The sequence below is a fragment of the Diceros bicornis genome, chromosome 40, assembly GCF_020826845.1.
Source record: "Diceros bicornis minor isolate mBicDic1 chromosome 40, mDicBic1.mat.cur, whole genome shotgun sequence".
Classification (NCBI taxonomy): Eukaryota; Metazoa; Chordata; class Mammalia; order Perissodactyla; family Rhinocerotidae; genus Diceros; species Diceros bicornis.
In genome coordinates this window covers 12,906,676-12,967,623 of record NC_080779.1, presented here as the reverse complement: position 1 = coordinate 12,967,623, position 60,948 = coordinate 12,906,676, and the positions used below count along the sequence as shown (strand labels likewise).

Here is a 60,948-nt window from a genome sequence, read left to right as displayed (position 1 = left end):
TTGGATAAAAGATAAGTGTATTTGTTGCCATGACTAAGAGAAGGAGTAGAGTGTGTTTTAGAAAGAACCCTGGACTGAGATTAGAAGCTTCCAGAAGTAACTGCCAGGCACATTGTGTTCACAAGGATTCTGTGGCTGTCTTCAGGCTCCGTAGGCTATAGTGCAAAATTGATTTTTGCCAGAGGCTACTGGTGTATATTAGGTTAACCAGTAAGTTAGTTCATATTGCTACGAAAAAAACCTGAATCTTCGGCGATTTTCCCTAATTTATTCAAGCCTAAATTTCCTCATCTATAAAACAAGGAGGATAGACAAAATGATCTCTAATGCTTGAATTCTCTTCCATAAGGCTCGGAGGGAAGTTGGAAGGGTAGCTGGACTAGGACAGGATGGCCATTGTCACTGTTGGGTGTCATGGTTAATTGAAGGATCCAGAACAAGGGGCAAATCAAGTCTATCTACTTGGAAAGGCCACATTCAGCCTCTGGAATGGCCAATATTAACACCATGTCCAAAGGACTAGAGCTAGGATCTAGGTTTGAATCTCAGAGTCCAGAAATCCAACGCAAGACTAAGTTCAGGAGTAATACAATTTGAGGAAAAAATATAAGGAAGGATTCTAATTGGGGCAAAATCATGATGGCATCATAATTTTTAAACTTTCCTTTAAACCCCTCCTAAAAATGGACAGAAAAATCAAGACAGAAAAGAAAAACCCATGGACCACATCCTCAGTAAGACTAAGTGACCAATATCCCACAAGACCCAACGTATGTATAAGCAGGCAAAGCCACCTGCCAACAATAGGACTTTCACAGGTGCCACATGAGATATGCAGCGTGTGGAGAGAAGAGCCCAACAAAGGGCCCCAACTTGTGTGCAAACCTCTGCAAGTGAATCTGAAAACAACTGGCAAACTGGGAGAAGCCTCTACAGGTTTCCTATTTGGGTTTGAGTAAAGAAAGACCAAGGGACCACTGCATGGCAGTGGGAAGATCAGAGTGTGGCCTACACCTCTAACAAAATCTCCCTTCCGGAGGGACAATGATGCAACTGCTCGTAGTAAATCCAGATTGAGCTAGGTAAGAACTGGGACACCAATACTGAAAAATGGAGGGTCAGAGGAGCCAGATTTCAGAGAGAGGCCATTTTTTATTACTTCCTGGTAGCAACAGAGGAAAAAGACTTTGAGCCATTAAGCTAGAAAAACTACCCTGGTCCATCCCCACCCTGTCCACTGGAATCTGTTTTTAAAAGTATAGGAAAATGCTCCTTATTTAAACATCAACAACAACAAAAAGAATTGTAATTTAATTCTATATAAAGACTTAGGAATAAAAATAGAACATAAAATAATATGACACCTGAAATAAAAAAATATCTTGTATAGTTTCAAATATATGTCTAATTAAAATACATGACAACAATAATAAAAAAGGAGAGAAGGTAGTAAATAAAATAAAATAGTATAACACTGTTGCATTGTAAGGGAAGGGATAAAAGCTGTAAATGCAAATATACTATCTCCTTGCAGTCCAGACAAGATGGTGTAGACTCATCTCTCCCTGCTCCCACTCGCTAAGCACAACTATGAACCCTGAAAACAACACAAGAGGCAACCGGAGGAGATATCTCAAATGTGGTTAGAACAAAACAAATCAGTTTGGGAACTCAGGACTAGAGGAACAGCACTGTGGCAGGGTTCTTAGATCTCCCTACCCAACAGAAGGAGGTGACCTGGACCTGACCTGGTATTTTCTGACCCCTGACCTAGCAACAGAAGGCAGCGCAGGTAGGCTAATTCTTCCCCCACATCTAATGGGAGTCCATCTGACATCAGGTGAACCTAACACCACCAGCAAGGGGATTGATCAGAAGCCAGCTACCAATAAACAACCAAGGGAAATGCTCTACTTCCCTGCTGGGCTTGAGACTCCCCTCCCCCACCAGAGAGAGAGCAGGAGGGTGGGACTGGAGAACCCCATCTGCCCCCTTAGGCAGCAGCAGCACCAGTCAAGTTGAGAAAACTGCATCTTCTTGCCAGTTTCACAGTAACCTTGAAAACTAAGAGCCCACAATCATGGTGAAACCTAGCACCTGGCTGCCATTGGAGATGGCAGAATGGGGTTGCAGCTCCTTCAAAGCCTTCTTCTGAGAGAACTGTCATTATTTGACGGGTCAGGCTGTCCTCTGGAAGATCCCAGTTGCAAGGCTGTCTTTATTTGACCTGACTTGTAGCTCACCCAGTGCAAAAAAGCCTGTCTTCTGGGAGTGGTTGTAGAAAACATTTAGAAGCAATTGTTCAGCTTCACAGCTGCCTGAGGAGGTGGGTAACAGTTGGAGCAAACAAGCTTAAAAGGAAAAGCTGGTGAATGAGATATCTGCAAAGGCTCTTAAAAGCTCCTGTATATTCCTGGAAATTGAAAAGACTAGACACATCCATAGGGCTCTGTGCACACCCAGGGCAGTGCGTATAGTCAGTGTCTTTGTCTCTTCAGGATGCTATAACAAAATACCACTGACTGGCTAGCTTATAAACAACAGAAATTTATTGGTCACAGTTCTGGAGGCTGGGAAGTCCAAGAAGGCTGCCTTCTGGTGAGGGCCCTATTCCTGGTTTGTAGCTTGCACCTTTTAGTTGGGTCCTCATATGGTAGAAGAGCAAGGGATCTCTCTGGAATCTCTTTTATAAGGCACTAGTCCCATCCATGATGATTCCACCTTCACGACTTAAGCACCTCCCAAAGCTTCTACCTACTAATACCATTACATTGGACATTAGGATCTCAACATACTGATTTTGGGTGGACACAAACATTCAGACCATAGCATTCAGGAAAGACCTGAGAAGGCCCTAAGCTCTCCCTGCTGGCTGACCTTGAGGTTCTGTGAAAACAGGAAGGGAAAGCTAAGGTAGAGTTGCCAATTACCTGAGTGTTGAAGGCATGCACCAACACACACACAGAGCACCTTGGAAAAGACTGGAAGACTCACTGGTTCTAAGCATTTAAGGAAATCTCTGTCTGATTGATCACTAAGTTAACCAAGTAGAGAGTTCAGTGGCTACACATGACAAAAAGTACAGTCTTTACAGAATTATTTCACAGAAGCCACTAAACAAACAAACAACAATAACAGGAAAAACCCTAGGGAGGGAGGAATCTGATTTCCAGGATTGCCACATTATATTATCTAAAATGTCCAGTTGTCAACAAAAAATTATGAGACATGCAAAGAAACAAGAAAGTAAGGCCCACGCAGGGGAAAAAAGCAATCAATAGAAAATGTCCTTGAGGAATGCCAGATTTTGGATTTACTAGACAAAGATCAGTTATTTTAAATATGTTCAAAGAACTAAAGTAAAACATGTCTAAAAATTAAAGGAAATTATGACGCCAATGTTTCACCAAATAGAGAATATCAATCAAGAGATAAAAACTATAAAAAAAGAACCAAATTGAAATTCTGGAATGGAAAAGCACAAGTTAAATGAAAATTTTACTAGAGGGTCTCAACAGTGTATTTTAGCAGGCAGAAGAAAAGGGTCTGCAAACTTGAAGATAGGTCAATGGGATTATACAGTCTGAGGAACAGAAAGAAAAAAAAAGAATGAAGAAAATGGACAGAGCTTCATAGACCTTGATGGTGGGATACCATCAAGCATACCAACATATGCATAATGGGAGACCTAAAAGGAAAAGAGAGAGAGAAAGGAGCAGAAAGAATTATTTGAAAAAATTATGGCCAAAAACTTCCCAAATTTTATGAAAAACATTAATTTAGATATCCATGAAACTTTTAAAAATCCAAGCAGGATAAACTCAATGAGATCCACATTTAGACAAATCATAACTAAACCGTCTTAAGACAAAGACAAAGAGAGTTTTGAAAGCAATAAGAGAGAAGTGACTCATCACCTACAAGGAATCCTCAATAGATTAACAGCTGATTTCTCATCAGAAACCTGGAGACTAGAAAGCAGTGATATGATATGTTCAAAGTGCTAAAAGAAAATAGACTTTCAGCTAAGAATTCTGTATCCGGTCCTTCAAAATTAGTAGAGAAATTGACATTCCCAGATACACAAAAACTGAAAGACTGTTGTTATCAAGCCTTCCCTACAATAAATAATAAAGGAAGTCCTTTCAGAGTGAAATGAAAGGACACTAGACAATAATTCAAATTCACATGAATAAATAAAGAGCATTAGTAAAGGTAATTATATAGGTAAACATAAAAGACAACGTAAATTAGTTGTAACTCTTTTTTTCTCTATGTGAATTAAAAGATAACTGCATAAAGCAAAAAATTATAAATCTATTGATGGGCACACAATGCACAGCCTCAAATATATATGTTAAAAGAGAAGACAGGCTGGAAAATCAATGGTTTAAGATTTCTTCTCAAGAAGCTAAAACAAAAAAGGACACAGTAAAGACAGAAGAGTTCAATGAAATAGAAAGTAGTTATACAATAGAGCAAAATCAACAAAGCTAAAACTTGTTTTTTTGTAAAGAATAAAAAAATTGATAAGCTCCTAGAGCAAGCTCAATCAAAAAAAAGAGAGAGAGAAAATCTAAATCACTATTAGTAAGAATAAAACCAGTGACATCACTATCAATCCTTAAGCCAAACAAAAGAATATAAGAGGATAGTATGAACAATTTTATACCAATAAATTAGGCAACTTGAATAAAATGAACAAATTCCTTGGAAAATGCAACTTACTAAAAATTACAGAAGAGAAAACAGAAAAATGTGAAGAGTCCTATATCTATCATAGAAACTAAAGCGAAATATGAAAACCTTACCACAAAGGAAACCCCGAGCCAAGGGGACTTCACCAATGAATTTTTCCAAATATTTAAGGTAGAAATAACATAAATACTACACAAACTCTTAGAAAATATAATAGAAGGGAATACCTTCCAATTCTTTATAAAGCTAGCATAATTTCTACACTAGAACCTGATGAAGACGTCACAAGAAAGATTAATTTCAATCTCTTTGATGAACATATACACAAAAATCCTGATGAAAACATTAGCAAATCAAATCTAGTGAAGTGTATCTGTAGGTATGAGTATGTGATTAGGGATATACTTTTTCTGATAATACACTGACACTAAATGGGATTTTATTCCAGAATTGCAAGGCTGGTTCAACATTCAAAAATTAGTCAGGAGTTCCACTTCCAGAATGACAGCATAGGGAGTCCCACGAACCTGCTCTCCAGCAAAACTAGCAAAAAGCATGGAAAACAACAACAGAATTTTAAGTCTCTAAAATGGTCCTATGGACATGCAACAAATAAAGAAATATTTATTTTTACAAAGGTACTAAAACTCAGTAAGAACTGTAAGAGTCTGTGGTATATAAACCAATGTCGCCAAACTCTCTCCTTCCTCCCACCTTAGTGAGACGGAACTCCACTCCAGATTGGCACAGCCAAGAATTCAGGGCCACTTCTTTGCCCCTCCCCCAGCTCCTAGTAAGAGGGCTATCTTCCCCTGCAGGGCAGGGCATCAGATTTCTCATCCTGCTCCTAGCTACCTGTTGCTGAGGCCAAATTCTAGGCTAGTGCAATAGTGAGGTGGGGACTCCCTTATTCCACCCAGCCCACAATCATGGGATGGAGGTTCATAACCAACTTGCTTATAAGCCCAGCATCACCCCATGCTAAAATGAGACAAAGCAGGACGAGAAAATTATCTTTCTCGTTTTCAAACATCGGTTTAAAAATATTGGCGGTCATACTTCTTATTTATTTATTTTTTGTGAGGAAGATTGACCCTGAGCTAACATCCGTTGCCAATCCTCCTCTTTTTGCTGAAGATTAGTCCTGAGCTACCATCTGTGTCCATCTTCCTCTATACATGGGATGCCACCACAGCACGGCTAGATGAGTGGTGCATAGGACCACACCTGGGATCCCAACCTGCGAACCCGGGGCTGCCGAAGCGAGCGCGTAAGCCTAACCACCACGCCACCGGGCTGGCCTCTGCAGTCATACTTCTTATGTTATTGTCATCTTGTTTGCTCTCTTCCGTTTCCTCCTGTTTCCGTTCCTCCCTTGGTGGGGCTTGGTGCTTCTGCTCCATCGTGCTGTTTTCTCCCCAAGTGTCCGAGGCTTCTTGATTTTGTGCTCACTCATTGTTAGGTTTGAGGTCCCCTGTTCCCACATCATTAGCTGTCGTCCTTACTTGGGGTACCCTGCCTCCAGTGTTTGAGTGGAAGGGGGAAGTGGACAATGGCTCATCTCCTGGATGGGAGGCTCCCTGTTTCTCTTGGGTGTCTCCAGGCCCAAGAGTTTTATGGAAGCTGCAGCCCAAGGGCACACCCACTCACGGCTCCAAGCGGAGAGCCAACACCTCTGCTGTACCTATAAGGTACAAGCTGGGCCGAGAGCCGACCCCAGCAGGCTGCACTGAATGTAGGTCACCAACCAATCACTTTTCAGGTTGCCCAGGTCCCCCTGCTGAACCTTGTGTCTGATGCCCCTAAGCCCAGAGCATCTCCAAGATAGTGGCTATCCTTTTGCTACAGCCCTCTCTTGGTATGCTTTGGGCTATTATTTTTTCCATTAATCTTATTCCATCTGTTTTCTGTTTTTCAGAGATTACCCAAAATTTATGTTCATCTTATGATACTCTTCGTTTTTCTGGCGTTGCTATTGATTTGTTCTTCTAGAAATATATTTTTTTCTGTTATTGTTAGGGAATTTTGTTCCTGCTCCATTGTGCTGTTTTTCCCCAAGTGTCTGATGCTTCTTGATTGTGTGCTCATGTGTTCACATGTCAGGAGCTGCTGTTGTTGTTTACTGTACCCTGCCTCCAGTGCATTAAAGGAAGGAGGAAAACTTGCTCCCCGGGGAGATGGGCAAGAAGAAAGTTGGAAAGAAATAATGACAGAAGTGGGAAGAAGAGGAAAATGTGTGTGCTCAGTCAGCCCTCTTGAACCTATCTTTATTTCTAGTCTAATTTCAATTACCTTAACTTGGATCTCTGGTGCTTTTAGTTATGAACTATATGTCCTGGCATTCAAACAGTCATCCTGAGATTAATTCCTAGAAGAGGTTCAACTTCTCCAAAAATATATTTGCTTCAATTTACGTTTTTCTCACTTACCCAAAAGACATACCAAATTATTCATTGATTTTAGAGTACACATTCCCTGGAGACGGAGAGTCCCTATCACTAGATTACAAGCTCTTTGTGGGTCATGTATCCAGCACTCCAAAGCGGTTATTTGATGGTAATGATGATGAGGATGATGGCATTCAATGCATCCTTCTGTTTCTGACGGGGTCACTGAGTGATGGTATTTTGGAAAGCCTGGTGGCATCCATTTAACCTCAAAGTGAAGAATAAAACCAAAATATTCTACTTTCATTATTAAATTCTATAGCTTTATTATTTACTAAAACACCTAAAATCTTGATCTTAAGTACATTTTTTTAGCCTGTATCACCTCATAAACCTTAAAATTTGAGGAAATATCATTAGGTTTTGTAGCATAACATCCCAACATGGTAGCTGGTATTATTATTCCTATTGAAAAAAACTAAGGAACACACAGGGGTGAAGTAATTATTCATATGCCAAGAGAGGGAAAGAACCAAAGTGAGACGTTTTATATGTGGAAACCCTACACTACCCAATAGACTCTGATGCCAGCCCTTAATGGGCACTGCTTGTTCCTTATTTTCACAATTATACTTACACTACAATTATATTGAGAAAACATGCTGAGGCCCAAATGGGTATGATGCTCTAAGCATTAAAGCTGAATGATGGATGAGGAATTCCTACAGGATGGTAATGTGAAAGCCGCTGAACATAGTTAACATCACCGATCACTGCATTTATATACTGGCCCTTGGCAGATGGTTTTTTAAAACCAGGCACAGACTTTACAGGATTCACAGAGTACAAAAATAAACTATGGGAAGCATTTCAACCATCTGTGACACAGATGCACAGTGAGCAGGAGGTGGTGTGGATTTCTGTAGAAAGTGACCAGCAGTCATTCTCCAAGCTCAGAACTTATTGCCAAAAGCAGAAACAAGCCATCATCAGTGTTAATGGAGTTATTGGCTGAGTGGTAATGAGGCTATTGATTGGACAAAAGCTCTGTGGCCTTTTTTTCCCCTTGGAACTCCCTGAACGTGAGCATGTACAGCATCACAATGGAAATTTCTCTCGACAAATCCTTTCCACAATGTTCTGGTAAATCTTCTTCACAAAGTAGTCCTTAAACGTATAACTCAGTTTCACATACTACCTAACTATTGGTGTCCATTCTCCAGAATCATCTGGCCAAAAAGCAAGCAACTAGGCTAAAAAAAATTAAAGACATAAAACAATCCTATCTATTCTGCATTGTCTTCATTCACAGCTCTTTCTGGGCCAGTACCCATTTCTCAGACTCCCTCACATACACACTCCTACTCTTTACTCACGGCATTAATTGACTGTAACCACCAAGGCCTCCCAGGTGACCGCATTCACATGTGGGTTCCCACTCATATTTTTTAAGCCATCTTTCATTAATACTGGAAGGCAGAATCAACAGGATGCTGTGGCTTCCCTGCGTAGGGGACAATTATCTCAGGTGATGCAGGTTGAAGGTTGTCAGTGAAGTGTGCACATGATAACAGGGCAAGCAAGTCACCAGTCAATGTATAGAGCACAAAACTTTTAAAGAAGGAAAACCTCAGTGAGTCACATAAAAATTAAGCAAACATTTTATATCTATTTACCAACAATGGAAGCTGTAGGCTTACCAAAATCAACTTAAATTACATGTATAGATATACAGATATGTGTGTATGTGTACAGATAGACACACATGCAGAGACACACACAAAGACACACACAGATAAACACACACACAGCTTTTTTTCCATATCCTGATTTTACTATGTTTGCTGGGTTCTTATTAAGAAAATCTTTCTGTAGAATAATTAATTTATCTGCAAGTTTGAGCAGTTGTTGAATAGAAAAATTGCTCATGAATGCTACATGTTTGGTTTTCCTTAGCTGGGTTTTATTGCTGCTGATGGGTGTGCAATTCTTGACAGCCAGGGGAATGATTTCTTTTTCTGAAACTTCCACCCAAGCCCTGAGGAGTGTCTGTTCAGGCCGAGCAGGCTGAGCCCTCGCGGTAGACACGTGCTTTCTCACCGCAGGGGAAGACAGCCCGTCGCAAACACAAGAGCTGCTCTGGGCCCACAGGAAGCCCCCATTCCTTTCAGAACTAGACATAGAAAGTTAGCTTGATTTGCTCCAACGATCACTGGCGCAAGTTCCAGCAGGAGTAAAGTCATGGTGGAATCACACGGAGACCAAAGCGAGGGGTTCCCGATTTAAAACTAACCACCACCACCAACAGTAAAAAACCCTGCAGCCTTTAGCAGCCTCTTGCTAAGAATTACCTCCTGGGAAGGGAAGCTTCCCACTGTTTTTAGAGCTTGTGATTTAATAAAATAGACAAAATTTCTATTTCCATGGCTCAGAGCTTTTTGGCAATCCCTCTGTTAGCGTGATTTCCTATTCTCTACCTGCTCTTCAGCAGAGAAAATCTGACCGTGTGCGTCCTGGGCCTAATTTCAGCACAGTAGTGTTTTGTACTGTCGTCACTGTAGCTTCAAAGAATATCTTAGTGAGCTTGCTTGCTCACATAAAGGGAATCTGAGCTTAGCAGGAGCTAGAATAGGAAACAGCGCCCTCTGGAGGAAGATGGTGAAACAAAGCTGGCAGAGAAACGGCCAGGGCAGGACAGCTTGTCGTCAACCGTGGCCTGAGGACCCCGTTAACGTGTGCAGCCTCTGTTCTTTGACGTCCCCAAATGAAAACGGCTATTCTCACTTCTTCCCTCCTGTTCATCTTCTTATACTTGGAAGTGTATGCAATATTATCCAAGTCAGAGGCCCTTGACATTTTCCTCCTAAGGAACCACTTTTGATTTATCCAAAATTTTATGCGTTTCCATATGTGGCTATTTTTAAGATCAGTGAGAGATGCCATCAATGGGAATGCCGAAACTGCGAAATATCAGGAAGTTAATTAAAATTAAACATGAGGTTCCATGCAGATATTCTGGGGGAGAAGGAAATGGATTGTCACTTTCTGCTTTTGAGATCAGATGTCCTGGGGTTTCCCAGCCCTCCTGGCCTGGGCAGGGTGACCACGCCTTTCTATGGGATGGTCCCTGGCCCAGAAGTTGGCAGCTTTTGGTCATAATTATCCAATATCTACTGACCAACTGAAGACTAGAGAATACATAGCTGCTATTTTTACTATCATCCTTCTAGTTTCCAGATAATTTCTCAGTGCAATTTGCTCATGGCTAAATTCCTTAGTTTTATTCTCCAAGTAACATGGAGATTGGTTCTAGTTTTTTTGCCCTTTAGAAACTTCCTTAAAGCCATACACTGGTTTTTCCTTTCATTAAAAAACATCTATCCATGACCCAGCAATTCCATGCTTAGGTATCTACCTAAGAGAAATGAAAACATATATCTACACAAACATTTGTAGGCAGATGTTCATATCAGCATGATTTATACGAGCCAAACAGTGGAAATAATCCAAATATCCATCAAATGGTGAATAGATAAACACAATGTGGTATTTCCGTAGGATAGAATACCACTCAGCAGAAAAAGGAAGTAAATATTGATACATGTGACAATGTGGATGAACCTAAAAGACTATACTAAGGGAAAGAAGCCGTACTCGAGTCTTTATGTATTGTATACTTCCATTTATGCGAAATTTCTGGTAAAGGCAAAACTATAGAGATGGAAAGATCAGTGGTTGCCTGTGGCTGAACGTGGCACAGGGACTGACCTCAAATGCGCACGCAGGAACTTTTTTGGGTGACGGACATGTTCTAAAACTAGATTGTGGTAATAGTTGCACAACTATATACATTTGCTAAAAATCATCAAACTATAGACTTAAAATAGGTAAAGTGTATGGCTTGTAAATCATCTCAATCAAACTGAAAAACTAAAAACATAAATGTTTTAAAGTGTATCACCTCCAGCTTCATGAAGAGCATATCCTTTAAAAAACGTTATTTTGATAGTTGACTCATGACTCATGACTCAACTCATGGTTATTGAGTTGACTTATTGACTTTAGGAATTTATTTTTGGCATGCTAGTTAAATCAATCACAGCGAAACTTGGGTGGCAAAAGAATACCACTGTTCAGGGTCTATCAGACGGGATTCTGCCTAAAGGGGAGGGAGCAGCAGAGTGTGGCAGGTGCTACAAAGCTCCAGCGAAAGCAGCAATGTCTCAAGTGGAAGAAGGCCAGGGCCCAGGAAAGTGGCAAATGCTGGTTCAGCATTCCCATCCACAACCCAGGGATGGGGCTGAGAATGAATCTTCGGGTCTGGGGTTCTGAAAAATGCCGAGTCCAGAGGCCAGATCAGTATCCAAGCAACAAGAAGCCAGGGGCTCACAGGGAGCTGCATGAGTCCTGGCTGGAACAGCAAGAAAGGAGAGTTCTAGGCTTACGTTGACTTTGTATCCCAATGTCAACATTAGGGCCTGTCACTGAGACATGAGTATACTTATTTAGGTAGGGACATGAGTCATAATTATGACTGTAGAAAACGTAGCTCTTGTATTGATACAGAACCAAAGGGTCTGTGAACTAGATGCTTCAAATCTCTCTCTTATATAGGTCCTGTAGGACAGCAAAAGGAATTCTCTTTTCCTCAGCACCTGGATTTTCAGCGAGTTTTCTGTGAAGACCTTAAAGCAATGGTTATTAAAGGGTATTCTCCTCCAGCCACAAAGAACTACTGTAACCTCTCTGTCGCAGCCAGATCTCACCACCAGGAACAGGCCTGGACAGTCAGCCCTACATCCTTCTTCCGCCCTGCTTGTGCCCAGCTCCCTCCAGTTATGCTCAGAGGTGTATCTGCCGCTCTTCCTTAAAACCTCTGGCCCTGGAGGAGCTCATCTGGAGGAGCTCCAGATCTTAAGGTGGAGCAGAGGCAACTCTGCTGGCTCAAGACGAGATTCTCACGTTCTCATATCCAAAGCAGTGTGACCTGACATTAGTTGAATGGCCAATTGTTCACAGATCATGTTGCTATCATGTACAAAACGTTCTAGAGTATATCTCACACTCAAGTTACTTTCAGAGATGAAGGAAAATGCAAATTGCTATTGTTCTTTGACATATGGCACTTTCTTAAGGAAAGAGGCAACAGATAGCCAACAAGAAGAGCATGCGTTTAGAAATGGGCAACTTGTTCACGTGTGGGGATGCTCCTTTATTCAGCATCCCCATCCTCAAGTGACGGGATGGGGAGGGTGGGAAGTAGAAAAGGTGCTCATGAGTCTTTGGGATCTGGTGGTGTAGAAGCAGCTTCAGCTCATAACTTGCTGCTCAGTTGAATGCTGGCAGCTGGGGAGGAGGGAGAGCCAATGGTTGCTGCAGCTGTGCCAGGGTGTGCACTAGACGGGTAACCAAGGCAGTCAGTGAGCGTCCTGTAAAAACACCATACTCAAAATGACTGCACCAAGTCAATTCAACATTTATGGAGCACCTACTATATTCAGAGCTACGACAATAAATGGAAACACTCCCTGTCCTTGAGGGTCACACAGTCTTGGGTGGGAGAAGGGGGAGTGGGTAGTTTGGGGTGAAGGAGAGCAGGAAATGTGAGGAACTATGTCTATTTAAAAAATTCTATCCAATGATAGGTAACTGACCTGAGGCTTCCTTGCAGTGTGAGCAGGAGTTCAATTTATTTAATCCAATATCATGTTGGCAATCACAGCAAGCCCTCAAAGACTTGCAGGAGAATGATGGCCTAATTTATCCACCTTGACATGAATGTTAGAGGCATGATAAGGCTCTGCTTTTCCTAGAAACTGTACTTGGCTTTGTAATTCATTGGCAGCATGTGCTGTGGGAAGAGGATAAATGGATTGAAGTTAAAGAATGAGGGCTTTCTTGGTTCTGCTACTCACTATTTGTATGATCTTTCTAAGTGGGTGTGTTGTACACAACATGTAAAGTGAAGTCTTGTTTTTTATCCACTCTGGCAATCTCTGTCTTTTAATGAGTGTATTTTGACCATTTACATTTAAAGTTATCATTGATACAATTAGATTAATATCACATTTATAACTTCTATTCACAGTGCTTGTTCTGTTTCTTTTTCTTTTCCTGGTTTTGAACATTTTATGATTCCATCTTATCTCTTCTCTTAGAATTACAATTATATTTCCCTTTGTTTGGTGATTGCTCTCATGTTTGCATATACATGTACAGCTAATCCAAGTCCATCTTCAAATAACATCACGCTGCTTTATCTGTAGTGCCCAGTCTACTGATAAGCCAGTCAAAGGCATTCTTAATTTGTTACATTGTTGTGGATTTCTAGCATTTCCTTCTAACTTCTCTTAGAGTTTCCATCTCTCTGTGTACATTACCCATCTGTTCTTTCATGGTGTCTACTTTTCCCATTACAGCTCTCAACCTATTAATTGGTTATTTAAAATTCCTTGCCTGATAATTCTGACATTTGTGTCATATCTGAGTCTAGTTCTGATGCTCTTCAGATTATGTTTTTTTCTTGTCTTTTAGCATGCCTGGCAATTTTTTGTTAAAATCCTGACATAATGTATCAGATAATAGGTACTGAGGTAAAAGGCCTGTAGTGTGAGGATTTATGTTAATCTGCCTAGAAGTTGGGCTGTTTAATGTTTGCTGTAGCTGTAGGTGCCAGGGGCTTCAGCTTCCTCTAGTGTGCTTGTTGTGGTCTCCTCTGTCGTCTTTGGGCTTCCTGAAGAACTCCTTAAACAGTGTCTGCACCTTGCAGCTCTTTCAGCTGTAACTCACTGTTATTACATATTTGATTCCTGTTATGTGGTGGGGGGAGGGGAAGCATTCTATAATGTTAATGATTAAGTCTCAGTCTTTTATTGGGCCTGTGTCTCTGGGCCGTGACCTTCACAAGGGATTCTTAGCATGTTTTCCACTCCTGAGGTGAGACAGGAAGGCTTGAGGAGGCTGGAACTGGGCAAATGCCCTTCTCCCATATGGGAAAAGCCTCTGGTAAAGCCGTCCCCTAGAGAGGAGGCCTTTCTTATGGAGAATGTTCTGGGCATATCTCAAAATGGTCACCTTTCTCTTCTACCTGCCAGAGCCAGCAGGGGATTTTTCTTGACTCCATCATAAAAACTGGTGGGGTTCCTGGAGGTAACTGGTTCCTGGAGCCCTGAAGACTGTCGCCTCCAGGAGTTTCTCACTGTCAAGCTAGCCCACACTCAGCCTCCAGCAACTTGTCAAAATTACCACAGAACTGATCCCACCAGTTTATGGCTCCAGCAGCTTCTGCTCTAGGTAAGCTGATCTCAGCTGTGAATCTCTGTTTTCACACATCTCTCCAGATTTCAGGACAGCAGTTTGCCCTGCAACCTCAATTCTCTGAAGAGTACAAGAAAAGGTGATGATCTTCAGTTTTTCAGGTTTTTTCTTGTTGTTAAGGACAAGAGTGACAACCTCCAAGCCCTTTACACATTGGACCTAAAACCAGAAGTCTTGTATAATCTTGAGCAAGTTAACTCCTCTGAATCCATTTCTCCCTTTGTGATAATGGAGATAAATCTTTTAGGCCTACTTCATGTCATTACTTACCTTAAAATGCTTTGTAAATAGTAAAGTACTATACTTATGTAAGGGGTTATTATCAACTTTTCAACGTCCACCACAAATTTGTGGAGCTTCACCAGGAAATGTCTATTAAGCCAGGAATTACATTTCCCAGCTCCTTTCAAACTGCTCTGTGCCAAAAGAATGAAGTAGAAGACGTGTGCCATTTCCACACCTGGTCCATAATAACGTCCCCAGTACTTCTCCAAGCTCTTTACCCTTTTCCCGGAAGCGGAGGACCATGGGACCCTTGGACGTGATGGAGCCATAAGATGGAAAAATCCCTGCCTACAAGGAACAGACCACTGGATTGTTATGTGTCTAGGAAATAATCATTGTATTAAGTCACTGAAATCTTGATGTTTATTTGTTACGACAGCTAATGTTATCCTAGCTAATAAAGAAATTGATGTCTTGATATCGGGGCTGCAGTTACAGAAACCTAAGATATGTGACAATAGGGGTTAGGGGCTGTGTGGCAAAGAAAATAGATATTGTAGGCTGGAAAGATTGCGATTCATGCTGCGGTGAAATATTGAGTGCAATGTCACCTGCGGTAATATGGGTGACGAGAAAATGGAGACTCTTAGGGAAAGTGGTGGGAAAGAGGCAAATGCTAATGTGCATTGATTATTCCTCTCTCTATATTTAGCAAGTTGAGAGAAAGAGAGGATTGGCTAGTTTAAATTGGCAAGCACAAACAAAGAGAAAAAAAAAGTCCAGAAATTTGGGCGCTTGTAGTGTTATGAAAATTGAGTGTCTAAAGATTCCAGACAATAGGAAATAAGACTAAAAAAAAAGCTTTGAGCAAAGGCCCCTTAAGACTTATCAGGTCAACAAAGTGACTCAGCCTTGAGGAAAATACAGATTATGGATGTGATATTCCCATCCAAGCTGGTTTTAGATGGCTTCAACGTAACTACTATTAAGTTAACAGGGAGACTGGCTTGCGGGTGAGGAAGCAAAGACATAATTTCTGCTCCCTACACCTTCCCTAATCCTCCCAGTGTACTTGCCACTTCTGCTGGAAACTGCCCCCACTTACCTGTGCCTGTGCAGCCCTGTCCAGCACTGCCCACACCTCTCCTCTCCTGTGAGCCTGCTGTTCTGCTCAGCTCTGGAACAACCCTGGTGCAGGGCTTGGCATGTCTGAGGGGCTTGGAAAAAGTATCTTGAACAACATAAGTTTCATCAAATAGGAAATAAGGCTTCCTTCCTCTCATGTTTAGCTGCCGTCTTGATTATTTCCCCCATTCTTATCCAGGTTTCTGCTGTTCCCTGCTTCTGAAGATTCCAGTTGAGCAGGCCATGCTGGGGTTTAGAGTGGGGAAGTTGGGGTGGAGGTAGGGTGAGGCGTAGAGTGTGTGGGGATGGGGACCAACATCCTCCAGTAACCCTCTAAGACCCCTCCCTTGTCAGAGGCTGTTCCTCCCAGGAACCCCTTAGACAGAGGCTGCCTGGGTCCCTTGCATGTAATGATCTGCAGCATCTCTGTGTACAGTCAGCCCCATGAAAATCAAATTTCATTTCAGCTCTGGACATTTCACTGTAATGGTTTTCAACTTAAGATCAATAAAACTAAAATGCACGTGAAGGAGAGAAATCCAATAAGAAAAAAGCGATTTAAGACACAAGCCTATTAAGTCCATCTGATATTAGTAAACATTTAAATTTAGGGATTGCCTTCCTTAAGACCACTTTTTGAAGGCAGAGTTGCTTCTTATATTTCTTTCAAATCCAGGCTCACTGTGATCTCTGCATTCTCACCTAGACATCTCCCCCACTCTCTCTGGCTGCCCATGTCCTCCTTACCCCGAGGTGTCTCCACCTGGGAATTAGCTGTCCTCCTTGCCCGGTGGCAGACCTCTTACCCTGACCCCGCCCCCCCATCTTGGCGCCCCGCCCCCGGCCCCGCCCCACCCTTGGCGCCCCGCAGCGCGCCATGATGGCACCCCGCCCCAGCCCCGCCCCATGATGACACTCCGGCCGCGCCCCGATCTTGGTGCCCCACCCCAGCCCCACCCCATGATGGCACTCCGGCCCCGCCCCGATCTTGGTGCCCCACCCCAGCCCCACCCCATGATGGCACTCCGGCCCCGCCCCGATCTTGGTGCCCCGCCCCAGCCCCACCCCATGATGGCACTCCGGCCCCGCCCCGATCTTGGCACCCCGCCCCTGGCCCCACCCCATGATGGCACTCCGGCCCCATCTTGGTGCCCCAACCCCGGCCCCGCCCCAGCCCCATGATGGCACCCCGCCCCCAGCTCCGCCCCATGATGGCACTCCGGCCCTGCCCCACGGCAGCGCCCCTGCTCAGCCGAGAGGGCCCAGTGCCGAGGAAGACTGCTCCACGGAGTGTGCGTGGGCGCAGGCTGAAACAGCTGCCCTCCAGACGATGCCTGCCAGCTGAGGGATGTCCTGTTACAGGCAAGGCGCTGCCAGGAAGGACACGGCCAGGTCTGCTCCAGGTAGCGACTGTAAAGCTCCTCTGGGAAGCAGGTGGGTTAAAACTGCCCCAGGTACCGAATGGGCACCTGCTCTCAAGGCTGGGAAGGAGGAGGTGGATTTTGGAGATGGCCCTTAGACGACTTCAGTGGAGGGTGAGGGGCTGCGCGATGCCACAGGGCTGGCTGTGCAGGTACGGGAGCCGCAGTGAGGAGGGTGGTGGTGGGGGCACACGTTTTGGGCCTACCGTGCAATGTCCAGATGTTCTGGTGGCAAGCTCTACTTGTCTGGCAAAATGTTAGGAAAATGACCCAAATGCCAGAGAAAAATGACCTAAATCTAAATGCCAGAGGCCCCGGGGAGGAGGGGCACCCAGGTGTCCAACCTTTTGTTTCTGAGAGAAAATCATTTTTTAAAAATTAGAACTAACTTGAAGGCCTTAAGTTCACATACATTATTCACTTGATTACAGTTCAAATAGGAAAGAGGTAATCAACCAGCTCATTAGGTGTGAAGTGATTTTAACAAGACTTTGCTAAAACTTGATAGAAAAATAACTTGTGTTACGTCCTTTGTGTGTCAGTGAGGGTGGAAGGCTACCACACCCACTGCCCCTTCGTCAGCGTCGCGGGCGGCGGCACTTGAGCCCTGCTTCCCTTCCCCAGTCCTGTCACCAGCAGCCCTCTGAGCAGACCTGTGCTGCCCGTCACTGTCACCAGGCCTCGGGGACCACGCGTGGCCACAGAGGACCTTCCCTGGAACTGCGGCACGTGGAAGGTTTGGCACATATTTTTTATTTTATTTGACTTTCACATTTACAAACTCAGGGAGCCATTCTGAGAAAGGGAAGGTTGAGGCTGCCTGGAAGAGAAACTGGGCTCATGGGCAGAGCCGAGCACTTGTGACTATTACTAGGGAAACCGTCCTGTGTCTCAAGGGCCCTCACCGTCAGGCAGAGTGGGATGGTAGCCGTGGCTTGCTCCACAGTGCCTGGAAGATGCGTTCCTGGAGGCTGCCTCGGCCCAGGATTTTATTGCTGGTGAACTTGATTATCCAACTTATAGTCCAGGATGATGGCATTATCAGAAATGGGTCCAGTGGTGAGCATTTTGCTGAGATGAAAGGAAACTGAAATGCGTAAACGGCACTGATTCTGCAATGCTGGCATGTGGCCCTGCTTGCCTTCGGCCCCAGGGGAGGGCCCTGGAAGATGACAGGTAGAGAACCGCCATCCAGACGGGACAAAGAGACGGGCCATAATCAGGATGGACATGCCCAAATGCACAGCAGCCTGAGCTCCAGACCCAACCAGCTCTTCCTTTTCCCACGCCATGTTCCTTCTCAGGTGCCCAAAGATGTTCCCTTTTTCAGGTGGAAAGAACATACACTCCCTTCACTTTCAAAATATATCTCTTGGGCTAAATGAGATAATCACTTGGCAGGCAGAGGTTCAGATACATGGACTGGCGGTACGCAGGCATGTATCCTGAAAGATGGACTGTTGAAAAGTGCCCTCGGGTCATCCCTGAATTTCACAGGAACAAAATAGTTGTGGAAAGAATGGTTTGCCTCTGTGATGATAGCAGCGCCAGGTGAAAGCCAGAGATGTCATTTTATTACTCAGATTTCACCCTGTATTAGCCCCTGTGATTGCTGCAGACCATTAGCTTCTCCATCTGTCCTCAAAGTGCTGGGTGCCATTCCTGCAATCCACTGGTGAAAGGCAGGACCACCCCACCATCCAGAGGAGCTGGGAGTGCACCCACCTCCTTGACAACTGAGGGAAATGACTCCTAATGCCATATAATTTTTCCCCCTGGTCTGTAAGACTGCAAATGTTTAGACCTTTTCCCCTTCTGAGGAAAGCAAAGGTCTAACGGCATTGGTAGCAGTTGGTGGGGCAAAGGCCCTCAATATGCCTTATGTCCAAACTGAGTCGTAACGGTCCGGGTCCAGCTTCGTCGGCCGAGGCACGCACAGGTCCATGGAGACTGCAGGAGTCTTCAGAAGGAGTGTGATGAAGGAAGTATCATTTCTGTGCCCACATCTCCACTTGGTTAGCCTCTGGTCTAACAAAGATATTTGAATTCACAATCCTACGCATTAGTTTAGCAAAAAATCTGGCTTCTGATACCCAAAGAGTTTAAAGTCCCCTTCGAAACGTGCATACAGGCGCCGGATGTCTCGTTTGCTGATGCCCAGAAAGTAGTGTTCCACCTTGGTTTTATTATACACGGTAATGCCCGGAGGGATGGTGGGGTACGACACCAAGTGGTCTATGCCAGCTTCTTTTAAGATGTACGGGGCGTCGTCTTCCAGGGTCTCGTGGTGACCAATCACACTGTACTTGATCTCACAGGGTGCGCACAGTTCTACGTACGTCACCCAGTGAATGATGTGGTCCCCAAACTGAAGGTCCAGCCACCTGTGGTTTGGATCGCCCAGGTAGCGCACAAAATCTTCAAACTGGATGCCCCTGGTCTCTGTCCGGTTCCTCCTGTACTTCCTGATGATGCCAGGGGCGATCTCATGCCTGTACCAAGGTTCAAAGCGGGGATTGTGAACAAACTTATCCTTAAATGCAGAAATCAGTCTCTCGAAGGGATCTCTTACGATGAAAAACTTGAAGTATGTTTTCAAGCTAAGGGAAAAACGAAGATAAACAAGAGGTTAAACCCGATGCTGTCGGTGGTAACGGTTGTGAAGGAGGGAAGAGTGAAGAATACCAGTTGGAGCAGCAGTGGCCACTGTTTCCTGAACCCTTGCCCAGGCCGAGCCCTGTGATGAGTGCATTACGTGCATCTCTTACGTAATCCACTCAGGCACCCTGGAAGCAGATCCCGTGAGTAACCCATCTTACAGGTGAGGAAAGGGAGGCTCAGAAACCTGCTCTGTCCAAGGCCACAGGTCTCAGCATCCTAAGGGGGCACTATGAAGACATCTACTTAACCTATGTTTTATTGTATTTGAATATTTCAAAACTTTGAGACCACTTACAAGTTTTGTTCCTGGGCAGACAATCGTAAGGGCAGGAACCATGAGTGACTGAGGAACAGCGGAGGCCAGAGAAAGTTACTTTAAGGGCATGTCTTTAAAAATTCAATTCCAAACTACCAGGGAAGGGAAAATAAGAGGGAGGGGAAGTGAGGGACAATGGAGAGCGAGGCTGCAGCTCCAGCTCGTGGGAAAGGTGGTCTGGGAGTGGGGCAGAGGTGCCAGTGTGAAGGGCCTGTGATGAGGATGACTCAACAGCGACGACACTGGACACTGCTGTGATGACGGTGTGCATCTTCCATGCCAGACACCGCTCTCAGGGCTCTGCGCATCTTAACTCACTCTCACAGAAGCCTAGGAGATCAGTGCTTGGGGGATACCAGGACCACCTTCCCCAAGAGGATCTCTGACCGGGCCTTTAACATCTGCGTTCTAAAGATTCTGTACAAGATGGGAAGACTGAAAAACCAGCGCCGGAAGCAATGAAAATCAAGTAGCTGACAAGCAAGGGAGGTCACAGCACATCTGGTGCCCTGACATTTATCTGCTGCTTATGCATTCTTATTCCTCTGGAACCTTGTTCTACGGGGCCATTTCATAGCTAATAAAGAGAACTTTTCAATGATTAGCTCAGTAATTTTTTCCATGCTAGTCTCCATCCTGGTGGTGATCACTGAGCTCAGTCTCTGCCTGTGCCAGGTCCAGTCCACACCACCATCCTGCAGGCAGCTACCGCGGAAGCAGGTGTAATGCTTTTGGAAAAAGGAACACCTAAGTGGGGTTTCCCTGCAACCCCAGTCCCTTTCTTATGAAATAAACGTCGTATCCAGTAAGGAATCCATAAAACTTAACAAAACCAAAGCAGAACAAAAACCACCACTCAATTCTATTAAGAAAATTATGTAACCTTCATTTTAATGGACTGCATAAAGGTAAGGGTGGAGAAGACATTCTGAAATTCTCGTCAAGATCTGTGAATTTAAATGCACTGAGTGCTGGGCATATGCCCGACCGCCCCTCACCAACAGCCCCCGTATTCCGGGAGCAATCTGGGAGACACGGCAAGTACAGAACAGCCTTGGGTTTCATCAAAACTGCCCCCCTTAGGAACCTGCTCCTACCGCTTCTGAATTTCTGTGTCGCTGAAGGAGGAGAGTCGAGGGAGGCCGTTCTTCTCGTGGTCGTGAACCACGTTTTCGGGGATCTCTTCGATGGAAGGGAAGGCTCCTGGGAAGTAAACAAGGGAGAAGCCCAGTCGGCGGCTTGCCTCAGTGCCATCCTTAGAGCAAGATGCTCGTCTCTTACCTCGGGGCCCCGGGGCCCCTACAACCCCACACCAGTATCCAAGTTTAGGTCATTGAATTCCAACTGCTTCTGGCGGCAGAATAAGCGAGTGAGGAAAGCTTCTGGTAATCCATAAACCAACTGGAGGAAACAGACGAGTGAGAAGGAGCGGGAGCAAGGGGTAGAAATACTGGTAATGCCCCCTGGCAATACACCTAAACTGGGTTAAATCTGACATTTAAAAAAGATCACTGCATGCAAACAGAATTCCTAAAACCAGCAATATTTATTCTGCTCTGAAATTGGGGGAAAATGCCAGAGGAGCAGACCATGACACATACAGCTGATTTAGGCCCCTGGCACTGCCGTGGGCCCATCACTCTCAACAGACCAGGCTCTCCCAGCACCATATTCCCCCGGGGCCCAAGGTGGTTCCCAGGTACCCTCGCGGCACCCAGGTTAGCACGTGGCAAAGATGTTTGGTGCAGGAAAAAGGTGGCTGATGTGGTGGGAGTGATGTGACATATCTGAAGCAGGGGTCGAGGAGGACGAGGAGTGTCTGAGGAGGAGGCAGGGCAGGACAGAGAGGCACAGCACGGGGGCCGGCTGCTGAATGGAGGCTGGAGCAGCCCATGGCAGGTTGGTGGGTCAGGCAGGTTTTTCACTCTTTTCTCAACTCAGATAAATGGAAATGAATCTCATCTGAGAAGAGGTTAGCCAGGCCTCTGCAGACCTTCACATCCATCCTTGCAGTAACTCTGTCGTGTTAACCATGGAGTCTGGTGGGGAAGAATCTCTGTTTCTGACCATCTGGGCAGTAGCCACAGTCTTGTCTGTTTTATTCATTCCTTCTCCAAATATTTAAGCATCGTCCAGAACTCTGCACTAAGTGCTGGGGATGGCTGTGAAACTCGCAAGATGAACACCTGCCCTCAAGAGGATGACAGAACCAGCTCTGTGCATTGGCGCCTGGCCCTGCTCAGCCGCCTGTCGCCGTGCAGGTGTGTCTACAGATGACAGAGACAGCCATAAGGACGTCCTTTTTCTAGTATATGGCCTGGCAAATCCTCTCCCATTTTTATCCTGCTCTTGTCAATGGGTGTTTACTTCTGTAAAGTCTGATGCTTCATACCCTGCTGGCAGATTTGTAAGACTTTTGTATATTCGTTGTTTTAACTTTGATTTGTAACCTCATTCTTTCATGTAAAAAGTCCAACATACTGTCAGATTACTCAAGAAACACGTTAATTATATACCAGAAGATGAGGCCAGGGTCTCCCTTTCCTCCACCAACCAACCAACTAGTGAAAAGGCCCAATGACAGCAAACTCTGATCCCCAACTCTGAGAACAGCAGCAGGGGTGGTGCGTGGAGGATGGGGACCCCAGGGCCATCTCCCACAGTGCTCTGAGGTCTGATTTCTGATCCAGGAAGCCACACTGTGGGCGACTGGAATTATGCTCCTTCTGAAGCTGAATTTAATGGACAGAGCCCATAATTATCTTGGATCAGTTCAGAGTAATTGGAGTTTAAACAAATAAACATGGTGTCTGAAGAGTGGTGAGTAATCAAAAACTGTCGTGAGGGCCGGCCCTGTGGCTTAGCGGTTAAGTGCGCGCGCTCTGCTACTGGCGGCCCGGGTTCGGATCCTGGGCGTGCACCGACGCACCGCTTCTCTGGCCATGCTGAGGCCGTGTCCCACATGCAGCAACTAGAAGGATGTGCAACTATGACATACAACTATCCACTGGGGCTTTGGGGGAAAAAAAAAGGAGGAGGATTGGCAATAGATGTTAGCTCAGAGCCAATCTTCCTCAGCAAAAAAAAAAAAAAACTGTTGTATATGAGGTCACTTCTCAGTGAATGATCTGATTCGTTCTCAGATAAATATCAGACTTCCTGAAGCAAGTCAACTAAACCCTCTGAATGTTGATGCTCAGTGTAAAATGGGGACAATTTTTCTACCCAAGTGGCACAGAATACTTCGTCTGCAGGTGAAGAGGCCCCCAGAGCCACCTGGCACGGGGTGGGTATGGGCCCTTCTCACTACAGAAAGGGGAGCTGGGAGGGTGTCTTCCTGGGCTCAGGGAGTGTGGCGCTTTGACCTACCAGGACAGAGCTAGTGACTAGTAAGAATCAACACAATGCATCTGAAGAGAACAAGAGAAGGATCAACCTGGGTGGGCAGGCTGCCCGAGGTGGGGATCCCACTGTGGAAAGTGGGGAGATCCTGACCTTCAGTGTGGCCCTTTGAAAACAACAGTATTGAAATTAACCCACTAACTTTTAAAGTACCACACTAACAGGAAAAACACAACAGAGAACTGTCTTAAGGGACCAGCCCTTTCAGGAGAACCGTCCCTTCCTCTGGCTCCTCTCCACCTCCCCACCCAGGTCAGTGACCTCCCAGGGCAAACCCAGATGTCCACCGCCCGTGACGGTCACCGGGCGCTGCACGCACCGTTTAACACGATCAGCACTTTCTTCCACTGCGTGTTGCCCACTTTGGGAGTCTGGCAGAAAAGAATCTTGTGCTTGTCACAGACAAATATTCGGTCCAGGACAAACTTGGAGACCGCAGTGTGTGAGAGATTCTTCAGGGTTTCATCCCTGCAGACGTTTCTGATGAGTTCTAGGCGCTCCATATAGACCAGGGGTGGAGGAAGCCGGCTGTGGGAAAGCATCTTCCCAGTCGGCTGCAAGTAATGAGAAGGCACAAGGGCTTCATTAGTAGAAGACAGGGGAGAGCCCTGCAGGATCCCCCCGGGGCTGCCCTCACAGAAACAGCAGGACTCCGCGGGCGTGATCCACCGCCAGGGGCCTGGGTTTCGGGCTACGCGGATGTGCTGGACCACAGCTCAATCAGAGACAGAGAATCTTCCTGTTCTTCCTCCTCAGCTTGGACAAACCAAGGAGGCAGGTGGGCTGTCTGCCTGTCACTTTGCTGATGGCATCATGGCCCATGATCTCCCGGAAACAGCACATACTTCTCATTCAGGAATTTTAGTGAAGGCCCGGCTCCCGCTCCGTTCTCCCTAGCAGGTCCCTCCATGTAATTCTGAGTGTCCATATGTGCACTGTACCTAAGGGCCAGCTGTCTACACACTGGTGACTGTTTTGGAGATACTCTGGTATACTGGTATATCTGGTTTATTAATTAAAAAAATACCTGAGGTCATTCAGTATGGGTTTTAAAAATGCAGAAACCGTGACTCCGTTTCCTCAGTGACAGACACCCGACTGTGTTCCTCTATAATGCAGTTTAAGGGGAGGGGAGGGTTTTGCTTGGTCGTCACGTCAGTTGTTCCAGAAGTTCAGCCACCGTGAGCAAATGCTGGAGCACGTCAGTGCTGGTTTCTGCTCTAACGGGTCATCAAACCAGGAGAGAAAATCTGTGCAAGGCTCTGACCAGACACCCCCACCCGCCAGGACAGGGGGCCTAGAACCAGGCAAGAGTGGGCGAGCTGGAAGCCCACCTCGGCCCCTAGACCAGGGGACCTGCTGGGGGCACCAGCTCTGCTGGGGTTTCCGAGGTCGGGGTCCAAGCTGCACGAGGGAAACTGCTGGTGCTTTTATTCTGTGACATCCCAATTTCTGAAGTGTTTGTCTTGATTATCTGAGTTATCTGGAATAGGTCTCTGAATACCATTTTTCCCCTCAAAAAAGACAGCATATAGGAGGTATAATTTCTAGCTCATGTGCAGCTAAGACAGTTCCTCTGTGGCCTTCACACAGAGAATACAACTCCAGTGAAAATACTGAGTCACAACTCTCCCTACGAAATTCCTGAGCTGAGGCCTGGTCATATTCTGGGATTGAATAGAGCAGAGAGGTCCGTGCCCCTGCCATCGCCATTTCTTTATAGGCACCCCATTTTTAATACCTGGGTGCTTGTAGGATTTTTTCTGTCATGATTCTAGCACATTAAAAATCTTGCCAGGATATGGGGCCGGCCCCGTGGTGTAGTGGTTAAGTGTGCGCTTGGATTTGGATCCCGGGCGTGCACTGATGCACTGCTTGTCAGGCCATGCTGTGGCGGCATCCCGTATAAAGTGGAGGAAGATGGGCACGGATGTTAGCCCAGGACCAGTCTTCCTCAGCAAAAAGAGGAGGATTGGCATGGATGTTAGCTCAGGGCTGATCTTCCTCACAAAAAAAATAAAAAATCTTGCCAGGATATGTCAGCGTGGATGTCTTTGCTGATTGTACCTGGAACATGGTGAGCCCTTTCGCCTATATCCTCAGGAACCGTCCTTTCCTCAGGACATCTGGGCGGGCGGGAGTGGGGCTCATGAGACGGAGGGAGAAAGTCATCTTACTTTAGGGACGGGCAGGGGTGTCTTGTCAGAGCCTTCACCCCACAGCTCACACAGATTCTCTCTCCTGGTTTAATGATTCCTTAGAGCAGGAACTAGCGCTGACGTGCTCCAGCGTTTGCTCACGGTGGCTCAACTTCTGGCACGACTGACATGACGACCAAGCAAAACCCTCCCCTCCCCTAAAAGTGCGTTACAGAGAAACACAATCGGGTGCTTATCACTGAGGAAACGGAGTCACGTACCATATGTTATATCTTGATGGATGCTTTTTAAAAAGGAAATATACAGAAGTTCTGACAGTGGTTGAAGAGAGTTATGGATTATGACCGTAGTTGATGTTTTCCCTTTTCAATTTTGGGTATTTCTTTAAATACACAATGAGTATATATTACTTCTTAATAAAAAACTTGATTTAAAAATACTGACTGGTGGAGGAAGCTAACCTATACAGACTTCTGGAAAGTTCTATGACACTGGTCCAAGTCCTCTGTGGAATATTTCTACCACATCTGAGTATTTTCTGTATCCAAAGGTGGCTCTGCTAAGATAGCACATCATTTTTCCCTCTTCCTTCAGCAGGATCTTCCCCCAAGTAAAAGCCACAACTGTGTCCCAGAGCCCCCTCTGAACTTCCTTCCAGGGCTGGCCTGTCCCTGTCTTACTTTCCATGGGCCCCTTCTCTTCTTGCCTTCCTCCCTTTGCTACGGAGTGACAACCACTATTTCCAGCCACTTCCTGAAGTGGCCTCAGGGCCTCTCCACTGCCCAGTAAATCAGAGATGAATCAGGATAGTTGGCAAGGAAAATGGATGCAAAATGGGCTCATTTGACTTTCCTTCTTGAGAGAAGGTTGACTTAAAAAAACACAAAAGATGAAAAAACTCAGTTCCAAATTACGACACATACTCCTTGGGTCTGCTTTAGAACCCTAGAGAATATCTATAACACAAGAAGCCTTTTGTTCATGCTTGAGTCAAAATTCTGCTGCTTTGTTAGCAGGCAGAATCGATCATTTGACAAATATTTACTGAGTCTTTCCTCTGTGCTCAGACGCAGTTGCCGAGTTTTGTAGAGACGCCGGGAAGGCCTCAGCTGAGAAAGAACACGTGTGGCACTGTGCGTGTACATGCACATGCACTGCGTGCGTGTGTGTGTGTGCTGGGGGGTGGAGGTGAGGGGGACGGAGGGGCAGAGGGAGACGCACCAGCACAGGCAGAAGTTGTTCAGTGACCCCCCCCATCCTTGGTGACATTATCCCCTCACTGTTCACATCAGGGTAGAATGTCTGCCCACAGACATCCCCTGGTTTTCCAAGAAGCTTCCGGAAAGGCAGTTCTGAAGGGAGGCTGTTTCCTCCAACCCCACTCCTTTGGCCATCTCAGCATTTTGAAATGTTTCTGCTGTTACATCTATTTATTCTCTTAAAGTTACATAGGACTTCTTCTCAAGATTTCAAAGCAGATGGTGCCTCTAATTTAACTTTATTGAATGGACCAAAATGCCCTCGTCATATCTGCAAAATGCACTAGGCTTGCCAGGCAGTCCATTTATGGGGCAGTTGTAGCAACCTGTCCTCCCCGAGGGACTGGGTCAGTTACGAAATGGGGAGAAGGATATAAGCCTTATAGAACACACTAGAAAAAGGACACCGGAAAGACTGGGACAACAAAGGTTGTCCTGGCTCCCTGCTCTTCCTTCAAGGCTCTACCATAACCAAACTCCCTGACGCACATAACCTTTTTCCAGGACGGTCTTTCTCTCTCGTGTCTGACTATTTCCTAGGTTTCCCTGGAGGAAGAAGGATGTCTTGAGATTCCTAACAACACTTCCTGAGGTGAAGACGTTCTGAAGGTGAAAGCAGGCACCTGCAGACTCACTGCCTCTGCTCCTTCGCAGAGTGACCTCTGCTCCTCCCCAGGAGCAGGAGCACCAGCCTGCTGCCCTGGCCCTCGCACGTCTCCAGGGACGGCACCAGGCACCTGCCTTCCTGCTCTGATAAATGGAGTCCACTTTAACCTCATTCCCTCATTGACGTCAACTCTTGCTCACTTAGAGACAATCTCTCTCTCTTCTCCTCACTCTATTCCAATCTTTGTAAACCTCAGATCTAACCTGGATCACGGCGGATGCTCAAGAGCAGCACAAGACAGCACCTCCAAACAAGTTCTCTTGAGAAACTGCAGAAAAATCTCCACCATTCTCAAATTTGCTTTTTTTTTTCTTTTGCTGAGGAATATTTGCCCTGAGCTAACATCTATTGCCAATCTTCCTCTTTTTGTATGGGAGTCGCCATGACAGCGTGGCCCCTGACAGACGAGTGGTGTAGGTCTGTGCCCGGGAACCGAACCCAGGCCGCCAAAGTGGAGTGCGCCAAATTTAACCACTAGGCCACTGGGGTTGGCCCTTCAAATTTGCTTTTCTTTAGCATTATATATAAAGAAAAATAATTCTCGTTCAATTGTGTTTATCGATTGGCTCCATTTTCTATTTTTTCCCTTCGCAAATAAACTCAATCAATTTTAATGACTGAGATTATTTTTCACTATTTTCCACTCAAATATTCAGCTATATTATGCACAAAATAAACTTTTAAAGGTAAGCCACGCAACCTGATCACCTTTCTAAATCACCTTTCTTTTGGGAAAACCTATGGTGAGTTTAACTTCCACTGATTCTTGGTTTCAGAGAATTCTGTCTGACCACTGCTCCCCATTTCCTTCAGCTCGCATCTGAGTTCCACGAGAATCAGTGGGATAGGGTAGAAGAGAAAGGGACAGAGGACACTGAGTTGAATGTCCAGGCCCACTACCTGCTGTCCCTGACACGCTGAGTCAGTTCCTTGAGCCTCAGATTTTCCAACTGCAAATGAGAAGAGAAATACTTACACCTCTGAGGGCTGCTCTCGAGGACCAATAAGATTAAAACCCAGTAAAGCGCTTTGTAACTGACAGGTACCTTCAACCACAATTACTCCTGCAGGCCAACAGTCTTCACAGGCAGAGCATCCCCCATCCCCTAAGAGCGACCCCAGGATGAGACATTTCCCTCTTGTTCACAGTGTGGCAGCATCCTGGCCATGCCCTGTCTCACAGCACCATACTCCTCTTGCAAAACCCTTACCCTACCTTTGCGTCATTATTGATCCAAGCAATGAAACTTTATTTCCTTAACTCTTTCTGTTAAAGCCACCCTCCTTTTCCTATAGGGATTTTTGGTTTCCTGTCTCTGTGGTCCATCCACGCTCTTTCCTTGCCCTGGAATGCTCAACCTACAAGCAACAATCCCGGCCTGTTTCCAGCGATCTGCAGACTTGATCTCTATTCCATCAATGTCCTGCGGAAAGTAAACCAAACCCCAACAGCACTTTACTCTGGCCTGGTGCATGCTCTCTAGACTTTGTTGGGTTCTAATCTACTGTCCCTACACTGCAAATCCGGGACAGGAACTGTCCCTTTCTCTGTGGTTTAATTCTGGGCTGGTAAACATCTTTAGAGCTTGCTGTACCCATTTCATTCCTTCTGGCACAACTGCAACCTAAACCTTCCAGATCTCAAAGTGTATCCCTCACCTTGGCTGGGGGACAATTAGGATTTTATGTGCACAAGGAGCCTGCGGTGAGAGACTTGAGCCCGAATGTCAGGAAGGTGCATGCAGGGTGACAGTCACAGCTGTGGGCTCCACCGCCAATGCCCACACGATCTGGGACGATTAGCCTTTATCCTGAACTCAGTTCTCTCATCCATACTGTTCGGAGGTTGGATTAGCTGCTCTTCTGTCCAAGACCCCTTCTAACTCTAAGATTCCATGATTTAGGGTCAGAGATCTCTTTCCACTCCCTCAGTTTTCTCCTGCCCTTGCCCACCATCCTCCATTCCCCCGGCAAGGCTCATTCTCAGCTGCTCAGGAATTCAACACAATCAACAAATACAGCGCACCCATGATATACAAAGCATTGTGAGGAACATAAAAACAGACGTGACCGTGCCTCCTCCAAAGAGAAGTAAAAAGATGAGCAGAATTGTGCATAAGTAACAAAAGCAGCAACTATAAAGCAGAACGTGACGGTAAGTGGAAACCAGCTGATGAGACGAGAGCACGGACAGAGGGGAGGCCAGTTCCCACACAATGGGGGACCCCGTGGGGCAGGAGAGGGTGAGCAGGCGGGAGGGAGACACCACAGGTAAGAACTGGAAGAGGCTGCCCTGCTCCTCTGCTGACCGGGTCAGAGGGGACAGTGCCCTCAGCCTCGCCGTGCCCACCTGCAGTTCCTCAGGAAAGTGCTTCTCTCCCGGCAACCTCCCCGCGTCTGGCACAGCGGTCAGGAACAGAAACTCCTGTTTGGCGCCGTAGGCTAGGAGACAGAGAGGTTAAAACGTCTTCTCATGGAGGAGCGACACACAGATCAGCGGGACAGAACAGAGGCCCCAGAAAGAGACCTGCACCAATGTGCCCAACGGATATCTGACACACGTGCAAAAGCAATTCGGTGGAGGAGAGTCTTCTCAACAAATGGTGCTCGAGCAATTGGACATCTGTAGACAAAAAAAACCTCATACTTTATTCAAGATCGAACTCAAAATGGATCAGCACAAACATAAAACTTTAAAAAAATAGGAGAAAATCTTGGGAAAAATTGATAAACCAAATCTCATCAAAATTTAAAACTTTTGCTCTGCAAAAACCCTGTGAAGAGGATGGAAAGACAAGCTACAGACTGGGAGAAAATATTGCAAACTACATATCTGACAAAGGACTAATATCTAGAATACGTAAAGAACTCTCAAAACTTGACAGTAAAAAAAATAAACAATTCAATTAGAAAATGGGCAAAAGACATGAACAGATATTTCATTGAAAAGGCTCTACAGGTGGTAAATAAACACATGAAGCCTGTTCAACATCATTAGCCATCAGGCAAATACAAATTAAAACCACAAATGAGAAACCACTATACAGCTATCAAAATGGCTAAAATAAAAAATAGTGAAAACTCCAAATGCTAGTGAGGATGCAGAGAAACTGAATCACTCATACATTGCTGGTGGTAACGTAAAATGGTACAGCAACTTTGGAAAACAGTTTGGTAGTTTCTTTAAAACTAAGCATGCAACTACCAAGTGACCCAGCAATTACATTTCTGGGCAGAGAAATGAAAACTTATGTTTACACAAAAACCTACACAGATTTTGTAGCAGCTTCATTTGTAATTGCCCTAAACTAGAAACAACTCAGCCGGCCTTCAATAGGTGAAAGTTAAACAAAAGGTGGTACACCCATACAATGGAATACTACTCAGCAATAAAAAGGAACCAACTATTGATACGCACAATAAGTTGGATGAGGCTCCAGGGAATTACATTGAACAAAAAACCCAATCCCAAAAGGTCACACACTGTATATAACATTTTTGAAAAGAAAAAATTATGGAGAGGAGAACAGATTAGTGGTTGCCAAGGGAGGAAGGGGCAGGGGTAGAGGATGGGGAGAGGGAGGTAGGTGTGGCTATAAAAGGGCAACACAGGGGTCCTAGTGGTGATGGAGATGTTCTGCATCCTGACTGTATCAATGTCAATATCCTGCTTGTGATTCTGCACTGTGGTTTTGCAACATGTTACCATTGGGTTAAACTGAGTAAAAGGTACTCAGAACTCGGTGTTATTTCTTACAATTGCAAATCTCAAAATTAAAAGTTTAATTAAAAACAAAGCCAAATTAGCAGTCAAGTTAGTGCTTACACATTAGTTTACAAATTCATGGGAACTGAGGTAAGACTAGAGGAATCTTACAAAATGCTGGTCCAGAGTAATAATTTACAACAAACTGATTTGGGGAAAACCTTTGGGGTAAAATTTGAAGTTAATGTTCAGATCTCCACAATCAAAGAAACATTTGCTTTCAAAATTTTGTAAAGCTTAATACATAATTAGAAAGAAAAAGCCGATATCAAATAAAAGCATGAAAATCAGCATAACAAAGCACAAAGGCACACTTCCCTTTAAAAAAAGTCAAAACCTACTCCTCCTGGGTCATTAATACCAACACTTTGCACACTCTCCTGCAGCCCCCACCTGCCCCAGTCTGGCTGTTACACGTCCCTCACTCCCCACCTCCCACCCCCAGCTGGCACTGCTGTTAGCCAGCTCCTGTGGCCTGAAGTCCTCCTGCAGGGGGAGGATGAAAACGCCTCACAACACTCCCATCTCCCATCTCTGACACCTTTGAGTTGTCTGACTCCAATATAAATCTCTCTGCCACATGCCTTTATGAACGCCACTAAAATCTTTTTTCCTTTTTTTATGTTTGAGTTAAAATGCAATCCTGACCAAAGGTGTGCCCAGGAGCTGTTCTGTACCTGCAGTAAGGACAGAGAGCGGAATGTACGCTGTAAAAATAGACAAAACTGCAGGGACCTCAGCCCCTATAGCTCCTGGATGCTCTCCAGGGCTCTGAGAGACCAAGGTCTGTCCCTCCTCCTCCTTCAAGTCCTTGTCATCTTTGAGCACTGACATGCTAATAAAGAAACTCACATTCCCCTCTGTCTGGTCACCTGGTGTTCCACCAACATCTACCGCTGCACTAGCACCGCGACGCTCAGCTCGGCCAGAGGCTGAACGGGTTTCGTAGAAAACTAAGCTTCCTTAGTAACATTTTACATAGGACAATGTATTCTGAATTCCAAACAATTGACTTAATCAATGAATTTTTGAAAAGAAACCTCTTTCACACAGTCAGAAGCACAGAGAACAGGCTTTGGAAGCTGTGAAACATCTCACCTTCCAATACCACACACTGGCCAGTCATCCACCAATTTTTAACATTTTTATCATTTATAAACTTCCTACTATTTGCTCCTCTACTCCCCTCGATCCTGATTCAACTAGATTCAAATAAAAACTGATAACACAATTTACATCTGGTTTTGTATTAGCTCACTTTTGTTATAGGCATCATTATATTTATAATGTTTTACAAATGTCTTTGAATTTGTCAAGGGACGTACTGCCTTGTTTTTCTAGAAGTGATCACATCCACTCATCTCCCTGACCACGCTGTGCATCCAGTCGCCCAGCATCATCACTCCATCACATGCTGGGCAGAGGGCACACAAAGACATTCAAGTCATGGGCTCTGCCCTTCAAGACTCACAACCAAGTTGAGGGGCAGAGTCGAGGCAAAAGATTGGAAGAGGAAGTCAAACAGAAGCGAGAAGAAAAACCAGTGTCTACACATACACACCAGAGTGACAAGGATGCCATTTCTGTTCACGTCTCAACATTCCATGCCCTCAAATTCCCATCACTGAATGGGATTTATTTCCCTATGATAAAGTCTAGTCATAACACCTGATTCTAGTTCAATCTGACACTGAAATTGGTTAACCAAGGATAAGTCATTGCGACAGACATCACTGTGGTTTCATTGCTGAGCTGAGGAGAGACCCTAACACTATTTTTAAGAAAAAAGGTAACCACTGCTTTAAACAGTTCAAGATAAGTCTGTTCTTCCTGTCGGCTCAAGTGATGGGCAAACCATTCAGAACAGGTAGGTGAAAAGAAAACACACACACCCACTGACTGGGATTCTGGAACAGAGCCCCATTTCCCAGGAGATAGAGCCAGAAGGAGCAGTCCCACAGACACCCGAGTTACAACTGGCTCCCTGAACACTGAGATAACGGATTTGCTATCCGCTTTTCAGGACACAGAATTCATCACATAGGATACCACCGTGTTGTCAGTTATTTCCTTGTGATGATACTTTACAATGGGCTTTTGGTCCAAAAGCAAAACACTGAACACGAGAGAATCTCTTAACAGCCACGCCTTTACAAACCTCTGTCACTTTCCTATACAGCTCCAGGATCCACGGGGGGGGTTAACTGCCTCCCCAGACAGAGGGGCCCCCTAAGACTATGTGGCTATACCCACTAAACCACAGCCCTGCAGGGGCAGGAGATGCCTGAACCACCCGGCACAAGGCCCTCTCTGATGGCCCCCGTGGGGCTGTGTTTAACTTCTCTTGGGTGCTCGACCCCTGCTCATCATCCAGAATGGCAGGACACCCTGTGTGTGAGCTCAACTTCTTCATTCAGAACTCAGCCAACCAACATCCATCCTCGTGATCCTGACCAGGTACCCAGGGACAATTAGGTAAGATCCTGTGTGGTCAAGAAAGGCTGGGTTATGTTTTTGGCCCGACAACAAAAGGCTCTCCCTCTAAGTCCACTGCACACTGCGGGGCTGACACGACCCTCACGGCCACCACCTTGGGCAGCTCTCTCCATGTTTCCCGAAGGTGGGAAGGGGGAGTTGGGCAAGTGTGCCCTGGCCCTAACGTTCCCGACAGAGTGGTGGCACCACTGCGCTCCCATCCCCTGACCACAGCAGCCACACCGAACACCAAGGGGTGTGAGGAGTTACCATTCGCCTTAATTACAGGGCTGGCCACGTGTGGGGAGCAGCACTGAGGACTGCCACAGAGCTTTCCTCCAGGTCTGAACTCCTAAAGCTCTTCATCCTTCTCTGTAGGTTTTACCTCCTATCCTTTTAACTTTTTTGCTCCCTTCACAAAACCCTTTAGAGCTTCTACACTTTTCTGAAAAGATTCAGCATACAACTTGCCACATCAGAGCAGAACGACCCCTCATTTATCAGACACCACTGAGGACGGAGGTGTTCTTTAGAAGCTGTTCTGCCTGAGAGCATCACAATGCAAAGGCACACATCTTATTTCATTATTTTTGGTGGAAGTCTCATAAAATATATTACTTCTACTCCGACTTCTTTAAACAATATAAACCACAAACAATTTAACCTCATGACCTGCCTTCTGAGCGCTCTCCTCACCGGGAGGTGACAGGTGAGGGCATCAGGAGTAATGTGTGGACTCCCAGTAACACTGATCTCACATTCTCAGCAGCTCCATTTCTCTTTTGGTTTCCCAGCCACATCCTACATTTGTGGTTCTCCACTGGGACCCGCTGCTCGAGATTCTAATCCACTTGGTCTCGGGTTGGGCCCAAGCAGCGGAAGGTTTACAAAGTCCCGCAGGTGATTCTAAAGTGTCATGGGGGCGAGAACCTCTGCTCTACTGCTTAACAAGGGGTCTCCATTCCAGGTAGCATGTAACTGCGCTGGAGCAGCAGTCCAAACTGTCAAGCTGAGATCTTCATCTCAAATTCCAACAACCCTCCAACATTCAGCCCTTGCTGTCTCGATGGAGGCCCTGGTCCCCAGTGTGAGCCGTGATTATCCGTGATGCTCCACGATGCTCTGTAATGCTCCTGGGACCCCAGAGAACTGCAGGTGTAACACCACCTTCCTGAGGCTGTGAAAACCTCTCAGGTTCTCACGAGGGCTTCTGGAAGATGAGGGAGGGACTTGTGATGACGGCCAGTTGGGGCCTGAAGCACTAAGGGCCTGATCACTTACTGAGTGGAAATGAGCTGAGAACCAGCCCTTGGGGCCAATTTCAGGGCTTCCCTCTTTGGCCTGCAGATCTGCCTTCCAGCCTTGCTGTTCCTCTACAGACAGGGCGGGAGACAGAGATGATGGGGGCAGGTGTGGGCATCGGGCACCCTCAGCACAGCAGGGACACGCAGGAACTCTCTGGAGTTCAGCAGAGCCTGTAGCCTGCTGGTCACACGGACAGCACAGGTCGTGCAGCCGCTAGGAATAAATGAGGAAAACTGCTGGAATGGACACTTTCTCATCTCCCTTTCCTAAGGGGCACCGTCTGCAACAGAATGTGCAAAGTGCTGTGCAGACTGAAGATGCTGGGCGCACCCGTGTTCACACGCAGCCTCCCTATTAGGCAGGTGTTGTCAGGCCAATCAAAGTTGCTCATGAGACTTTTCGACATCTCCCGTGTGCCCTGCCTCACTTTGCCACTGAAAGGAGTGGCCTCAGGGTTCAAGGTGACCATCACCGCACCCCCTTACGTGTACCCAGCACTTCCCACATCACAGAGAGCTTCATGGACTCAGGTCAGTCTTGGAGCTGTCAGAGCAGGCAGCACTCCCGTTTTGTAGAAAAAACACTAAGGCCTAGGTAAGCAAAGCTCAGGGGCATGAACCAGAATCAACTCTTCTGAGGCTGCGCGTGGTGCTCTTTCTACGCCCTCATCTGAGCGCCTACATCAAGTCAAGGGGAGTTAAAAAGTCCTTGAAGACAACCTGACATAGAGATATTTAAATCACCTTCCTTCCAGCGAACTGAAGGTGACTTCCAAACACGGGGTCACCAGCGCACAGCACCAGCTGGCACAGGGGCAGGCCGAGCAATCTCGGCAGCATCTCACGATGACCCCAAGCAGGGCGACTTCCTAGACCCGGAGCCCACGAGAAGCCTTGATGCATGGTTTGCTGGGAGGAGGCCACCAAGGAAGCCCACAAAGAAAGCACGTTCTGCCTGCCCCCAGGGGAAGTACTTCCTTCCATCCCTTTCTACCTCCCCTCTCACAGCTCTGTCACACAAGAGATTTGGACACCATGACCTCCAAGGTCACTTGTGGCATTAAACTCCTTCAATTCTGTGACAAAGGTCATATGCGCATGTACCCAGAAACAATATCACAGCAAGGTCTAGATTAGCCAAAACCCATTCCATGAGGGAGCGCACCTACCATCAGGGTCTTTAAAGGTCAACGTGATGAATTTGCTAGCCACCATGAACATGAAAACCACCCAAAAGCATGCGGCCAACAGAAGCCACTGGTGGTGCATGTTGTCAAACGCCAGCCATTCAGGGATTCTTCCTGGAAAACACAAGCGAAACACCTCTGCTGCTTACAGATAAGTCAATTAAACAAAAGGTAATAAAAAGAACAGGTGATTTCAGTTAATAGAATCAATACAAATATTAAAAAATTATTTTTCTGTTGATACAACGTGTATTTTGACTCAGTATTTAACATTTTACTTTTAGTTAATAATATTAACTTATAGATTTGATAATCAAATTGAAAACACCTCATGGAAAGAAGCCATTTCTATTTGTTTTTGGAACGCGTGATAAGATTTTACTTCTGCAGATCTGCCTCTTGCCTCCTTTCTGGCCCAGGTTAACGTCAAAACGTGTTGCTGGTACCCGGCACCCAGCAGCGCCTGGAAACAGGTGGGCAGGAGGAGGCCTGCCAAGGGCCAGACCTTTGCCGCGTGGAATTCACAGAGGAGAGAAGCCATTCTGAGGCAACTACACGCAGGCTGTGTTTAAAATCCTGCCTTGCTGGGATGCAGCCTCACCTAGAGAATCTCTAAAGCAGTAAAGAAAGGAACACTGGACCTTCTGCGTCTCCATTCACTTGCCTGCGAGGGCCTGTGCCGAACCTTGGGGGTGGCTGTGCCTCATGCTCTCACTGCCCAGGAGCCGTGCAGAGCACGTCCGTCCTCAGCGGGTCACACACGTTGCACTCTGCTGCAGGGGACACATACAGAAACGGAAGCCACAGTCAATTCTTGGCAGGAGAGACAAAAGAGTGTGTTTCATTTCACCTTTAACACAGTGCTTCTTCAAGCCAAACCAAACCACTTAAAGAGACCATGCTGGGCGGGGTCCGTTTCCACCAGCTGACAGAGGCCATCCATCACTCCTGGGCAGGAGGGAGAACTGGTCCTCACGGTGCTGACAGCAAGGGATTTCAGAGAGCTTCTGAATGCTGGATGGGACAGAGCTCAGCGACGACCCAGGTAATCAACTCTCCTCCTCATCTCAACATTCTCACTGCAACTAGGCATCTGAAACCTGAACTCCCTCCAGCAAGTGGTTATCAGCCTGCACCTGAATACATCCTGCAGTGGGTAGCTCACCACCTGCCATGCGGCCTGTACCTTTAGAGGGCGGCTCGTGAGCCATCCTCTGTCATCCTCAGGTGCCCACACATTAGGCCCAGTGTGTTTCCCGAGGTCCCCAAGTAGGGCTGCCACATGAACTAAACATACAGGCTGCCCAGTTAAGTTTGAACTGCAGATAAACAATAAATAATTTTGTAGTGTAAGTATGTCTCAAATACTACATGGGGTATACATTTACTAAAACAAGCTACTTATTGTCTCTCTGAATTTCAAATTTAACTGGGTGTCCTGTACTGTATCCGGCAACACGACCCAACAAGGAGAACACCAATCCCTCTCTACCTGCCTGAAGCCAGCAGGCCTGTCCCAGCCGAGCCTCCCTTTGTCCTTCTCCCCTGCCTAGTCTGAGGCAGCCACACAAAGCAGAGAGCCCTAGGGGGCTCCACCACCCACCAGCTCTGTGACTTAGCAAGTCACTTAACTCCTAAGCCTTGCCTTCCCATCCGTGACACAAGGCTCTCCTCTGCCCAGGGTGGCCATGAGGATGAAATGGGAGAACGCACATAAAGGGCCAGTACCACCTGGCCTGGAGCAGACCCTCTATAAATATAAACCGACCAGTACCTCAGCATCCTTTGTGACCTTCTGATTTAATCTATGTGTACCCTTCTAAGTGTGGTGACAAGAAATTAACATGACAGCGTGGTCAGCCCCAAGAAGAAAGGGAAAGAAAGGCGAGACTCTCATTGTAGGCGACTCCAGCTACGAACCCTTCTCTTCTAGAGACAAGTGAGGCACAGACTGTGCCAGAGGCCGCAGAGCACAGCAGTCCTGACCCTCCGAGACAGTGACACTCGGAGGGGTCCACCCCATGGGTCACAGTGCAGGCACCCCACTGAGAAACCCCAGCTGCAGGCCTTTTCTAATAGAGGGCGGAGGGGCCGGTGTGGGTTGGGAGCGAGTAGAGAGAAAGGAGACAAGCGCCAAGGAGGTGGCAGGCATTCGTTCCCGCACTAGTTCTCAGGAAGACTTAGAGGCCGAGGTTCTGAGCGGCCTGGGGCTTGCAAGCCACACTTTGCTGAGATAAGTGCTATGGACAAGTGACCACAGATGAGCAGGTCTCCTCCCTCACACATGCAAACACACTCACTCTGCAGAGCAGGGAGCAGAACCTCCTAGCACGGCCCACTTTCAGCGTCCTGCCTGCTCACACCTCCTGGGCTTCCGGGCCCTGAGCCCCCTCCCTGGCATCAGGCCAGCACGCGGGAGGTTTTTATGGTTTAAGGATCTACTCTTTCCACTGGGAACTAGTCTTCTGAAAGGATCTGAGTTTGCCCACTGAGCTCACCTCTAGATAAAAGTGGAAGATAAAGAATCACTAGCCTTTCATGAAAATGAGGATCACATCACCTGCTCTCCAGGAAGCCAGGTGGCTCCGGGGTAGGATTTCTCCGTAGGGGCTAACTGAAAAGTGAGACCTGCACTGTCTAGAAGCCATGCCTGCCTTCCTAAGTCTTGGCTTTTCATTTAAAGTCAGGAGCGCTTCACTTCTTCCACCAGGCCGGGGTTGTGGGGGGGTGGGGGAGTGTCTATTCTCTTCCTCTCCAAGCTGGGCAGCTCGGGGTCAGTCACTGAATAGCTCTCTGGGCCCCAGCTGTCTCATCTGTGAGGCTAAAACAGCCACCTGCATACCCATCAGTGTGCTGTGAGGGCCCCATCAGAGAGTCTGCCAAAGTACCTCCTCCACAAGCTACAACAGATCACCTAACGTCTTCTTTCAGATTGGAATTTTATCTCAGAAAAGTTCAACTTCTGAAGTGACTTCTGCTAAACTCCTACTAAACTAAGACACCTAGAGAGCCCCGACCCCTTCCAAGCCCGGCCACTGCAGCAGGGTTGGGAAAAGGGTGGTCTGCAGGGCTCCCACCCTCCTCTCACCTCCTTCATGGCCCACCTGGACTGGGTGGGGATGGTGCCCAGAACGTGGGGACTCTGATGGGGGCTGCAAATTTGGAAAGTCTCACGAGCATAAACCCCAGCCCCTGCCAAATATGCTCTCTTCTGAAGAAGAGTATAAAGCCACAGGCCCCCACCAGTGTCTTGAGTACAGCCACCCAGACCAGACTGAGGCCTGCCAATGACCCCCAGGCCACAGAGCCTGCGGGGGTCAGTGTGAAGGCCTGTGCTGGGGCAGCCTGGCAGGCAGCTCTCTCCGGCCACTGGGCTTCAGCAGGCCTGCCCCCCTCCCTGGGCACAGCACACACACACTCGGCTCTCCCTGATCACCACCCTGCTGGCGCCCCCAAAGCCGCTCTCCATCACCTCATCTTGTTTCACTTCCTTCACTGCACCGACCACATCAATGCTTTCAGGTGTTTACCGCCTGCTTCCCCTGGAATGTAAGCTCCTGCGAGTGTAGCAAGGACCAGAGCCTGCCCGGCACACAGTAAGTCAGCAATCGTTATGTGCTGAATGATTACGTCAACGAAGGAGCTTACTAGGAGAACGCAGGAGAGCTGAAAGGTACTTTAGAAGGCACCTTGCCCAACCCTCCACCTGGGAGTTTCCAAACTCTTTCAAGTATGAGGCCCCATTTAAACCTCAAAATATTTCTCCAGTCTCCTTATGAGAGTAGTTATATATTTAATATCCTTTAACTGAGACTAGAAAACAACCAAAAGCTACTAAGACTTCAGTATTACTTGAAAATAAAATTATATTTTATAAGTCACAGCACTTACATGCATTTGAACAGACATACGACTTAAAACATACTGATTGGGGTTAAGAAATCATGCCAGAGGGGCCGGCCTGCTGGTGTAATGGTTAAGCTCACACGCTCTACTTCGGTGGCCCGGGGTTTGCTGGTTTGGATCCTGGGCGTGGACCTACACACCACTCATCAGGCCATGCTGAGGCGGTGTCCAACACAGGGCAACTAGAAGGACATACAACTACGACATACTACTATCTACTGGGGCTTTGGGGAGAAAAAAGGAGGAAGACTGGCAACAGATGTTAATTCAAGGCCAATCTTCCTCAAAAAAACAAAAGAAATTATGCCCGAGTCCAAAAAAATTTTTAATTCTAAATAAAACTCTATGCTGAAAGGCAAGCTAATTACCTAGATCCAAAGCGTTAACAGGAAACAAAAAGGTAAGTTGCAAACTGAAAGTATGATCCTATGTTAAAAAAAATTATATATACGTGGCTGTACGTGATTATACACACAGGCAGACGCACACACGTATGCAATGCACAGAATAAAACCTTGAGAGGATGAGTGGAGTCACTTTTTCCTTTGCACAATTTTGTATTTTAAGAAAATCTTTGTAATAAGCATGTATCCATTTTATAATAAAAACCAATAAAATACAGAAAGTGCCACCTACATACGAGTCCCCTGGTGTTTCTACTTCTGTTTAGTTTCTACCTGACTGCTGCCAACTGCAGGCTTCCTCACCACGTTGTAAGATGTGGCAAAGGATGGCAAACACTCCTCCAGCCAGAAAAAATGTCGTTAACAAAGTCAATATGTATCTGAATATTTGGTAGATAGATCTCTGTCTTCATTAGTTTTTATTTACTTTTAAAAAAATGATTTGACGTTTACAACATCAAGTAGAGAGAATAATATAATCAACACCTGTTTACAGATACTCAGCTCTAATAGTTTTGCTGTACTTGAGTTTATTTATTTATTTATTTATTTTTTTGGTGAGGAAGATCGGCCCTGAGCTAACATCTGCCAGTTCTCCTCTTTTTGCTGAGGAAGACTGGCCCTGGGCTAACATCCGTGCCCATCTTCGTCCACTTTATATGGGATGCCGCCACAGCACGGCCTGACAAGCGGTGCGTCGGTGCGCACCCGGGATCCGACCTGGCGAACCCCGCGCCGCCACAGCGGAGCGTGCGCACTTAACCGCTTGTGCCACTGGGCCGGCCCCTGTACTTGAGTTTTTAAAGGAAATAAAGTGTTAGAGACAAGGTTGGAGCCCCTCCCTCCACAGAGGTACCCCTCCATCCAGGTTATTACACTTTCCCTACATCAAATACGACTCCTCTGATAGAAGTGGCAGGGCTTTAGGAAGGTGGCCCTCCTGCCCAGATAAAGGCAGAGCAGCCTGGGGAAGGTGGGAAGGCGCGTTTGCCCAGGGCCTGCAAGGACGCACTGCGTTATGTATAGATGCTTTCTAGGGAGGTTCATACCAGTGGTAAAGCCCAGGGTGAAGAGATGTGCAATTTTTTTTTTTTTTGTGAGGAAGATTATCCCTGAGCTAACATCTATTGCCAACCCTCCTCGTTTTGCTGAGGAAGACTGGCCCTGGGCTAACATCCGTGCCCATCTTCTTCTATTTTATACATGGGATGCCCCCACAGCATGGCTTGATAAGTGGTGTATAGGTCCGCGCCTGGGATCTGAACCTGAGAACCCTGGGGCCGCGGAAGCGGAGCGCATGCACTTCACCACTACACCACCGGGCCGGCCCCAGAGATGCATAATTTTTAAGCACTCCACTTTTTTTTCTCATGGTCTACAGCAAGAAAATTTACAAATTATATACAGACAAGTGAAAAAGCTGTCAAGGAAAGCTAGTTAAAAATTTAGATAAATCGGGACTGGTTCTCCAAGTGGCATGTATGTGAGCCAACCACAGCCAGTAAGATGAGAGCCTGGTACCTATCCTCAGGTCCAATATCCCTACAGTTTACAACGTGTGATACACAAACACGAGTAGATGTACATCTGCATATACTTTTAAGGACAAAATAATCTAAAACTAATTATTTGCCAAGTTCATCATGAAAAAGTGTATGCATTCTCCAACAGAATAGGCATCAGGGACACAACACTGAGTCTCACACACACACACAGTTCATGTCCTCAGGGAGCCTACAGTCTGACGGAGAGACCCACATGCACCAAAGAATCGATCCAAGAAGGAGTAGGAGGCAGAGGGACATGGTGCGGTGAGAGGAAAATACAAGGGGACAGGACCTGGGTGGAGAGGACAGCAGTTACCTAAGGAGGTGAAAGGTCAGGGTTCCAGGCCAGGGCAACAGCACGGAACAGCAGCCCAGGGATAGGTGGGAGCAAGCCAGGGCTCTGAGTAACTAAAGGAAGACCCCTGTGGCTGGAGTCTCCAGAGCCCGGTTAGAGATGAGCCAAAGCACATGTGGTCAGACAACGCTGGGCCTTAGAGAGCTGTTACAGAATTTAGTTTTTACCTTGTGGGCAACGGAAAGCCACTGAAGAGAGTTTTACGTGAGAAGAGGAGTAGCTGTGTTGTGACCTGATTTAAATTTTGAAACTATTTCTCTGGCAGCAGAGTCCAAGATGTAAAGCACAACCGTCCACTGGGCAGTTCCCCAGCCTCAAGGTCATTTCCACAGGGGGAGCGGGAGTCCTCTAATCAGGACAAGGAAGCCCAGCTGAGCGCTCACGTCAGCACATCAGCGCCCAGGTCTCTAAACACCTGCGGAGGAACTAGTACGATCCACACTATCTGACAGGTTGGGTTTTTATGAACCCTAAGAGTGGTGTGTCCAGTTAGCTGTGGCATGTTTTGCTTTGAGATTACATGCATTCTGAATCTAGATATCGATGTATCGGTGTCTGACTTGATGTTAACGGCAGTGGTTCCCAGCCCTGGCTGTACATGAGAATCACCTGGGGAGCTTTTAAAAAATATAGCAACGCCCTGGGCCCCAAGAACACTAGAGGCAAGACAACACAACTCTCTGGAAATGGATCCGGGGCATGTTTTAGAAGCTCTGCACGGGGTTCTAAGGAGCAGCCAGGACTGAGAACTGCTGGTCCAGGCCTCCAGCCCTTCTCAACTTTTCATGCCTACAGGAATCCCTGGGGATCTTGTTAAAATGCAGATTCTAGGCATTCTAACATAATAGCCCTTCTCCCACCACCACCTTCCACTGTAAGAAGGAAAACTGGTAGCCAAAGAGAACCTGTTAACTAGAGTCTATGGACACTCTGAAAAGACAGCTTCAAGAGGTTTAATTAGAATCAAATACCTCCGTCACTATTCCCATTTACTCTCTTTTCCAGCGCTCCCATCTATGGGTAACGAGACTCTGTAGAATTAGGATTTGGTCTGACCTTGGAAAAAATCATAATTTGCCTCATTTTGTTTTCAAACAAAAAGAGAGGCATTCCAAATTCCCTTAGCCTCAACTCCTCTAAGCCTGCCCCACTATCTGCATTGTTTCCTTGAATACACAAATTCTCCATGGGGTTTGCCTCCTGTCCAAGGCTCACTATTTCCGTCTGCAGAGAGACTGGGGCCTGACATCAACAGTCCTTTCTCCACGGCTCTGTCAAGGGCCACTGCTCTCCCTGTAGCCTGGTGACAAACGGCCTTTAAAAAGCCTGACATTTTCTGTAATTAACTCTCCTTTGTTCAAAGAGCCAAGACAACTCCCAAAGTGCCTCCTGCAGCTAATGGTAGCAAACTTGAGGGTGCCCAGGCCCCCTGTGGTCACGGTGTGCTACCCTGAACAGAGTCCCCAGGGCCCCCAGGAGTCAGCACATTTCCCATTTCCAGCCATAAGTGGGATGTTCACGTGCCAAGACGGCAGCATGCGAAACCAGACCACAGGGTCAGGCTCTTTGAAAACCCCAGAAGCAGAACTGGTGGTTCAAGAACTTAAGAACATGTGAGCAAAGCAGGGTCAGGGAAGCAAGAACTTAGCTGAACCTACAAGAAATCCTAATCGGTTCTTCTCTGTCTCTAAAATAAAAGAAAGAGAGCACACAGTTTACATACCTGTAATTACTAACAACAGGTTTGGTACTATCATTATCTTTTGGTGCAAATTCTCCCTCCCCTGCATTTTCAAAAAGATGCTTGTAAATCCATCTTGCTCAGCTGCCAATAACATTCCTGCCTGTAGCTCTTTCCCGCGTGTTTGCGTTGTCATCCAAAAGGACATGGCCTCTCTGAATTTGTGCTGAAGAGCGTGACTCCCACCTGCCTTGTTCTTTTACTAGGCACAGTCACTTGTTAAAGGCTCTGAAGAGTCCTGTAATAAATAAGCCCTCTTAACTCTGCTTAAAACAATTTAAAAAAAAAAAAAAAAGCAAGTGGTCTAGATGTGCACACAGCAACATAGTTAAATCTCAAAACCGTGGTGCAAAAGAAATAAAGTAAAAATAGAATGAGATGTATGACACAGTGCCATTTCTGTAAATTAAAAATGCATGCACTGAAACCAAAAATACATGTTCTGCAAAAACATATAGGAAGCAAGAAAACGATGACCTTTCCAGTGATTTCTTATGGGGGGGTGGGAAATGAGATTGAGGAAAGGGGATTAAAAAAGAATCTACAGGGGCCGGCCCGGTGGCGCAAGCGGTTAAGTGCGTGCGCTCCGCTGCGGCGGCCCAGGGTTCGCTGGTTCGGATCCCGGGCGCGCACCGACGCACTGCTTGGCAAGCCATGCTGTGGCGGCGTCCCATATAAAGTGGAGGAAGATGGGCACAGATGTTAACCCAGGGCCGTCTTCCTCAGCAAAAAAAGAGGAGGATTGGCAGATGTTAGCACAGGGCTGATCTCCTCACAAAAAAAAAGAAAAAAAGAATCTACAAGTAAACTAAATAAAAGAAGGACCCCGTGAACATCAGGGCTGGTAAGTGAGGAGTAACATTCACTTATCTCCTTGAATGTGAAGGAGAGAGAACGACAGACAACTAGATAGAGACAGAGACAGGAGATGAGATACAACAAAACAAAAACCCTTGCTTTTTTCCAAATGTCATTCATTCATTCATTCAGCAATATTTACCAAGTGCCTACTCTGAGCCAGGAGCTGTTCTAGGCCCCGGGGACACAGCAACACCCCCTCCTCTCCTGGTGCCTGGTACTCATAGGGCCAGATAGGCCGCAAGCAAACAGCCATAATGTCTAGCATCCCACCAGGCAGGCGCTGAGTGCCAGGGTTAATAGCGAATGAGCGTCAGGGATAGATGGAGGGCCCCTGGCAGAGAAGGTGTTGAGAAGAGGGGGAATAGAGTGAGGAACGAATCAGGCAGCCACCCAGGCGAAGAGCTTGGTCCGGGTCCCAGGATCCCAAGAGCAGCAAGGTGGGCCGTGCCCCTCTCTCAGAGCGAGCAAGAGGGCACAGAAGTGGCCCAGATAAAGAGACCCGTGAATGACCCTTTACTGAGATGGAAACTCCTGGCCCCCGAACCCCATCACACAACCCCCCCAGGGAAAGGATCACGTGTCCAGTGTTCAGTTTTTAAAACATTCTTTCAAAACACACCCAGACACTGAAGGAAACTTCAAGAAAAAAATCTGGTAAGGTACAAGGCACTGTTAGCTCCAGGAGGACTAAGAGGGTTTGAAAAGGGAACTAGAGAGCAGGGCTGGGGCAACGGGGACCTAATGATCTAAAATGTATTACCCGATCAATAAGATTATTAAATTACAACTTAATAAAATAAACTACTGCATATGAATTTATAATATCTATAAAGTTCTATTACACTCACTGCGATTTTTAAATTCATAGTAAGGGGTTCTCTTAATCTACATTCAGAAATCTCCTTTGTCGGGCCGGCCCCGTGGTTTAGCAGTTAAGTGTGCGCACTCCGCTACTGGCGGCCCGGGTTCGGATCCCGGGCGCGCACCGACGCACCGCTTCTCTAGCCATGCTGAGGCCACGTCCCACATACAGCAACTAGAAGGATGTGCAGCTGTGACATGCGGCTATCTACTGGGGCTTTGGGGGGGAAAAAAAAAAGGAGGAGGATTGGCAATAGATGTTAGCTCAGAGCTGGTCTTCCTCAGCAAAAAGAGGAGGATTGGCACGGATGTTAGCTCAGGGCTGATCTTCTTCACGGGAAAAAAAAAAAAAAGAAATCTCCTTTGTCTATTCTGCTGTCGTCATAACTTGTAGTTACCATCTCAGAATGACTGATGAGCCTTAGTTACCGGAATGAAAACACGCTCCTAACTCTGTCCAGCTGAAGCAGGCATCTGAGGTTAAGACAGATTCGCAGGAGCGATGATAAGGAAGAGCACACACCTGGATGGGGCTCACTGCGTGCCAGGCTGCTCTCAGCAGGTACTCAACTCTTCTAATTCAGCCTGAGAGGGTGCTCCGATGATTACAGCTGAGAAAGCGTTTCTAAGTGTATCTGTACCTACTCCTACTTAATGGTTTTAGTTTCCTAAAATCTCCATACGAGCAAGAAAGGAGACAGTAAGAATACTAATGACTTGGATCTCAGGTAACCAGTGAGCTCACATTCTCCTTCACGTACCTTCTGAAGCCTGGGGTCCACATTTCTTGCAGTACTTGCCTTGCCTGAGGTTCTTGGTTCCTCCTGTCACTGTATAGAATAATTAAAAAAACAATAAGCACCATTAAAAGTTATAAAATCAACTTACTGAACATAACTTGGTTTAATAATTTTATTTATTATTTTTCCCTAAAGCCCCAGTAGATAGCCGCATGTCACAGCTGCACATCCTTCTAGTTGCTGTATGTGGGATGTGGCCTCAGCATGGCTGGAGAAGCGGTGCGTCCGTGCTCGCCCGGGATCCGAACCCGGGCCGCCAGCAGCGGAGCTCGCGCACCCAACCGCTAAGCCACGGGGCCGGCCCCATAACTTGTTTTATACTTGAGAAATAGTTAACCACTCTGAGTATTCAAGTATATTTTGCACAACAGGTCTCTTATAGTGAGTTACATTTAGATTTCTTGGTAAACGAATAAATAATCTAAATGTACCAAAAGATCTAGCTGTTTAAAAGACTATTCCCTGTAACTTAGTGTGAAAAACGAAATATTTTTTGTAGCAAAAATAACCAAACCTACTATACCTGTTTTACATGTTTGATATTGGCTAGGGATTCCTGCATAAGATGATCAAATTTTCCAATGCAAGATGTTCTCTGGGACTTGGTATTTCTTCAAGCTTTAACAACCTGGCAAGTTCTAGCCAAATGTCATACAAGGAATAAATAACTGGAAACAAGCCAAACTTATAGAATTAGCAAGATTACAGATTTAACAGAGTTAGCTGGCAAAATAAACATACAACTTATTTAACACACAAAACAAATACAGCCCAAGCTGCCTGGGATGCATGGAGCACAATCTAGCTGTGTTTCCCTTTACTCTTATGAACTCAATATGAAAATTAAAAGCAATTCCATGTTACACAGATCAAAAGATTAAGCTTTATGTACTCACACCCGGATTCTTACAGACCTGTGTCTCGGCTTCTGAAATCTCTAAGGTCCTGCATTCACTTCTCTCTTGTTTCCATTTCCCGCTTTCTCCCACCTTTTTATTGTTTAACCTCAAGCATTTGAAAAATAATCTGAATAATACAACTGCAAATTGCCTAGCATATTTACTAATTCTTTCCTCTCCTTGCAAAGCTCTCCAGTTTTCATTCCAGGGAAGGAAAGAATTTTTCTCTCAGGTGTTTCTTTGAGATTCTATTCTTCAAGGTCAACAGCAAAGATGTAAAGATTCTTCTTTCCATCTTGAAATTCCAATTTTGACCCAAGATGGACTATGCCATAATTACAACAGGAGAAAAGGGAGAAGCCCATTTCTCTCTCTGTCTTTTCCTTTTAACCCAGTCACTGAAAAGAGCGAATAAGTAGGTGTTGGAGACCAGCGTGCTGGAGCTAAACTGAGCTGCCTAATTTTAAGACTGTCTGAGACATTTCTCACTCTGGCTGTTAAAACTGACCAACACCCAACTCTCTACGGCCCAAAGCCCCAGACTTTGGGTGTTGCAGACAAAAAAAAACCTTTATGACAGTCCTCCCGCTTAGCTAACCAGAACCTGGCCACACTGCTTTCTATTCAATGCCCGGCCCTTTCCTGCCTTTAGCAGACTTGGAACACAAAAAACGACAGCTTTTGGAAAACCTGGTTCATCCTCCCAGCCAGAAGTGCAGAAATTGATGCCTCAACCTGCAACTTCTGACAGGCCTCTATATCGTCAAAATCAGAGCTGAGAGCACTCTGCAGCCGATCTGGCAGGAAGCATGCCTTTCCAACCACGGTTCTCCTCTCCCACCCAAGCAGACGTGCTTAACTGTACGCTTAGGAAGGGTTGCACGTGTTCCCTCTTCCCTGCCCTCTCTGTCTCTGCACGCTCCCTGGACCCCAGAGGAACATTTTCTTCCTTTTTCCGCCCCAATTACAAATGCGAATTCTCAGCCACGGATGCAAGAAGTCAATTGCAGATCACCGAGTAGCAATAATTCCACTGATCACAGCATCCCGCAGCAAGGACGCTGCCTTATTGCATAATTAACGTGATGAAGGTTCTTCCCATGAATCCCACGAACTCGGGAGGTCCTCAAGTCGCCCCCAACACACTGGGATGTTGCTCGCAAAGCAAAGCCGGTTCCCCCCGTTTCTCCGTCCACCCAGCGTGGGGTGGGGGTCCGGGTGCGGGGGTCTACGAACCCCCCCCTCGCCTGCTCACCCTCCGTGGAGCCGCACGCAGCTCGCCGGGGTCCTGCGGCCCCTCCGCGGCCCTGGGGGCGCAGCTCGGCTCAGGCCCCGCGGGCCTGGGGGCGAAGCGCGCGGGGTCCGGGCGTCCCGGGAGCGCGGGAGGCTCGCCCCGCCCCGCCCGGAGGCCTCCGCGCCGCCACCGGCGGCCTGAGCCCCGCGGCCCGCCCGGCGCGGGATGTGGCGACGGCGACGGCGCCGGAAAGAGGAAACCGGCGCGGAGGCCTCTCCGGGGGGCGAGGCTGCCGCCGCCCCGCGCGGCCCCGCCGCCACCTCCGTGCGCGCCGCCGGCCCGGCTGTGCGCGGCCCCGCCGCCGTGCACCCGCGCGCGCGCGGCCGCACCTCCGCGCCCGGTCTCCCCGGCGCCGCCCCGCCGCGCGCCCGGACCCCGCGCCTCCCTTCCCCGCCGCTAAAGCAGACTGCCTCCCGGGACAGTAGGGAAACGTGCGGCCAGGCCACCCCCAGGTCTCCACCCAGAAAACAGGTCTGGTGTTGGGGAACGAAAACAATCCCAAACTCGGAAAAAGGAAAAAAAAATAATAATAAAAAATCCAAACCTGGTGAAAGGCAAAGTAGCTTGAGTTTGGGGTACCTCCCAGCATTTCTAATGAGTCTACGTAGAAAAAGCAGGACCTTCTATTCTTTACAGAGCCCCCCCTGGGCTGACAGTCTGGGGGATGTGACTTCGTTGTCCAGGTTTTGTTGGTTAATCAACAACTGCTATAGGCTCAAACAGGTTACCTTAACCCCCTGGAGTTGGAAGTTCTTAACCCGCAGAAGTGGAGAAGGCCTTAGGATCTTAGAGCCGGGCGGAGAAGTCAGTGCCAAAGGTGTTGGGGGCTTTATTGCCCTGGAAAAGGTAAACTAGTTTTCTTTTGATCTAACCTACGTGTTTGCTAACTATCTAATCTGGTTAGCAAACGGGGTAATATACATATGTGTGTACACACACACATGCACACCTAAAATTTTTGTCAAGCTTTCAAGGAACCAGCTTTTTCTTGTCTGCCCTGTTGCTTCCCTCGTTAATGAGTAAAATATAATATTGATGGGGTTCCCCATTTCAGAATTTCACTTTTAACATGATGGCTAACCATCGTGGCTTCAAGATGGGCTGGGGGGGGGGTTTACTCCGTCTTTGGTCACTCCTTCAGATGTTTATTGAGCCCTTTCTTTGGGCACTGTGGTTGACCTGAGACATTTGCTTTCTCCTTGAGGATTTGAAAGGACACACGTATATGGGAGAAGCACAATAAGTAAATTTGGATCTTAGATGTGACATAGAAAATTCTACAGGCTTTAAGGCCCGAAGCTCTGGGAATTAGACCTCATGGGTTCAAATCCTTATTCCACCACACGCAGCTTGTGACCCTGTCAAGTTCCTTTGTCTCTCTGTACCTCAGTTTCCTCATCTATAAAATAGGGATATTATATGATATTTACCTCAGAGTTTGGTACTAAAGAATAATGGAGATAATGCAGTTTAAGTACATAGCACAGTTTTCTACCAGTAGTAAACATTACAATAAACGTAAATTACTTTCATTATTATTATTTATTGCATTCCCAAGATGCTGTTCAAATATTAAAAGATATAGTTCTTTTTAGGGGCTTACACACTGGCGACTAAGGTAACTGAGTATTTTTCTTGGGTTTTTCCAAATTGTTCTGGTTCTTCTTTTCTGTTTCCATAAATGAACTGCAGGAAAGTCTTAGTATGTAGTCTTTATAACAGGAGGACAGTTCCTAAAGTAGCAGTCCACACAGTGTGCTCTGTGGACCCTTGGTGGTCTCCAGGATCCTTGTACGGGCTCTGCCATGTCAAAACTGTTCTCACAATAATACTAGAACATTAGTTGTCTTCACTATTTAGACATTTGCTCTAAATGGTACAAAAGAAATGGGTAAAACTGACGACACTTGGCACGAATCCAGGCAGTGGAACGAAGTTGAGTTGTAGCCATTGCCTTTGTCAGCGCCATGCCCTTGCGGTAAAAACAAACCCACAAACAACAAGTGTCGCTGAAGAATGTCCTCTATGAAGAAGCCATGCCCTTTGGAACGGAGTGGGTCATGCACATAAGCACTCCTGCTGCCTACTCAAGTACCTCGGTTTCTGGAGGGCTCTTGGATGATGGTTTGCAATGCGAAACAGCTGGCTGCTTTTTCCCTGGAACACCATTTTGACTTGAAAGAGCTGACAGACAAACTGTGGTTACACAGACTTGGGTATTTGGCGGACATTTTCTTCAAAATGAATGAAATGAGCCTGTGACTTCAAGGAAAACAAGTGATGGTATTTGTTGCCGATGATAAAATTCAGGCCACCAGTGAAAATTCCAACTTTTGGAAAACCTGTATCTGCCACTATGAGTTTGACAGCATCCCAATATTTAAGGATTTTTCTGATGAAATCAGTGGTGATGCTAACAGCCATTTTTGGTATATTGTATATTGTATACTGATAGACTGATAGATGATGATAAGATATATATATTTGGTCTTTTCTCAGTTCCCGACAAAGCGCTTCTAAAACCTTTGTAATTTCCCAAATGAGAAGGGTGATAGGAGCATCTTTTGTTCTGATATTTGGCCTTTGTTCCTGGTTCCTGACACAAAGCTCCTAAATTCCTTGGAATTTCCTGGGTGATAGGAGTGTCTTTTGTTTTAATGAGGCACCTCTGGGTGGGCCCCTAGATAGTTTCAGATGGGGACCAGAAGGACCAAACCTTAATTAGAAGCCTTGAACTTTCAGCCTCACCCTGTGTCAACCTCTGGGGAGACGCGAGGGGCTGGGGATTGAGTTAATCAACAATCACACTTATGTGATGAAACCTCCATAAAAACCCCTAAATGACAGGGTTTGGAGAGCTTCTGGGTTGGTAAGTGCATTGAGGTGCTAGGAGGGCGGCCATGCGGAGAGGACGGTGAAGCTCTGCCCGCACCACCTCCCATACCTTGCCCTGTGCATCGCTTCCATCTAGTTGATCCTGAGTTGTATCCTTTATAAGAAATTGGTAATAGTAAGTAAACTGTTTTCCTGAGTTCTGTGAGACATTCTAGCAAAATCAAACCCGAGGAGAGGCGAGTGTGGGAACCCCTGATTTGTAGCCAAGTCAGACAGAAGTGTGGGTAACCTTGGGGACCCAATATATGTGACTGGCGTCTGAGGTGGGAGCAGCCTTGTGGGACTGAGCCCTTAAACTCTGGGTAGTCAGTGCCAGAATAGAATTTAATCCTGCGACATTCAGTTGGTATCTGGAGAATTAGAGAATTGATTGCTAGTGTTGGAAAATACCCCAAGCTGATGAATTTTAATGTCACAGAACATGAAAAGTTCATTGATATACCACTTGCTGAGTTTGGATATAGTATTAAAAAAAAATACCCAAAATTACCTTAAAAGATAATTAAGATTCTTCTTTTTTACTTACCTGCACCGGGAAGGATTTTATTCATATTCTTGGACCGAAATAACATTGCAACAGATTGAAGGCAGAAACAAGCTTATGAATCTAGCTATTTTCTGTTAAGCCAGACATTAAAGAGACCTGCAAAAAAGTAAACAATATTAAATTTTTGTCTTGGAAAATATAACTATTTCTTAAAATAATTATTTGTAATAATATAAAAGGGGAATATTATTTTTAAATGAATTCATGAATAAATGTTATTTTAAATTTCTCAGTTTTAATTACTAATATTGTAAGTATAGATAGATATAATCCAGATTAACAAAAGCACTTTGAGTCCTCAATAATTTTTGAGAGTGTAAATGGATCCTCAAACCAAAAAGTATAAGAACTGGTGTTCTAAAAGAAGCCCATTGTTTCCCCCTTCAGTTATATTGAGATATAATCGGCATACAGCACTGTATGAGTTTCAGGTGTACAGCATAAAGGTTGACTTACATATATTGTGCGATGTAAGTTTAGTTAACAAGCATCATCTCATATAGACACAATAAAAAGAAATGGGAAAAAAAAGAAAAAAATTTTTTCTCCTTGTAATGAGAAACTTGACAACTTTCTCTTGACAACTTTCACACGTGGCATACAGCAGTGGTAACCATAATCATCATATATCACGTCCATTACACCCCTAATACTTATTTATCTTATAACTGGAAGTTTGTGTTTTTTGACCACCTTCCTCCAATTCCCCCTCCCTCGACCCCCCACCTCTGGTAACCACAAATCTAATCTATTTTTCTATGAGTTTGCTGTTGGTGTTTTTTTTTTTTTTTAGAGTCCACATATAAGTGAGATCATACAGTATTTATCTTTCTCTGACATTACCCTTAGCATAATGCCCTCAAGGTCCATCTTGTCACAAATGGCAGGATTTCCTCATTTTTTATGGCTGAATAATATTCCATCGTATATTGACCACATCTTCTTCATCCATTCATCTGTTGATGGGCATTTAGGTTATTTCTATGTTGTAGCTATTGTGAATAATGCTGCTATGAACATGGGGGTACAGATATCCTTTTGAGTTAGTGTTTTCATTTCCTTTGGATATATTCTGAGAAGTGGAATTGCTGAATCATAGAGTAGTTCTATTTTTAATTTTTTGAGGAACCTCTATACTCTTTTCCATAGTGGCTGCACCAATTTACAATCCCACCAACAGTACACAAGAGTTCTCTTTTCTCCACATCTTTGCCAGCATTTGTTATCACTTGTCTTTTTTTTTTTTTTTTTTTTTTTGTTCAGGAAGATTCGCCCAGAGCTAACATCCGTTGCCAATCCTCCTGATTTTTTGCTTGAGAAAGATTAGCTGTGAGCTAACATCTGTGCCAATCTTCCTCCATTTTGTATGTGGGTCACTGCCACAGCATGGTTTGAGGAGTGGTGTAGATCCGCGCCTGGGATCTGAACCCACGAACCCAGGCCGCCGAAGCAGAGCACGCTGGACTTAACCTCTATGCCACCGGGCCGGCACCCTGTTATCTCTTGTCTTTTTGATGATGGCCATTCTAACAGGTGTGAGGTGATATCTCATTGTGGTTTTGATTTGCGTTTCCCTGTTGATTGTGATGTGGAGCATCTTTTCACGTACCTGTTGGCCATTTGTATATCTTTGGAAAAATATTGGTTCAGGTCCTTTGCCTATTTTTTAATTGGATTATGCTTTTTGCTATTGAGTTGTAGGAGTTTTTTATATATTTTGGATATTAACCCCTTATCAGATGTATGGTTTGTAAATATTTTTCCATAGGTTGTCTTTTCACTTTTTTTATTATTTCTTTGGCTGTTTGGAAGCTTTTTAGTTTGATGTGGTCCTACTTGTTTAGTTTTGATTTTGTTGCTTGTACTTTAGGTGTCATATCCAAAAAATCATTGCCAAGACCCATGTCAAGGAGGTTTCTTCCTATATTTTTTTCTAGGAGTTTTATGGTTTTAGTTCTTATATTTAAATCTTTAATCCCTTTTGAGTTAACTTTTGTGAATGGTGTAAGATACGGGTCTAGTTTCATTCTTTTTTTTTTTTTTTTTGCCTTTCCTCCCCAAAGCCCCAGTAGATAGTTGTACGTCATAGTTGCACATCCTTCTAGTTGCTGTATGTGGGACGCTGCCTCAGCATGGCTGGACAAGTGGTGCGTTGGGGTGTGCCCAGGATCCGAACTGGGCTGCCAATAGCAGAGTGCGTGCACTTAACTGATAAGCCACGGGACCAGCCCCTAGTTTCATTCTTTTACATGTGAATATTCAGTTTTCCTGGCATCATCATTGAAGAGACTGTCTTTTCTCCATTGAGTATTCTTGGCTCCCTTGTCAGATATTAGCTGACTGAAACCCAAATTCATAATGGTAGAAGAAAAGTATAACAGACTGTTTTATCCTTCAGAACTTCTCAGTGTGTATTTCTAAAGCCTGGGGAATGACAGAAGTTAACCAGTGATCAAACACTATTGCCTTCTGGGGGCCGGCCCCGTGGCTTAGCGGTTAAGTGCGTGCGCTCTGCTGCTGGCGGCCCGGGTTCGGATCCCGGGCGCACACCGACGCACCGCTTCTCTGGCCATGCTGAGGGCAAGTCCCACATACAGCAACTAGAAGGATGTGCAGCTATGACATACAACTATCTACTGGGGCTTTGGGGAGAAAAAGGGGAAAAAAAAAAGAGGAGGATTGCCAGGGATGTTAGCTCAGGGCTGATCTTCCTCAGAAAACAAAACAAAACTATTGCCGTCTGTTTGAACCCAACCAAGCTCCTTCCTGAAGGTGGAATGATCAAATCGATAGATTTAGAGAAAACTAGATGCCTCTTACAGGGGGTAGGAGTCGTATAGAGAACCATTATCCTATGCCAGTAGGAAATTACCAGTTCCTCTGAGCATTCTGAAGTATTAAGATTTTATGAGTTTCCCTTCAGTTCTTTATTTTGGATCAAGCATATGTGGACTTGGGATCCTTTAGTACCGGGTACTAGAAACTGCCATTGCTTTCCTTCTTGCCTCTTCCCCAACTCCACCTCCTAGCCATGCCACAGAGAGGCTCTAGCATTCTCCGTGTCAGCCAGGGCAGGAGGCAGTTCCCACAGTACTGGCCCCCCTATTCCTGAACTTGCATCTCAGTATACACAGTGGACACCAGCCACTCACAGGCTTCCTTGAGATTTCTTTAAAAGAATTGGATTTGGAAATTATTTCTCAGCCTCTCTGGACTGTAAAGGTAATGGAAAACTGCATACAGAGAATGCATATCCTGGTTCTTTTTCTTGAGCCCACCGAAAAGTTGCACTCGGCTCCCTTGGTGGGTTTATGCAGAGAAGCTTACCAGAGTTGAAATGAGATTTTGTCCAGGTTAGGGCTTTAGGACAGCTGTGTGGCTACAAGCAGGCATCTCTGTGTAGTTCTAGAACTGTGAAATGTTTGGTTATTTGAGGGCTCTTCTCAGTAGACGTGGAGTTGGAGGCAGGGATTATACAAACCCACGCAAGTTGATTTCCCTTTCCTATTAATAGATCGCTGTGTAATTTAACGTTTTTTTTTTTTTTTTTTACCAGGAGATGGCTGAGTGAAAGGCTGGATTCCATGCTCTGGCCCTCAAAAAACCTCTGATGAGTTTATTATGGTTTTTATAGGGGGCTGTTTGTCTTGTTAATAACTTCTCCTAAATTAGCGAAAATATGATAGGGCTTCACATTTTGGGAAATTCACCAAGAGGATTTATTTCATATTTTAAGTCTAAGAGGCATTTTCAAGACCTACATTAATATTACTAAAATGAGAAAACTTGAAGAGGTGCTGAACTCTTCAGGTGGGAAAAGACCACAAACACACCCCACTGTCAGGTTGGACTACATTCGCAATGTAATTGGCTAAAAATAGAAAATTATGTTGGAAGTAAGATACCTATCTACACAGAGTAGGTGTGGGCCAGGGCCAGGGGTCTAGCCAATGATATGTACGCAGAAGTGGTCTAAGCCACCAATAGGACTTACCCTGAAGTTTTCTTCCTCTGACATGTGCCACGTGTTGTAGAAGGCGGACACACAAAATGGAAGCAGCTGTGATCCCTGAGTCACTATTTGAAGGAAAGTCACAGTATCTGCATAGAATAAGATGAGCAAGAAATCAACATACATTGTGTTAAGGCAAGGATAGATCAGGGTATACAGCACAGCCTATCCTAATACAATATTCTAGTTTAGTGATAAGAACACTGGAGAGAAGTCAGGATACTTAGGTTCTATGAGGTTGAGCTATAAAAAATTGCTGATAACCAATAGGTTTTGATGTTCAAGAATGGCAATTTCACATGATTCACCCTAAAATTCTAGATATGTGACATTGAATAATCTACTAATCCCGTCTGGATCTCATTTTTCTCATCTATAAAAATCAGACCCAAAAGACATCTATAGAATACTCCAATACAGAAGTTCTGTATCTATATAACCACAAATAACAGCAGAATAAACATTCTTCTCAAGGATGCATAAAACATTCTCCAGGATATATACGCTATATGCTAAGCTGTAAAAGAAACCTCAATAAATTTAAAAGGATTGAGATTATACAAAGTATGTTCTTTAACCACAGTGGAATTAAATTAGAAATCAATAACAGCAAGAAATTTGGGAAATTCACAGAATTAAATAGCACACTCCTAAATAACAAATGGGTCAAAGAAGAAATTAGAAAATACTTTCAATGAATGAAAATGAAAGCACAACATACCCAAACTTATGGAGTACAGTGAAAGCAGTGCTCAGAAATTAATAGCTGTAAATGGGAACATTAAATATGAAAAAAGATCTCAAATTTAACCTAAATTTTCCCTTTAAGAAACTAGAAAAAGAACAACAAACTAAACCCAAAGCAAGAAGACGGAAGGAAAAAGTAAAGTGGAAATAAATGAAAGAGAAAATAGAAAAATAATAGAGAAAATAACAAAACAAAAAGTTGGTTTTTTGAAAATAACAAAACAAAAAGTTGGTTTTTTGAAAAAATAACAAAATTGGTACATCTTTTTCTAGACCAACCAAGAAAAAAAGAGAGAGGAATCAAATTACTAAAATCAGGAATGAAAGAGGGGACTTTACTACCCAATTTAACAGAAATAAAAAGGATTTTAAGTGAATACTATGAACGATTGTATGCCAACAAATTAGATAACCTAATAGAATGGACACATTCCTAGAGAGACACCAACTACCTAAATTGACTCAAGAAGGAATAGGAAATCTGCAAAGACCTATAACACGTAAGAGATTGAATTAGTAATTTTAAAACTTCCTACAGAGAGAAGACCAGGCCCAAGTGACTTCACTGTTGAATTCTACATTTAAAGAAGAATTAATACCAACACTTCACAACTCTTCCAAAAAATAGAAGAGGATGGAATACATCTCAACTCATTCTATGATGTCAATATTACCCTGTTACCAAAACTAGACATAGACATCACAAGGAAACGACAGGCCAATATCTCCTATGACTATAGACACAAAAACCCTCAACAAAATACAAGCAAACTGAATCCAGCAACATATATAAAGGATTATACACCATGACCAAGTGGGATGTATCCCAGGAATACAAGACTGCTTTAACATCTGAAAATCAATTAACATCATACACCATACTAATAGAATAAAGGACAAATCACATAACTAAACAGAAGTAGAAAAAGGGTTTAACAAAATTCAACTGCCCTTCACGATAAATACACGCAACAAACTAGGAATAGAAAGGAATCTTCCTCAACTTGATAAACGGCATCTACAAAACCCCACAGATAACACAGTACTTAATGGTGAAAGACTGAAAGCTTTCCCTCTGAGATTAGGACCAAGACAAGGATGTCTGCTTTCATTACTTCTAGTCAACATTTTACTGAAGGTTCTAGGTAGGACAGTTAGGTAAGAAAAAGAAATAGTAGGTATCCATACTGGAAAGGAAAAAGTAAAACTATCTCTATTTTCAGATGACATGATCTTGCATATAGAAAATCCTAAGGACTCCACTAAAAAACTATTAGAACTAATAAATGAATTGAACAAAATCACAGGATATAAGACCAATATACAATAATTAATTGCATTTTTTTCTTTTTTTGGTAAGGAAGATCAGCCCTGAGCTAACATCCATTGCCAATCCTCCTCTTTTTGCTGAGGAAGACTGGCCCTGGGCTAACACTTGTGCCCATCTTCGTCCACTTTATATGGGATGCCACCACAGCATGGCCTGACAAGCGGTGCATCGGTGCACGCCCGGGATCTGAACCCTGTGCTGCCAGCGGTGGAGTGCATGCATTTAACCGCTATGCCACGGGGCCAGCCCTAATTAATTGCATTTTTATAGACTAGCAATGAACAATCCAAAAATGAAATTAAGAAAATAGTTCTATTTGTAATGGCATGTAAAGGAATAAAATTGTTGGGGATAAATTTTAAAAAGCAGTGGAAAACTTACACTCTGAAAATTACAAACATTTTTGAAAGAAATTAAAGAACACTTAAATAAACGTAGAGACATCCCGTGTTCATATATCAGAAGACCTAATATTGTTAAGATAGCAATACTCTCCAAATTGTTCTACAGATTCATTGCAATCCTCATCAAAATTCCAGCTGACTTCTTTGCAGAAATTACCAATGTGACCATAAAATTCACATGGAAATTCAAGAAACTCAGAGTAGGCAAAACAATCTTGAAAAATAAGATCAAAGTCAGAGGAATCACACTTCCCAATCTTGAAATTTATTACAACGCTATAGTAATCAAGAGAGTGTGGTACCAGCATAAGAATAGATCAATAGAATAGAATTGATAGTTCAGAAGTAAACCTTCACGTTTATGGTCAATTGATTTCTGACAAGGTTGCCAAGACAATTACAATGAAAAAGGAATAGTCTTTTCAACAAATGGTGTTGGGACGACTGGATACCCACATGCAAAAGAATGAATTTAGACACCTCCCTCACACTGTATTAAAAAGTTAACTAAAAATGGACCATAGATCTAACTGCAAGGGGTAAAACTAAAACACTAGCAGAAAAATAAGCATATGTCTTTGTAACCTTGAGTCAGGCAATGGCTTCTTAGATATGACACCAAAAGCACAAGCAACAAAAGAAAAATAGATAAATTGGACTTCATCAAAATTAAAATATTTTGTACTTCAAAGGACACTATTAAGACAGTGAAAAGAATAGGAGAAAATTTTTGCAAATCATATATCTGGTAAGGGACTAGTGTCTAGAATATATACAGAATCTTACAATTCAATAACAAAAAAGACAAATAACACAATTTATTTTTATTTTTTATTTTTTGTGAGGAAGATCAGCCCTGAGCTAACATCCATGCTAATCCTCCTCTTTTTGCTGAGGAAGACCGGCTCTGAGCTAACATCTATTGCCAATCCTCCTCCTTTTTTTCTCCATAGCCCCAGTAGATAGTTGTATGTCATAGTTGCACATCCTTCTAGTTGCTGTATGTGGGACGCGGCCTCAGCATGGCCAGAGAAGCGGTGCGTGGGTGCCCACCCGGATCCGAACCCTGGCCGCCAGTAGCGGAGCGTGCACACTTAACTACTAAGCTATGGGGCTGGCCCCAAATAACACAATTTAAAAATGGGCCAAGGATCTGAATAGACATTTCTCCAAAGAAGATATGCAAATGGCCAATAAGCATATGAAAAATGCTCAACATCATTAATCAGTAGGGAAATGAAGATCAAAGTCACAAAGAGATACCACTTCACACCAACTAGAATGGCCAGCATCAAAAAGACACTAACAGGGGTTGACAAGTTGTGGAGAAATGCAACATTTATGCATTACTGGTGATAATATAGAGTGATGCGATCACTTTGGAAAACTTCCTGGCAGTTCCTCAAAGTGTTAAACATAGAGTTACCATATAACCCAATAATTTCACTCCTAGATATATACCCAAGAGAAATGAAAACATATGTTTACACAGAAAATTGTACATGAATGTTCACAATGTCACTATTTATAATAGCAGAGGAATAGAAACAACACAAACATCCATCAAATGATGAATAAATAAACAAAATATGGTATATCCATACAGTGCACTATGACTTGGCAAAAAAGGGAATGCAGTACTGATACATGCCGAAACATGGATGAACCTTGAAGACATTGTGCTAATTGAAAGAAGCCAGAGGAAAAGGACCATATAATATATGATTCCATTTATATGAAATGTCCAAAACAGGCAAATCTATAGAGACAGAAAGTAGATTAACGGTTTCCTGGAGCTGACATGGGGGTCAGGAATTGGGAATGACTATAAATAGATATAGAGTTTCTTTTGGAGGTGATGAAAATATTCTGAAATTAGATAATGGTGATTGCTGCATAACTCTGTGAACATATTAAAAGCCATTAACTATACCCTTTAAATGGGAGTATTTTAGGGTATATGAATTGTATCTTAA

The 60,948-nt window shown here is 45.1% G+C and overlaps 2 protein-coding genes across 3 annotated transcripts; one reads left to right on the top strand and one right to left on the bottom strand.

Annotated features, from left to right (window-relative positions):
* Window positions 1–17,907: 17,907 nt before the first annotated feature.
* On the bottom strand, window positions 17,908–49,181 carry CHST10 (carbohydrate sulfotransferase 10). Of its 2 annotated transcripts, XM_058534461.1 has the most exons (9): window positions 48,999–49,181; window positions 47,368–47,482; window positions 46,806–46,874; window positions 37,030–37,142; window positions 36,352–36,479; window positions 29,988–30,079; window positions 23,872–24,106; window positions 21,248–21,353; window positions 17,908–19,773 (listed from the first exon to the last, which is right to left on the bottom strand). In XM_058534461.1, exons 4-9 carry the CDS (start codon window positions 37,074–37,076, stop codon window positions 19,236–19,238), a joined length of 1,146 nt encoding a protein of 381 aa, XP_058390444.1. In that variant the 5' UTR covers window positions 37,077–37,142; window positions 46,806–46,874; window positions 47,368–47,482; window positions 48,999–49,181; the 3' UTR covers window positions 17,908–19,235. The 2 variants fall into 2 exon arrangements, with proteins under 2 accessions (XP_058390444.1, XP_058390445.1); XM_058534462.1 differs by lacking the exon at window positions 47,368–47,482.
* LOC131399961 (basic proline-rich protein-like) lies at window positions 48,829–49,437 on the top strand. The gene has a single exon (XM_058534635.1). The coding sequence runs from the start codon at window positions 48,829–48,831 to the stop codon at window positions 49,435–49,437; it is 609 nt and encodes a 202-aa protein (XP_058390618.1).
* Window positions 49,438–60,948: the final 11,511 nt, after the last annotated feature.

Coding starts and splice junctions, on each gene's coding strand:
- CHST10 (XM_058534461.1), bottom strand. CDS start 37,076: ATGAGGCACAGCCACCCCCAAGGTTCGGCACAGGCCCTCGCAGGCAA. Junction 36,480..37,029: donor GCACAGGCCCTCGCAGGCAA/GTGAATGGAGAC, acceptor TTTTCCAGGAAG/AATCCCTGAATGGCTGGCGT. Junction 21,354..23,871: donor AGTGCTGATCGTGTTAAACG/GTGCGTGCAGCG, acceptor TTTACTTCCCAG/GAGCCTTCCCTTCCATCGAA.
- LOC131399961 (XM_058534635.1), top strand. CDS start 48,829: ATGAAGGTTCTTCCCATGAATCCCACGAACTCGGGAGGTCCTCAAGTC.